This window comes from Primulina tabacum, chromosome 17 (genome assembly GCF_025594145.1).
Source record: "Primulina tabacum isolate GXHZ01 chromosome 17, ASM2559414v2, whole genome shotgun sequence".
In the NCBI taxonomy this organism is placed as follows: domain Eukaryota; kingdom Viridiplantae; phylum Streptophyta; class Magnoliopsida; order Lamiales; family Gesneriaceae; genus Primulina; species Primulina tabacum.
The window spans coordinates 7,218,900-7,290,988 of record NC_134566.1 but is presented as its reverse complement, the minus strand read 5'-3'; the positions used below and the strand labels follow the sequence as shown (position 1 = coordinate 7,290,988).

Here is a 72,089-nt window from a genome sequence, read left to right as displayed (position 1 = left end):
TTGAAGGGCTACAAGTTAGAATCGGTAGAGACCGCTGTCTTTGGTTTCACTGGTCACACTGTGTAACCGAGAGGGGAAATCATGCTCCCCCTGACAGTTGGAACCGAGTATATAAGGAAGTCAGTCATGACCACCTTCGTGGTGGTCAGCGAACATTCCTACTACAATATCAATTTTGAAAGGCCGGTCATGAACGCGCTCATGTTCGTCGCCTCAACGCACCACCAAAAATCAACCTCCCTCTTGGAAACAGAGTGAGAGAAGTCGGGGAAGATCAGCCATCCTCTCTAAAGTGTTATACTGAAACTGTCTTTGTAGAGCAGAAGAGAGTGAGGAGGTAGAGGGATGAGAGAAGAGGGAGTAAAAGAAGAGAGGTACACTCGATTAAAGAGGTACAAATAGTGATGGAGGGAGAGCAAGAAGAAATAGGTTTGGTTCCCGGTCATCCCGAAAAAATTACCAAAGTAGGCCAGGGTATTGAACCCTTTATCGAGACCAAGTTTTTGGCTTGTTTGCAAGGTAAGAATCCCGGTTCATATTGCAGAGCACAAATTGAACATTATCTCGAGTTCCCGACCAGTTTTGCAAAAGAGGAGACACTTTGGGCATGAGAAGAACATGATAATTGCGGAACAAGTGCAAGAATTACTTAACACCAAGCACGTCTGAGAAGTCCAATCCCTTACTTGGCTTTCAAAAGTGGTCCTTGTCCAAAAGGCCACCGACAAGTAGAGAATGTGCGTGGACTTCAGGGACTTGAAAAAAGCTTGCCCTAAAGATTGATATCCTTTGCCCCAAATTGATCAACTGGTGGATTCCACCTCGGGATATGAGTTGCTTTGTTTTATGGATGCCGAGTACCACCAAATCCCCTTGGCTCGAGAGGATCAGGACAAGGTCAGTTCATCACATCGGGCGGTACATTATGTTATACAGTTATGCAGTTTGTTTTGAAAATGCAGGAGCAACTTATCAACGTTAGATGGACAAAATATTTGAGAAGCAGGCCGGGAAGAATATCGAGGTATATGTGGACGATATTCTTGTTAGGTCCAAGGAGAAATCTTGTTTCATCACAGATCTCAAGTAGACTTTCTTAACTCTTGAGAATATGGGGTGGAATTAAATCCAGTCAAATGTACTTTTGGGGTCAAGAATGGCAAGTTTCTCGGGTTCATGGTCATTGAGAGGGAGATTGAGGTCAATTCGAAAAAAGTAAAAGCTATCATGAAAATGACTTCCCCTAAATCTGTTTAAGAGATGCAAAACCTCACAGGAAGGATTGTTGCTCTGTCTTGATTCATCTCTAGATCGAAACATGGAAATTACCCCTTCTTTCAGATTTTGAGAAAGGCCCATAAATTTGGATGGGATGACAAGTATGAACAAGCTTTCTCGAATCTGAAAGGTCACCTAGTCAAGCTACCCATTATGGCAAAACCTGAGCCATGAGAGAAGTTGTAGGTTTATCTGTCTGTCATTGAGCATGTCGTCAGTTCAATCCTTATGCGAGAAGAGAAAATTGATCAAAAGCCTATTTATTACGTCATCCACGCCCTCAGAGAACCTCGAGTTGAGGTATAATGAGACCCTACTTTTTGTCTCATCCCATCATTGTCCTTACAAACAGCCCTCTCAGAAAAATATGACCAACACAGATATCTCGGTGAGGTTGGTAAATGGATAGTAGAGCTCAGAGAATATGATATTGAGTATCGACCAAGGATTGCTATTAAAGCCCAAGGCCTGTCAAACTTCCAGACCGAGATGAATCAGCTCTGATAGGAAGAAGTATGAAGGATGTTTGTGGATGGAGCTGCTAGTGAGGAGGAAACTGAGGCGGGTGTTGTTCTAGTATCTCTGAGTTGGGAGAAGATTAAGGTTGCGGTAAGATTGGATTTCCGAGCTTTGAATAATGAGGCTAAATATGAATATATTCTAACCGGCATTAGAGCAGTCTAAAGCTACAGCCACCCGAGTCATTTTTTATTTAGATTTGCAATTGGTTACTCAACAGATAAAGTGTTCTTATAAAGTTAGAGAAACAAATTGATAAAGTATCTAAGAGCTATTCAGGAGTTATCGAAAAACTTTACTGACTGAAGTGTAGAGCAAATTCCAAAGGAAGAAAATACAAAGGTGATATCGTGGCAAAAATGGCATCCTCTTTAACCGGGATAAGAGAAAAGAATATTATTCATCACATTAAACTTGTATCTGTGTTAGATACTGGTTCGGTGGTCCCCCAAGGTGACACGTGGATAACACCCCTGCTTGAGAATATCTTGACCACTAAGTTGCCCGAAGATCCAGGTGTAGCTCAGAAAAACAAAACACATGCTCCTCGTTTTGTAGTGTTGAGTGGAGTGTTGTATCGGCGATCCTATCAGGGGTGTATCGACGATCCTATCAGGGCCCAATGCTCAAGTACTTAACAAGGGAAGATGCCAAGTATATACTTAAAGAGATTCATGAAGGGTGTTGTGAGGATCGTATAAGAACTATAACTCTAACTCGAAAGGCATTGCTAGTCGGATTTTGGTGGCCTACCATGAACTCGGACGCTATCCAAATAGTTCAATCTTGTGAAGGATGCCAACGTCATGACAATTTTCATCACAGCCCAGTCTCAGCCATGAAATTTTTCCAAGCATCCTGCTCTTTCGATCAGTGGGGCCTGGATATTGTAGAACTCTTTCCGATAGCCCAAGAACAAAAGAAATTCCAATTGTTCGCAGTAGATTATTTTTTACAAGTAGGTTGAGGCTGAGCCCCTGGCCAGAATCACAAAGGAAGAAGTGTTGAGATTCTTGTGGAAGAATATAGTGTGCCAGTTTAGACTACCAAGGAAGTTCATATTTGACATTGACCGACACTTTCAGGGAGGAAAAGTGACAGCCTGGTGTGAAGAAATGAAGATTGCCCAGTCTTTTACATTGATTGTCTACCTACAAGCTAATGGGCAGACCAAGGTCACCAATCGCACAATAGTTCGAGTCTTAAAAGTCAGGCTGCAAAGAATCGAGAAAAATAGGGTGTAAGAAGTACCAAGTATTCTATGGGCTTATCGAACCACTCCCTGGACTACTACTGGAGAAACACCTTTTAGCTTAGTGTATGGTACCAAGGCTATGCTACCCGCCGAGGTAGGAAACATTTCAGCACGGGTCAAAGCCTACCCCGAAGGGAATGATGTAGCCCGGGCTCAAGAATTAGAACTCGTGGAAGAAAAAAGAGATAGGGCTACTATTTGTATAAAGCCCTATCAAATTCAGGTCATGCAAGCTTACAATAAAAGGATCCGACCCCGAGATTTTCAAGTCGATGATCTTGTTCTGAAAAAATCAATCTATCTGGACACATTGACAAATTAGAAGCCCGATGGGAAGGACATTACAAAGTCATTTGGAAAGTTAGTTCAAGAGAGTTGTAATTAGAAGATGTCTTGGAAACTTAATTTCGGCCGTTTGACAAACTAAGTAATTAATTTATTGGACTAACTGATCAAGTAAACTGTAGTAACTGAACTACACAAATCAACTGACAATTGCCTAACTGTAGATTAATGCGCAGTTTATCGAAGCCAATTGAAACTAGCTGAACTGAACTATCGAAGACAACTGACTGATCAATTGACATATTCAATTGTAAGCTTATCAGCTGATCATTCAGCTGTACACGTCATCAGTTGAAAAAGACATTCAACCGACAATAGTACAAAGTAGACTGCAACTCGTAGTGGAACGCCGCATTTCAGAGCTTACAGTGTACGATTGTCAGAAGAATATTGACGTGGCAATCAACGGATATATTGATTCAAATTATATTTAATGTTACCGTTGAAGAGAAACCTATAAATAGGTGAGAAGAGCAGTTGAGCAAGTAACTAATTGATCTATCTATTCTCAAGCTTGCTGTTACCCTGCTGAATTTATAGCTCTCACTCAAGAATCAAAAGCTCACTTATCTAATTTATCTGTAGCATTTGAGGCTACCTTTCGAGCTTACAAGCACAAATCTTTGTATTGTTTATTTGATCTTAACTAGATCAGTTGTGCTATGTTCAGTCGAAGAATTGTGAGATATTCGGTAAACTAAGATTTTCACTTTTGGCAGTGTTAAGTCCAAACTGAAGTGAGTCTGTACAATCTTTGTATCGATCAAAGTCTTTTAGTGCATATCATATCCTTGTGATAGAAGGGCTGACGTATGAGTTATTTCATTCTCCGAACATCCATAAATCTTCTTGTTATTACTTCTATTATTTATTCTATCTTTCAGTTAGTTTATTTCCGCAAATGTTATCAGTTAAACTGATTGTCATTGACTGACAAGATTCCTTGTTTCAGTTTGTCACAGAACTGACACTTCATTCGAAAAGATTATAAATATCGTGAGTGTTTATTCAGCATTTCCTTCTAAACACAATTCAACCGATCCTACAAGTGGTGTCAGAGCAGTTGAATCTTGTCTCAGAATACTCTTAATCACAAAACTTATCAACATGTCTTCATTCAATAAAATACCGATGTCTTCCAGAGAAGATTTTGACGACTGGAAAAATCAGAATCCAGGCTCATTTAGCTGCACAAGATGACGACATGTGGTATGTCATCATTGATGGTCCCATGAAGATCCTAAAGCAAATACCACAGTTGGCATTACTGATGGGGAACCTCATCGCATAGAAAAGCCCAGAGAGAAATAGACAACTGAGGATAAAAGGAAAACCAACCTAGATAATGTGGCTAAGGATATCTTATATAAAACGCTGGATAAAATCAATTTCAGCAAAATCAAAATGTGCAAAACTGGTAAAGAGATATGGGAGAAACTGATCCAGCTGTGTGAAGGAAACAAGCAAACAAAAGAGAACAAGCTATCAGTTGCTGTTCAGAAATTTGATAACATCAAGATGAAAGCTGGAGAATCCATACACAAATATGATGAGAGGATCAGTGGTATTATCAATGAGCTGAATGCACTTGGAAAGGTGTATTCAAACAAAGAAGTGACACTGAAGGTGGTCAGAGGTCTTCCCAAAGAATGGGATGTCAAGACCATGGCAATGAGAGAATCAAAGGACCTTAACAAGGTCGAACTTCATGACTTTTTTGCTGATCTAAAGGCTTACGAGTTTGAACTACAAACCAGAGAAGAAGAACCTTCTACACCTGCTGCCACAACTGCTTTAACTGCTGTTAGACTGAAACCAACTGATTCAGTTGACAAATCTGCTGATCAACTGAGCAATGATGTTATGTCATTGTTTGTCAAGAAATTTGGAAGGTTTATGAGGAGGAATCAAGGAAACTTCCAGAAGTAATACCAGAAAAATCAGTACAAAGAAGAATCCTATGCTTGCTACAATTGTGGAAAATCTGGTCATTTCATAGCAGACTGTCCTAAGCCAAAGAAGGACGGTCGAGGATCAACTGAAAAGGGAAAGAAGCCCTATGAGCACAGAAGAAGGACCAAAGATGACAAGAAAACATTCAAAAAGAAACATGAAGTGCTTTTGGCTGAAGAGAGCAAATCTAAGTGGGAAGAAACTGATAGTGATGAGTCAGAACCAGAAAGCCCAATCAGTTCAAGTGAAGATGAAGATGAAGTCAAGTGCTTAATAGCAAATGATGCTGACCTGAAGTCAGCAAGTGAACAGGTATTTGACTTAAGCTCTTCTGATTTCACTCGTGAGGAAATCATTACCACATTGCATGACATGGTAAATGAGTATCACAAACTTGCTCGATCATTTCAGAAGATTAGAACTGAGCAAACTGATCCCAATGACAACAAAACAGAAACTGATGAGTCAGTTGAACTGTTGAGTCTAAAAAGGGAGATTGCACAGCAAAAAGCTGAAATGATTGAAAATCAAGCTTTGATATGTCATTTAAAAACAGAACTTTCAAAACATACTTAACTGATTCAAGCTTGGAACAAGTCTTCAGTTGCACTGACTGAGATGAAGAATTCACGAAAATCAGTTGATGATAAAACTGGTTTAGGCTTTAACAATCATGTTGAAAATTCTGCAAGTGATACACAACCAATGTTGAATGAAAACAAAGGAAAGTACATTACATTTGTAAAATCAACCATGGAAAAGGAATTCTCAGAACCTAGTAGACCAGCTATTCAATTGACTGAAAGTAAGAACAAAGGCAAATGGTATGGAATTGGTTATAGCTCTGAGAGTTCAACTGATACAAGAAACTAGTCACCTAAACGATTCAGTTACAAAAATCAGTACTCAAGGAATGAATATTATAATTACTACAACTGTAAGCCAGTTCAGAAATGATATCAAAAGAATAGTCAGTTGAAAAAGGATACAAATCATGCTGTTTCATCCTCACATAACACACATATTGCCAAGAATTCGAGAAAAACCATTTGAAACACAGCAACTGGGAAGTCAGTTAGACTGGTCCAAGTCTGGGTTCCTAAAGGACTAATCAGTTTAGGACCGAAATGAATATGGATACCAAAATTATATATTGTGTGTGATTGCAGATAACAGGTACAAACAAAGAATCAACTTGGTATCTAGACAGTGGCTGTTCGCAACATATGACAGGAGATGCAAATTTGCTATCTCAACTGATCAAATATACTGGACCAAACATCAGTTTTGGAGACAACTCCAAAGATAAAATTGTGGGTAAGTGTAAGCTTATCCATGGTAACTTTACATTTAAAGATGTTTTGCTAGTGGAGAATTTGAAGCATAACTTTATAAACATCAGTCAATTATGCGACAATAATTTCTCAGTTCAGTTTGACAGACACACTTGTTCAGTTAGAAACTCAACTGATGAGGTCATTCTAACTGGAAATTATTGTGGAAATACTTACAAAGTCAGTTGGACTGAACAACTTTGTGCATCAGTTTGTTTCATTGCTTCCAAATCTTCTAAAAACTGGTTGTGGCATAAAAGGTTGAACCACTTAAACATTAAATCTATTGCCTATCTGAGTAACCATGATCTTGTAACTGGTTTGCCCAAAATAGATTTTTCAAAAGATAAAATTTTTTCAGCATGTCAGTTTGGTAAACAAGTAAGATCTTCATTTCAAAAATAGAGGTTGTAAATCATCTTCCCGATGCTTAGAACTGTTACAGATGGATTTTTTTGGTCCAATACCAGTAATGAGTTTAGGGGCAATGAAATACACCTTAGTTGTGGTGGATGACTTTTCAAGATTTACTTGGGTCATTTTTCTCAAATCCAAAGACCAAAATGCTGCACAACTGATTAAGTTCTTCAAAAGACTTTTAAATGAAAAATCAGTTGGGATTGATCGAATAAGGTCCGATATAGGGACTGAATTCATCAATCAAAATCTTTCAACTTTTCTAGAAAATACTGGAATCAAGCATGAGCTCTCAGCAGCTAGAACACCTCAGCAAAATGGTGTAGCTAAGAGAAGAAATCAGACCCTTAAAGAAGCTGCTAGAACAATGCTTGCTGATTTTGGTATTTCTCAAAGATTTTGGGCTGAAGCACTAAACACTGCATGTTATACTCAGAACAGATCAATGATTAATAAGAATCATGTGAAAACACCATATGAGATCTGGCATGGAAGAAAATGTGTGGTTTCTTATTTCAAGATTCTTGGCTGCAGATGTTTTATTCTTGATAATGGTAAAAATCTTTTGAAAGCCTCTGATGCTAAATCTGAAGAGGGAATATTTCTTGGATATTTTTCAGTTAGCAAAGCATATAGAGTTTTTAATAAAACCTCTTTCAATGTTGAAGAATCTATTCATATAGTTTTTGATGAAACTTTACTAACTGACAAGCCAACTGATCCAGTTGAGCTAATTGATCGATTTACAGAGATCAGTTTGGAGGATGAAAATGAAGAAGAAAATCATATCAATAGAAATATCCTTCAAACACCTGAACCAGAAAAAGTAGATCAATCAGTTGAACAAGAACCTGCTCCTGATAATCAGTTGGTGGAGCAAACAGATGATATTCAGTTACCAACTGATACAGCTCCAACTGAAAATGAAAACATTCAGTTGCCAACAGAAGCAGTTGCTGATATGGAAGCAACAAATACTGAGCTCCGATGGAAGAAATCACATCCTCCAGAATTAGTAATAGGTAATCCATCTGACCTGGTAAGAACAAGAAATCAAATGCTTAATTTGTTCATTCATTCTGCTTTTGTCTCACAACTGGAACCAAAGAAAATTGATGAAGCTCTTGCTGATCCTAACAGGATAAATGCAATGCAAGAGGAGCTAAATCAGTTTACCCATAACAATGTCTGGAACTTAGTTCCATGACCAGTTTGCAAAACTATTATAGGTACAAAATGGGTATTCAGAAATAAACTGAACGATGATAGTTCAGTTGCACGCAACAAAGCAAGACTTGTCGCACAAGGATATAGGAAGGAAGAAAGAATTGACTATGATGAAATGTATGCACCAGTTGCAAGACTGGAAGCAATCAGAATGTTCCTTGCCTATGCATCATTCAAATACTTCAAAGTCTACCTAATTGATGTAAAAAGTGCATTTCTGAATAGTCAGTTGCAAGAAGAAGTTTATGTTGAACAACCTCCAGGTTTTATCAATTACTCTTTTCCTGATCATGTCTATCATTTGAACAAAGCTTTATATGATCTTAAACAAGCTCCAAGAGCTTGGTATGAGACACTTTTAAAATTTTTAACTGATCATGATTTTACTGTTGGATCAGTTGACAAGACCTTGTTCAAATTTTCTAAGAATGATCATATTTTACTTGTGCAAATTTATGTTGATGATATTATTTTTGGGTCAACTAACCTAAAATTATGTGAGAAATTTGCTAAGTTAATGCATGAAAAATTTGAGATGAGTATGATGGGTGAACCGACATTTTTTCTCAGACTGCAAGTGAAGCAACTGGACACTGGTATTTTTATTAGTCAGACCAAATACACGAGGGAATTGCTCAAGAAGTTTGACATGAAAACATGTTCAGCCGCAAGCTCACCCATGAGTTCATTGGTCAAACTGGACAATGATCAAGGGGGAATATCAGTTGAGACGACACTCTACAGAGGTTTAATATGTTCGTTATTCTACCTAATTGCTAGTCGTCCTGATATTGTATTTGCTGTTTGCATGTGTGCTAGATTTCAATCAAATCCTAAGCGATCGCATTTTATAGTTGCCAAAAGAAATTTAAAATATCTAAAAGGTACTCAAAATGTGGGATTATGGTACGCTAAAGACTCTTCTTTCAATTTAGTTGGATATTTAGATGCAGATTATGCAGGATGTAAGCTATATCGTAAAAGCACCAGTGGATCTTGTCAGTTTCTAGGAGACAGACTGATCTCATGGTTCAGCAAGAAGCAAACATCCATAGCTACTTCCACAACTGAAGCAGAATACCTTGCTGCTGGAAGCTGCTGTGCCCAACTGCTCTGGATTCATCAACAACTGAAAGATTATGGAGTTGATGCTAAAGAATCTCCCATATTTTGTGACAATACAAGCACGATTGCAATAACTTACAATCCAATTCTTCACTCAAGGACCAAGCACATTGATGTCAGGCATCACTTCATCAGAGATCATGCTTTGAAGAAAGCTATCAGACTGGAATATTTGTCAACTGAACAACAAGCTGCTCAAGCACACCCATGAGTTCATCAGTCAAACTGGACAATGATCGAGGGGGAATATCAGTTGAGACGACACTCTACAGAGGTTTGATAGGTTCATTATTGTACCTAACTGCTAGTCGTCCTGATATTGTATATGCTGTTTGCATGTGTGCTAGATTTCAATCAAATCCTAAGCAATCGCATTTTATATTTTCCAAAAGAATTTTAAAATATCTAAAAGGCACTCAAAATTTGGGATTATGGTACGCTAAAGACTTTTCTTTCAATTTAGTTGGATATTCAGATGCAGATTATGCAAGATGTAAGCTATATCATAAAAGCACCAGTGGATCTTGTCAGTTTCTAGGAGACAGACTGATCTCATGGTTCAGCAAGAATCAAACATCCATAGCTACTTCCACAACTGAAGCAAAATACCTTGCTGTTGGAAGCTGCTGTGCCCAACTGCTCTGGATTCAGCAACAACTGAAAGATTATGGAGTTGATGCTAAAGAATCTCACATATTTTGTGACAATACAAGCACGATTGTAATAACTTACAATCCAGTTCTTCACTCAAGGACCAAGCACATTGATGTCAGGCATCACTTCATCAGAGATCATGCTTTGAAGAAAGCTATCAGACTGGAATATGTGTCAACTGAACAACAAGCTGCTGACATCTTCACCAAACCATTGCTGGAGACTAAGTTTTCTCACTTTCGCAATATACTTGGTTTAATTGATTTATCTTAAATATATCAGTTTTATTGCTGCTTTGTCAATAGCTGTTCATTCAGTTAGTCATCTATTATTTAACTATTTGTCAACTGATGTCAGTTAGTCATTTATCAGTTATTATATTCAGTTCGTTAATTGTTTATCAACTGATGTTAGTTAGTCATTTATCAGCTCTTGTATTCAGATTGTTAACTATTTATCAACTGATGTAAGTTAAGTTTTGCAGAAAGACAAATAGACAACAGCCATGTTACAAATCAAGATTTTATTAGGAATAAAATCGATGCCAAACAACATAACTTAGACAACTCCCTACGGCATCTTGCCACAACACCAACCAATTATTCAAGTCATTACTCCTAATATTCTTGAAGGCTTCGACATTTTCAATTCTCTGAAGCAAGTGTCATTCCTTCAACAGCATCATGTGGATCAGCACATCATCCTTGACTAACTCGGATATATGGTCAACGTGGGCACGCCTCTTAAGATTCCTTGCAAGTGATCTCTGCTTAGCAGAAGCAGGGAACTCTCCATCATTGATTGATTGAATGTAGTGAGCGCTAGTCCAAACGGACATAACCTCTCTAAAGACGTATTCTTTAGCGTCACTTTTAAATCCATGAATATGTTGAGGTATCCATGAAGGATGAGGGACATGTGTGCTGCTTTCACAATCCATTGGAGTTCAGATGTCATTACCAAATGACAATGATTTTATTTATAGCCAAGACTTGAAGAGACAGGAGGAAGACAAAGAGTCATCTGACCTTAACTGATTTAGACTAAGTTTTTCTTACCCTTATTTATTTGCATTTATTGAGGGAGAATATCGAACAAAAAGTTAACTGAGCAGACTATAGTCAGTCTGTCTTCAACTGAACTGATTAAGTTTTCAACTGGTCACTCAGTTGCTGGACCGACTGATCTTCTCAAATATGTCAACTGATAATTCGAATAATATTATATATTAAATGATGTGATTGTTTGATGAAGCATTAATCGCTGTCTTTCATTGAATAGTATTTTGAAACATGGACCCACTTAATCCATTCATATTCTACACAAGTCTTTATCACACGTACACACGTTTAAAATTCAAATTTTCCTGGACTGATACGTGTCTAATAATTTTAACAGTCACTTACATCAGTACTATACCCGCTTCAATTTAGTTTTTCTCCTTACGCGCATATTCAAGCATTCAGAGCAAACTTCTACTCAAGCATACACTTTTTCGTAGATTTCACTCAATCAAATGGCAAACCAGATCCCGGCTCATGTCATGAACGCTATGGAGATCGACTTTGATTCAGTCTTGACTGTAAAAGACGAAGGAGTCAAGAATGTTTTTCTGAAACTGCAAGCAGCCGGGCTGAAACAATTTCTGGGGTTGCACTCTCAAGAAATCTATCCTAAAGAGATCCAAGATCTCTATGCCAGCGGCTATGTCACTAAAGAAGGCAGTATAGTAACTAATGTAAATGGTCAGTTGCTGATCATTGAAGAGGACTTCTTCTGCAACCTATTTAAACTGCCTACTGATGGGCTAGTTAACCTTTCTGAAGTCAAGGCATCTGATGTTGAAAAGATGCAAACCCTACTCTCTGTTAATGATCGGAAAATCAAAGTTTCCGATCCCAAGAAGGAACTGAAGCCAAAGGTGCAACTGTTGGCAGATATTGTAGCGAAGGGGCTCTTGGCAAAGGCAGGATCTTTTGCTGCACTCACTTTGGAAAAATTTCAAGCTATGACTGCAATCATGGCTGAAAGAAAGATAAACTGGAAGAATATTATTTTCAACATCTTGAGGAACATGTTTCAGTCTTCCAAACAATCAAAGGGCTTTGCGGTGAAGCTCAGCTATTTGCTGAAGGTCAAGGGGATGGTAACTGATGATTCTGAGAAATCATCAAAACTGAAAATCTTCAATGCCAAAAATGTCTAGCCACCTAAGCAGAAACTGCACATGACTCCTGAGAAGCTTATTCAAGTGAAGAAGGAGATTGGGATGAAAGGAGCTCCCAAATATGTTAAGAGAGCACGGAAGGAGACTCAGAAGAAGGTGCTTAAGCGTAAGCTGATTGTCAGTGAAACTGACTTAGAAAAGACTCCATCGCCCAAGTCGTCAAGAAGCCACGAACCTTGAAGACAAATCCTACTATTGTAGTTGGGACCATTCCAACTGAAAGATTGAACAGTCGTGGGCTCAACATCCTATGGCTATCCAATTGAAAATTGTTCCATCTGAACGCTCAACTGAGGAACAGTTGCCTCTATCTACCATTCTACCGAAGATGAAAGTCATTGAATCTGGTGACAAGAAGAAGCTTGCTGGAGTTAAGGCTCCATTGATCACTATTACTGGCTACACTTCCCTACCTACTGCCAGACCTAAGGGAATAGTGATCAGAGAAAAGATTGATGCAACTACATCAAGGTTGAGCATTCCTCATGCCCTGACTGACTCTAAAGGCAAAGGCAAATTGTAAGAAGAACCCATGCCAACCAATGCCATCCAAACTCACATTGATCTTATTTGGCAAGAGATCAATGAATTTGCAGAGAACAAGCTCAAAGCCTACAACGAGTGGGTGAAGTTCAGGACTGAATTCATTGCCAAACAGCTTCAGAAGAAGTCTAAACTGAAGAAATTTATTGATCTGGAGACTGTTGTTCTGAGGGTAGTCAAGGTTTCTACAATTGATCAGGCTCTGGAGTGAAAGTATTATTTTTTCAATCAATTGAGAGCTAAGAAGCTACAAAAGATAGTTGCTGAACTGCGACTGAATTTTGATCCTACTAGTCCAACTGCATTCAATGATATAGTTGTGCATAATCAAATGGACTCGGATCTTCTCTCTTTACAAATGGAAATCAAAAACTGGGAAATGGGTCCAGAACTGATCATTCTAGCGGCCTCCCAAGAATTATCATCAGACGAGCCAGCTGAACAGTCAGTTCAAGAGCCATCCAAAGACTCAGATGCTGAAACTACTCAACAGGCAACTGAACCTTCAACATCAGTTGCTCAACCTACACCATCTTCAACTGCTGATCCAACGGTTTATTCAGAAGCTGAATTATCATTGGCAAATCTTGATGAGGTCATCAAATCAGTAACTTCTGGTATTCAGCTAGAAACATCAAGATCAGTTGAAGATGTTGTCATGACTAAAGAAGCAGAAGTTCAAGCTGTTAGTTTTAAAGAACAGGCCGAGAAGTCCTTTTTTGGACAAACTGAAGAGCCAGTTCAGTAAGAAGTTGTAACTAAACAGGCCGTTTTTCAACAAACTGAATAGGCTCAGCTGCACTTAGTTACAACTGAAGAAGTGCCAGCTGAAGAACCAGTTATTCAACCAGCTGTAGAACCAGTTTTTTTCAGAACTGAAGAACCAGTTCAGTTGCCCTCCACAACTGAACAAGAGATTTTGACAACTGAAGAGCCAGCTTAGTCTGTTATCATGACTGAACAAGCAATTTTGGAACCAACTGAAGAGGCTCAGCTGCACTCAGTTGCAACTGAAGAAGTGCCAGCTGATCAGCCTTCTATCATTCAGCCAACCGAAACATCATTTGAGCAGTCTATCCCAGAAATAACTGATGTCTCAACTGATCATCCGCTTGAAGCATCATCAGACCCTGCTACTGATCCAACCTCTCCTCCACAACCTCAACAGGAAGTCTTACTAGAAGAGACTTCAGAAATGGTCAATACTACAACTGAAACAACTGAAGGGGAACTAGTAATTTTCAATGAATAGAACAGAGAGCAACCAGAAACTTCCGGAGCCATGTCTCTAGGCATTACTATAGAAACTGAGTCTCTGTTTGAAGAAATTACAAATATTCAGACCAACCTCATTGGTATAATGACTTCCATTTCTGATATCCGATCAACACAATTCTTGCACACAATGAGGATTGATTCTATTAAGGATAATACCATGGGTAAACTACAGCAAATCCATAAGGATGTTTCTTCTTTATTCTTTCAGATGGAAGAGCTCCACAAAGACAGAGTTTCAACTGAAGCTCATTTACAGACGCAAGATTTAGTGACAAGACGTCTAGACTATCTGGAAAGTACTGTCTCAAAACGAATAGATTTACTCCAAGATATCCTAATGAATTTAGTTTCTAATCTCTCTTTAGATGTGCGGAAGTTATCAAAGAAAGTTGATGAGTTTGACAAAAAGGGGGAAATAGGAGAAATAAAAGATCAGAAAGGGGAAGACAAAAGAAAGAAGAAGAAATAAAGATGAGTTGAAGTCTTTAGCAGGAATTCTTTATTCTTTCATTCTTTGTACGAATCTGTACATTAGAATAATTATTTTATCTACAATGAATTCGAAGAATATTTTTGAGTTCAGGTTATCGGTTCATAATTCACAAGTTTTGTCAAACACCAAAAATGGGGAAATTGTTGGAAACTTAATTTCGGCCGTTTGACAAACTAAATAATTAATTTATTTGACTAACTGATCAAATAAATTGTAGTAACTAAACTACACAAATCAACTGACAGTTGCCTAACTGAAGATTAATGCGAAGTTTATCGAAGGCAACTGAAACCAGCTGAACTGAACTATCGAAGACAACTAACTAATCAGTTGACATATTCAGTTGTAAGCTTATCAGCTGTACACGTCATCAGTTTAAAAGGACATTCAACCGACAACAGTACAAAGTAGACTGCAACTTGTAGTGGAACGCCGCATTTCAGAGCTTACAGTGTACGATTGTCCGAAGAATATTGACGTGGCAATCAACGGATATATTGATTCAAATTATATTTAATGTTACCGTTGAAGAGAAGCCTATAAATAGGTGAGAAGAGTAATTGAGCAAGTAACCAATTGATCTATCTATTCTTAAGCTTGCTGTTACCCTGCTGAATTTATAGCTCTCCCTCAAGAATCAAAAGCTCACTTATCTAATTTATCTGTAGCATTTGAGGCTACCTTTCGAGCTTACAAGCACAAATCGTTGTATTGTTTATTTGATCTTAACTAGATCAGTTGTGCTATGTTCTGTCGAAGAATTGTGAGATATTCAGTAAACTAAGAGTTTCAGTTTTTGCAGTGTTAAGTCCAAACTGAAGTGGGTCTGGTCTGTACAATCTTTGTACCGATAAAAGTCTTTTAGTGCATATCATATCCTTGTGATAGAAGAAATGACGTAGGAGTTATTTCATTCTCCGAACATCCATAAATCTTCGTGTTATTACTTCTATTATTTATTCTATCTTTCAGTCAATTTATTTCCATAACTGTTATCAGTTAAACTGATTGTCATTGACTAACAAGATTCCTTGTTTCAGTTTGTCAAAGAACTGACACTTCATTCGAAAAGATTATAAATATCGTGAGTGTTTATTCAAGCTCCCTGCTAAACACATTTCAACCTATCAACCGATCCTAAGAAGATGGCCAGGGCTAATCTCTCAAAAAGATGAAACACTTTTCATTTTAAAAAGTATTATTCCTGAGTTGTATTGACCGTTTGGTTACTAATTGACAGGATCGGTGCTGAGGCACCTGTGAGGGTGCTTCAAACACAATATTCTTAATAAACTGTAATAGATCGTATTCTAAGAATGTAAACACCGATGAATTAAATCGAGTTTGATTTTAAACTAAGCGAAAAATCATCGAAATAATCTTTCATTAAGAAAGCTGACCAGTTTAACGTTTTTAGCTTGTGTAAACTGATTAACTGAAATAAAGGGAATAAGTTCTTGCTTATATCAGTTCCCTTATGGTGAGAACTCAACTAATATCATCCCAAACTGATAAAATCAGTTTAAAACAATAGTTAAACAGTTACATACACAAGATTTCTTTATGGATGTTTGAAGACTTCAATTGATCTTACGTCACTCCTTCTACCACCTCGGGTAGGTTCCACTAGAAGAGTTTGATTTATACAACACATTGTACAAAACCCATTCAGCTTTTAGGACTCATGCTACTGCCTAATCTGAACTCCTAGTCTAGACCGAAGGCAGCACCTTCCAGCCAACATTTGTTTAACGTCTATGTATTAAAGACTATATACACAAGTTTAATGTCTTTGTGCAAGACTCGCTCAACTACTCTTTGAAGTTCAACTGAAACGTCTACCATTCGTTTTGCTCAAAAAGTACTAGAAATTTTATTTTATTTTCTAAGGAATCGGCCGAACACTCACAAATACATAAAAATATTTTTATAAAATATTTTGCATCATTTTGTAAATAAAATAACCAACTAATATTTTAAAATTCAAAGAAATAGTTAAATCGTAAAATCGTCAAACATTTACCAAACCTAAAAAGCAATAAATGTGAAAAGTATCATCCTCTCAAAAACCACTCCAATGCATAAATAAATAGTCTTAAAAATCTTTCACGTAAATCATAAATTTAAATCGTAAGTGCGGAAAAGTAGAAGCGCTGGTCCTCGGGTTATGTGCACTTTCAGTCCAGTCAGGTCAACCATCAAGACCTCCACTAACATTAACATCATAATCACCTGCATCCATCACACCTAGTGAGTCTAAAGACTCAACACACCATAATCTTGATAACAAATAATATATAAAACCACAAACAATAGTAAAAATATTTTTACGTAAAAATAACATTTCCATGACATGCATAACATAAACCTCAACTTTTACCTTTCATCATTACAAAACGTAAATCTTTTCATCATGAGCATAAACATTTTTCCTTTTTATTGAATTCAGATAGTTAATTGTGACGTTCCTCATCCTCAAAAAGACGATGGATCCATCTACATGTAACCACAATACTGGGCGGCGGGGACACCAGCAGCATCTCACAGGTCAACTGGGCCTTGGCCTATCCTCATCAAATAGAGATACGATCATCAGGCTCCCTCTGGGGCGTTCTCCTATAAATGAGCTCCCTCTGGGCCTTTTCTCTCACGATATCCCCATTCTTATCCTCATATCCTCAATAGTCACAATTATTTCACCTCTTCCAATATTTCACATTTTCATCACTTTATAAATTCATGCATTTAATATCATTTTTTTAAAAAAACAAGCATGCAACATAACTCTTAACTTTATCGTAAAAATTCCATAAATAGTCATACCATTCCATAAACCTTTAACGTAAACATTTTAGCATATAAAAATCCTTAAAAATTTAAAATAATCATAATAGCATATAAGACGGTATTCAGAGTAGTGCCATGAGGTTTACCAATTTTTAAGTGTAAAATTACCGTTTTACCCCTAGACGTAAAATTTCTCGTTTTTGACTTTTTTTAATTTCATTGACTCTAACATGTCCCAAATAATTATTTAAGTATAATTAATTTTCTCATAATTTTATTTAGCTTAAATATTAGAATTTTTAATTAATTTTTAATTACTCGTTTTTAATGTGTTTTAATCCCGAATAATTTCAAACTTTAATATAAAGTTTCTAAATTCAAAACTTAGACTTTTTATATTATTTTAGCCATCGTGAACCATGACTCGACCCCCGTGAGCCATGTTTCGATTTATTTTGCAACGAACAAAACCCTAGCCCCTCGCCTAAACCACACTCCAATCATCATGATTTTTCCCTCGAGCCATGCTCGGACAACACCGAGTCAGCCCCTTCCTAGACCTTCTATGGACCCTACTGGACCCTAAGAACCAAAGGGACCAGCCCCTAAAATAAGAACCGAAGCCCCCCACCCTGCGCCAGCATGGCCGAGACTCCCCAAGTGTATGGACTCTATGTTTTTGGTGCCTAGGACTCTAGCCATCGCCCCAAACTTTGAACCAGACCCATGTGCACTCGACTAGGACCCTAAGGACTCCTTCTAGCATAGACCGCGACTCCAGACCGAGACCCTCAACCCATGCGTGCTTCTGTACCAAAGGCGCGCATCACTACCTTCCTCGGGTGAGAGTCCTAGTAAGCTAGGACTCCCTCCCCAGCCCCTGACTCGAGTCCTAGCATAGCTAGGACTCTAACCTCGACTCAACTATGACCCTGGCTAGCCCTGGTCCCAAGACAAGACCAAGCCAAGGCACCATGATCAAAACCGAACCCTATGATCCCTCATGACAGAAATTTGATTCTAGCTTTTGTTTGTTCGAGTTGCAGCATGTTTATGCACTCCTAGGACCCTCAAAATCGTGTAAAGACAAAGCTTGATCATAACCTAATATCATGGCAGCCCCTTAACACGTATAGGACATGATTTTGGATCGAAAATTCATACGTTTACACATGTACATGTGATATTGCGAAAATAATCATAAGAACTTCATGCTTTTCATAAAAACGTGTTTTAAATCAATAATACGATGTGATAGATGAGAGAAGGAGATGTATGGCGTGCCTTTTGCGTATTTAACGCACAATTATTCGTTGACGATTGCGAAGAACAGCGACAAGACCCTAGGCTTGATTTTCCTTTGAATTTCTCGACTTTTTCCTCTTGAATATTGTATGTGTGTGTCGTGTATTTGGAGTGCTTTGGGAGCAAAAATTCTGAAAAGTTGGGCGTGAACATGGACGGTTAAGGGGTGTGTTTAACCTAATATACATTTAATTAATTCACTAACAATGCTTAGGCCCATTAATTAATTTAATTAGGCCCATTTAGCCTATTAGTGTTTAATTAAAATATTAAAAATAATTTTTTTTAATTAAGTTTGTGAATTTATTAGCCGGGTTGTCAAAACGTTTGTATTTTTGTTGAAAAACCAACACCATAAAAATTACGTCACATCGTATAAAATCATCTCAAAACCTCTTATTTTCAAAAATAATAAAAAGCATCACCCATGTTTTAAATAAATAAAAACAATTATTTAATAATTTTTTTTTACATTTTTCAGTCATCGGTCTTCGTTCCTCGATCGCAACTCGAATAATCCTTAAAAAATACAGTTTAATGCATGATGCCAATAAAATTCTGTTCAATAAATAATCATGCATGTCACATAATCAATTAAGCAATTAAAATCAATTAATTAGTCATTTTTCATATTTCCTAGATTTGTATGCAATTGAATTAGTCGTCTTAATTTTGGACTTTACATCAACGCTCTTGTATATAAGAGTGATTGTGTGTGCGTGTGTGAGACCTGATCTATTAATACAAAACGAATGTGTTCTCACACACAAAGGGAATTTTGCTTCTAATCTAAGCTGATAACACGTTGAAGTGTTCCCTCAAATCTAGGCTGATTGCTTATTGCAAGCCGATATGCATTATGCGTGTCCTATCTTCTTCCACACTTCTTTTTCCACACACTTTTATCTTTTTTTCTCTTCTCTCGTGTTGTTGACGGTCTTGATCTTGTATTTACAGAGACAAAGTGACCGCATATCAAGACTTATCAAATAATTTTGTTGCAGTTTGAATCTGTTCCTCGAAATTTGTGTCTTGCACAATCTTACAGCCATTCTGGAACGTATTTACTTTAAGTTCTACTGCAACATTCATTATTGTCATTTGATCGGACACTTGCTTTTACACCGTTGTGCATAGCTGGATTCCACTTATATAAGCTTGTCGTGTTCAGCAAACTGATCGGCTCCCAACTGATGCTTTGAACTGAACAGTTTGAACTGTTCTTGAACTTTTTGGTGAAATCATTTGGCTCGTCAACTGAACTGATTTCGTTGATTTTGTTGAACTATTCAGTTGGACTCTTCATCAGTTGAACTCTTCATCAGCTGGTCGGGCTTCTGAAGGTCTTCTGCCGAACCACCTATCAACTTAACTGGTCTTTGATATTTCATTTAGATTGGTTTAGTTTGGGCAATCAGTTGGTACATTTAGTTTGTGTCTCGATAGCTTCAGTTTTGGCTCGATAACTGATTAGTTCAAAGCCTGATCAGTTTCAGTTTTCTGCGCACTTAGATAAATTCGTTAGAAACAAAATAACAATTTTCAGTTATAGGGATAACATATTTAAAACAGTTAAAAACTCACTCTCAAGAACTAAATTAAAATATTTTAAAAAAAATTCAGTTCGAAGAATAAAACAATTAAAGAAAACTCCCCCTCAAGAACTGAATTAAAAATTCAAAACATTTTTCAGTTCGAGGGATAGCATATTTAAAAATAGTTTTTAAAGAAAAGATCCTTATCAAAAACTGAATTAAAAACTCCCCCTTAAAAATATAATCATTTATGCAATTTAAAAAGAAGTTTTAGCTTCATTTAACATTTATAGCAGTTTAGGCAACAAATATGGAGATAGCAGTTCAGTCACATAGAAACTATCTGGATAAACATGATGTTTATTTAATAAAATACGCACCCCTTGTATCATATATTTAAACAAACCAACATGTGCAAGGGAAATTGCTACTACAATAAAAAATTTTAAACAACATCAAATATCAGTCAGTTTATATATAATAGAACTGGATATACCAATAATTGGTCGCCTTGAATACTTGGAATGTTGCATCGATCTTGGGTTTCTTTTCCTGAAGAACAGCTAATTGCCTTGGACTTGATCTCTTTGCTGGCTAACTAGTCTAGCTGATGCAAAATGGACTCAACTGATGTTGAACCACATTGATCAACTACTTTGATTTGATAACGGTCTACTGCTGATAATTAAGCTACTAATCATCCAACATTTTAGCTGGTGGTTGAAGTTTCGTCTGTTGATCAGCTGAACTGATAGGCTGGCAACTGAAATCTTATCCACTGATCAATTTAATTATTCTGCTGTCAGTTTGGACTCAAAACCCTGCAAGCTGCTAAAATGTGGGTCCCTCGTCTTCAGCCAATAATTACCTTGGTGTGCGTCACTCGAGTTCCAAAAGTAATTATCATGCATTAGTTAATTTAATTACAATTTAAACTCTACAATGGAAAATGTTTTTTATATACGACGACGCGAGCTCAAATAAAAGTTTCGTTTCCAAAGATAGTCAGTATTATATTATAAAAATATAATTATTAGCAGAGACACCACAATTAAAATATTGTTTACTAACTTCATACATATATATTGTAAATTTCTGTCATAGCAAAATACATAATCATATATTAGTTTAGATGCATATCATATTACAGATTATTGCTCAAATAGTATTACATAACAAAATACTTCGATCCAATCTATAGTTCGAAAATAATATTCTTAGTTCAATATATATCTCCTCTCATAAGGTAGATGGAAACATAAACAGTCCATGGGATTCTCACTGCGATGGATGGTAACACAGGCTCTGTCCCCAACTCCACTAGTAAACCAGGACAGTCATAAAATACTTCCGCTACCAATGTCAACAATCTATCACCGAGCATCACTCTATATGAGCTTTCCTGAGACCAGTCGTCTCCCAATAGAACTATGTATGCAATCTTTCCCTAACTACCAACCACACATAGAAGATAACCGCCCCCGAGGGGTTGAGTAATAACCCAGTATATTAAAACCGAAATAAAAATGACATGTACAGTAATAAATGATATGTGGATGCAATGCATGATCAGGGTAAATCCACATGCAGAGTAAACAGAATAACGGAAACTGCACAGTCGGTAAATGCAGTTTAATAATATCTCAAGCAACAGGCAAAGCTTGGCTACACTACCGTAGCGACCACTCCTCCACCAGTCTACTACCGTGTGCCAGTCAGTTCGCCAGGGACTACAGACATACTGCACCTTATCAGCCTACAACATCTCTCGGGATAGTTGTAGCTCCGTATCATCCCAAATATATCACCTTGATCATACACACAAAATATCAAAAAGGTCATCAATAGGATCGTGGTTCAAAATAAAATGCAATGTCGTGTCATACATCGATGCTACATATATATACATAAAATACATGTGTGTAAAATATATTTTATTTTCGCGCATCGATGTTTATGTAATACACAAATAATTCATGTAGACAAATCATCCGAATTCAACAAATATCAAATTTTACGAGTACCTGTCATGTATAAAATGTTATTTTAGCTAAAAGGCCTGATTTCAACTTATTACTAAAGCTCTTGTTTTACTCAAAAGTTCCTTATCTATCCATTTAATATGATGTCAAAATGCTAAATTTCTCATATCTTTGATAATATGATTCTTCTAAATATTTTACGAAACACCGTAAAATTTAAGTCAAGAAATTTTTTATAGTATTTAAGAAGGAACTCAAATGAAATCTATTCATATTTATTATAGACTTACTATTGTCAATCCTCAATATAGAGATCTATTTAACATGTTATATTATACGGAAAAATGGCCTTCAGTCCCCAGCCGTCGATTTTTTTTGTGTCCAGTCCCTGGGTACTTTTTTAGTACCATGTTTCCACATGAAATGTACCACATTTCCACATGAAGTGTACCACATTTTGTATGACATAGTACCACAATTTTGTGGGTAGAGAGTGAACCCAAAGAAATGTTTTGATTGAGGATTTTTCACCAACTTCCCCTATATTATATCTATTTTACCATTGTACTTTTGGGAATTTACTTACGACATATATAAGTAACATTCTAAACTTTAATGGAATGAAAACAATACTAATATATTTGCAACGTAGAGTTTAGAAATCAAAATATTTTATTAATTACTTCATATAATAATTCGGCTTGTAAGTATTAAGACTCCATTTTATGTTACCTTAGTCCACAAATTCGAAATCAACACAAACTAAGACCCCATATTTTAGTAGTATATATTCTTAAAATCTTCAAAACATCTTTTATATCTATATATATAACAAAAATTTATAGTTTAGATTGTACTTTTGGCTCATTCAAGTAATATCTAGATACATCAATATTATATCTTTAAAGTAGATAAAATACAAGTAATGAAATATTTCATACCTTCTCCGAGAGCTTCCAATAATGTTGGAGAGTTGTTTCACTTTGTTTGTTATTATTTTATTATTATTATTTGAAGGGTTCGGTTCTATGTTAGAAAAGTCTTTCTTCCCTTCTTTTCATATAGGCTTCTTCGTTCCTAAGTGTATATGTAAAGTTATCCATACAAATGGCAAGCTTTTTTTTTTTTAACATCTAAACGAATTTTTTTTTTCACTATTTCACCCCTTAATATAATATTATATATAAATCATTTGTCTTCTTAAGTTTTGTAGGGTTGTCTATTTTAATTATAATAATAATTATTATTATTTTATATATAAAATTCATTTTATAGTTATTGGCTATGTATATCCACTTCATCAATTCATAACATGCTATATATATGTGTATGCACGTATAAAAATTGAAACGTCTATTACTCGTTTTATTTAAAAAGTAAATTTTTTTTCCTCCTTAATTTCTATAACTCAAAATATACATATATACACTTTAAATTACCTTGACGCCATTTTGAAAATAAAACAACCATTTTAAAAATCCAAAGGAAATAGTTTAAAGCGTAACATCGTCAAACGTCTTACCAACCTAAAAACATTATTTGAAAAATATAGCTCATATTATAACCTCTCAACAACCTATCCTAACATAAATAAAAATTCGTAAAAATATCTTTAACATAACTTGAAATCATTAATCATAACTAGTGCGAAAAACCAGCGTCGGTCCTCGGGTTATGTGCACCTTCAGTCCAGTCAGATCAACCCTCAAGACCTCCATCAAAATTATTATCATAATCACCTGCATCAATCACACCTAGTGAGTCTAAAGACTCAACACAACATAATCTTGATAACAGTACTACATATACAGATCACACACAACAGTGAAAATAATTGTACTTAAAATATCATTTTCATGAATATGCATAAACTTTAAACATAACATTTTCATAATAATGCATCAACTTTAAGAATAAACACTTTCATATAAAGATAAACATGTTCATATTCGTATCCATATTCATATCAACATATTAATATTATCATATTCATATTCGTGTTTGTTGAATTCATATCGTGATTGTGACTCGTATTCGTATTCGTATTGGGCGATGGATCCATTTATAAAACCACAGTACTGGGCGGCGGGACACCAACAACACTCTCACCGATCAACTGGGCCTTGGCCAACGTATTAACATATTAACGTATTTGTATCGATGGAAACACGATCGTCGGGCTCCCACTGGAACCATAACCCTCACGATATCTCTAACATATCATCGTATTAGTCAAAATCCCTTCACGTCCTTCAACATTTTGTATTCTCATAACTTAATAAAAACATGCATATAATATCATTTTTCTTTTAAACCAAGCATGCAACATATCTTTTAAATACCAATGTTAAATCATAAAAATCCATAAACATTTAAAATAAACGTTTTAACATATAAAAATCCTTAAACATTTAGAATAAACATTTTAACATCACAAACATTTAAAATAAACATTTAAATCATAAACATTTAAAATAAACGCTTTTACATATTAAATCATAAATATTTAAAATAATATTTTAACATATTAAAAATCCATAAACATTAAAAATAAACATATTAACATCATAAAAATATATAAACATTTAAAATTGACATTTTAACATATAAAGACCCATAAAAGTTTAAAATACTTTTGAACATACAATGATCCATAAACATTTTTAAAATAAACATTTTTAACATATTAAATCAATAAAAAATTAAAATACATATTTTAACATATAAAAATTCATAAACATCCATAATCATTGAAAATAATCATATTAGCATATAAAACAGCATTCAGAGCACTGCCATGACATTTACTAATTTTCGGGTGTAAAATTATCGTTTTATCCCTAGACGTAAAATTTCACGTTTTTGACATTTTCTTAATTTCATCCACAAACCCTGCACAATTGTTGAGCCCTGCGCGGCTTCCCCTATGCTCTGGGGTGGCTAGGACTCCTCCCCAGCCCTTTTGACTCTAGTCCTAGCGTGGCTAGGACTCTTCCCTTGACCCATAACAGACCCTAACCAAGCCCTGGTCCCAGCCGAACCCAAGCCCAGCCACATACCCCATAAAACCGAACCCCTCAACCACTTGTAACACCCGATGGTTCCTGCTTGTATTCTATCATGATGTGCAGCTTGTTGGTCAAGTTTCTAGGACCCTAACTCTTGTAAAAACATGCTTGATGAAATCCTAATTCATGGAAGCCCCTTAAACACTACAAAAACATGATTTTGGAACCAAAATTCAAGAGTTTAGGACATGTATATTCATGGTTACGAAAATAACAGATTTTGTGACTTGTTTCATGCAAATTCATAAACAATTACATAATATGTTGTGATGATAAGTAAAGGAAGAATATAGCGTGCCTTTGCGTTTTAAACGCACGATTTTACGTTGACGATTGAAGAACGACAACGAGGAAGACCTTGGCTTGAAGAACTAAGAAGAACTTGATGCTTTTCTCTCAATTAGAAGTGTGTGCCGTGTGTTGCTTGAAAGGAAGTGTTTGTGAATTGATGGGGTGTGGGGCGTGGGGTTTGATGGGGTTTAGGGTAGGTTTTTAGTTTAAATATTGCTTAAAATCTTAATTAAACTCTAAATGCTAGCTTAGGCTCATTAACCATGTTAATTAGTCCCATTTAGCCCATTAGTGTTCCTTTAAAATTTAAAAATTATTTTGTTTAATAAAGTTTGTGAATTTATTAGTCGGATTGCAAAAATGTTCATATTTTTTGTTGAAAAATCAACACCGATAAAATTTACGTCCCGACGTATAAAATCACCTCAAAACCCCTTATTTTAAAAAATATTAAAAATATCACCAATATTTTAAAAATTTAAAAAAAATATTTAATAAAAACAATTTCTATTTTTCAGCAATCGGTTTCCGTTCCTCGATCGCAACTCGAATAACCTTTAAAAATAAATTTTTAATGCAACAATGTAGAAAAGCATATTTTTAAACATGCAATTATGCACAACATATTTAATCCATGCAATTTAAACATTTAATTAAAATATAAGGGAATTTAATAATTCGTATGCATGTGGTTCGCGTGGATCTTCAAATTTTCGGGGCGTTACAGAAATATATATATATATATATATTCTAGTTTCCTTAATTTATATTTATTGATTTACTTGATGTGACTAACAATAAATTTTAAGGCCTTAAACTCATCCTACCCTTAAATAGATTTCGTCCCGAAATCGAAATGGTAATAATGCTACGACCATGTATAATAATAATGAAATTCATACCTAGTTGAACAACCGAGGATATAAGACTATCTAATTCCATAGTCGACTCTTCTACTCCATGACGAGACCATTGAACACGTACCAGGGAAATTGTTTTGTTAAGCAAAACTTTTTCTTTCTGATCCAAAATAAAAATTGGTTGCTCGACATATGCTAGTGTGGGTCTAATTCAACTTCATCTGGCGGCAGAACATGATTTGGATCGGGTTCATATTTCCGTAGCATGGAAACATGAAACACATTATGAATTTTTGATAATGTAGGTGGTAATGCCAAACGATATGCCAAACTTCCCACACGTTCTAGAATTTGGTATGGACCCATGTAGCGTGGTGATAATTTTCCTTTCATGCCGAATCGAACCATTCCTATGAATGGTGAAATTTTTAGGAATACCCGATCTTTTTTATTGAATTCAAGCGGCCTTTGTCGCCGATCCACATAACTAGCTTGTCGGTCTTGAGCAGATTTTATTCGTTTTCTGATCAAATGGATTTTATCATTCATTTCCTGTATCAGTTATGGCCCAGTCAGTTGCTTTTCACCTATCTCATCCCAAAATAATGGTGATCTACATTTTCTTCCATATAAGGCTTCAAATTTTTCCATTCAGTACTACGTTGGAAACTGTTATTGTATCAGAATTCTACAAGTGATAAAGCATCTTGCCATCCAACATGAAATCATTAATAACAACGCAAAGCACATCTTCCAGAGTTTGAATAGTTCGTTCAGACATGCCGTCAGTCTGTGGGTGATATGCAGTACTCATAGCCAATCTTGAACCTAATGCTTCTTGAAAACTTCACCAAAATTTCGAAGTAAATCTTGGGTCTCTATCAGAAACAATGGTGACAGGAATTTCATGAAGTATCATTATATTGTCAATATAGAGACGAGCCATTTTGCTATAAGTGTATGTCCGCTCGCATGGAATAAAATGTGCAGATTTTGTAAGACGATCCATTTACAACCCATATAGAATCGCATCCTCTTGAAGAACGAGGTAAATGAGTAACAAAATCAATTGCAATATGCTCCCAATTCCATTTGGGAATTTTGAGACTTCGAAGGAGTCCTCCGGGTTTCTTCCTCTCAACTTTGACTTGTTGACATGTGAGACATCTAGACACAAATTCAGATATGTCTTTCTTCATTCTCTTCCACCAAAACTGGAGTCTCAAACGTGAATACATTTTCTTTCCTCCTGTATGGATACTGTAACGGCTGCAATGAGCCTCATCCAAAAGCTCTAGTCGCAAATCTGATTTTTTTGGAACAACTAGACGACCATTTAATTGTAGGGAATCATCGGCAATTATTTCGAATACTGATTTGTGGCCATCGAGGACCAATTGTCTGGATTTCAGAATTTGTGTATCAGTCCTTTGTGCCTTCTTAATCCGAGAAATTAATTCGGGCTCAATCTGTACCCCAGCAACAATGACGTGCTCATCATTAACAATGAAATTCCATCCCGATGTATAAATATCTTCATGCAGTTTTAAAATTTGGACCGAAGTCATAATGACATCTTGAACTTTTTGACTGAGTGCATCAGCTGTGACGTTCACTTTTCCAGGCTGATACTGAATCTCCCAATCATAATCTTTAAGAAGGTCCATCCATCTGCGTTGTCTCATATTAAGGTCCGACTAAGAGAATAAATACTTCAGGCTTTTATGATCGGATAGGATTACAAACTTTCTCCATATAAATAGTGACGCCAAATTTTTAGGGCAAACACAATGGCGACTAATTCTAGATCATGAATTGAATAATTGCTCTCGTGGGGTTTTAGTTACCGAGAAGCGTAGGCAATCACTTTTCCGTGTTACATCAAAATGCAACCTAAGCCCTTTAATGATGCATCCGTGCGAAAAGTGAAACCACTCGAACCAGATGGAAGAGTAAGAACTGGTGCAGTGGTCAATCTCTTTTTTAACTCGAGAAAACTTGATTCACATTCATCATACATAATGAATTTTACATTTTTCTATGTTAGGCGTTTAATTGGTTTAGCGATTTTTTAGAATACTTCGATGAATCGACGGTAATAACCAGCTAAGCCAATGAAACTTCGAATTTCAGGAACGTTTGTTGGTCTAGACCAATTAATCATGGCTTCTAATTTGCTTGGATCAACTGAGATGCCAAAGCGTGATATGACATGACCTAAGAACACCGCACGATCTAGCCAAAACTCACATTTTGACAATTTAGCATAAAGTTGTTCCTTGCGAAGTATTTGTAGGACAATTCTCAAGTGTTCAGTGTGTTCCTCTTCAGATTTTGAATATACCAAAATATCATCAATAAAAACGATAACAAATTGGTCAAGAACTTCCTTGAATATGAGATTCTTTAAATCCATGAATACTGCTGGAGAATTTGTAACACCAAACGGCATTACCAGGAAATCAAAATATGAGTATCTTTTCCGGAATGCTGTATTTGGTATATCTTCTTCTCGAACTTGCAATCGATGATAACCGAAACACAAACCGATCTTTGAATAAATAGTTGTACCCTGAAGTTGATCAAATAAGTCATCAATTTGAGGCAATGGGTACTTGTTCTTTATAGTATCTTGATTCAGTTGCCGATAATCAATGCACAACCGCATCAAACCATCTTTCCTGCGTATGAACAACACCGGGGCTCCCCATGGTGATACACTAGGTCTAATGTAGCCTTTATCTAGTAATTCTTGCAGTTGTTCCTTCGATTATTTTAATTCTAATGGGGCCATTCAGTATGGTGCTTTAGAAATAGGAATTGTTCCAGAAATTAATTCTATCGAGAATTATATTTCTCTAGGTGGAGGAAATCCAGGTATTTAATTGGGAAAAATATCTTGAAATTCATTCACCACTGGGATTTCAGACAATGTTGATTCTGATTTCTCAGTGTTGACAGCATACACAAGGTATCCTTCATTCCCTTCGAATAATAAACGCGACATGTCCAAGGATGATATCAGGGGAATTTTGGCATGTGAGCCTTTACCATAGAAATACCATTTTATCCCAAAGTTAGGACGAAAACGGAATATCCCTTGGAAACAATCAATGGTGGGACGGTATATTGTCAGTGTATCCATTCCCACGATACAATCAAAATCTTGCATCGGTAGAACAATAAGGTTCTAATGCAGTTCATTATCTTCACAATTCAACATCCAATCTAGTATCATTCGAGTAGACATGATGATCTTACTCATCGGAGTAGCAACATAAATTGATTTAGGTAGTACAATAGAAGTCAAAGAATGTGATGTAATGAATGATTCAGAAATGAATGAATGGGATTCACCAGTGTCAAATAATACTCGTGAAGGATAACCAGATACAGAACAATTACCTGCTATGACACTTCCTGGTGCTTCCTGAGCTTGATCTTCTGTAAGTGCAAAAACACGAGCCTGGGGCTGGTTTGAGAAATTACGACTTCCCGAGGCTTGCTACGGTTGTCCATATGACTGCTGAAAAGATTTAGTAGGTACAGTACCTCTACCAGTACTAGATCCTCCACAAAATCCTCCTCGGACAGGTTGTGGAACATTATTCTTGGATGGGCAAACCCTTGCATAATGACTTTCCTGACCACATTCCCGACAAGAGTTATAAACACCAACACATTGTTCATTAAAATGCCTGCCTCCACAATGGTTAAAATAGGGATCAAGATAAGTAGTTATTTGAGATTCAGCCTGTTGATGATAACCGCTAGAACTAGAAGAAACTGATCCAGATTTCTTAAACATCTTTCCTTTAGCTTTCAAATTTTGTTGGGTGGTTAATCTGTTACCTGTAGGAACAAACAAAGCGCTTCCCCTCTTAAGTCCAGCTTTTGCATTTTTTTCTCTTTCGACTAACTCGGAAAATCCAGTAGGTAGTCCAGACACCATATAAGTATAAATGTTGTTGTTTAGTCCATTCACGAAACGATTATATTTTGCCTTTGGGTTTGCTTCTACATTTGGTGCGTATTTTAGCATTGCCGTAAAAGTAGAGGCATGTTCAGCTACAGACATATTCCCTTGTCGTAGGATGTTGAACCCAATCTATTTTTCGGTGTAGTAAAATGGTGGAGAAAATTATTCAGTGAATTGAGTTTTGAAGACGGTCCAACTTACCTTGATTCCTTGTTCATCAAGTCCCATCTTGGCGGCTTCCCACCATTCTCTCGCACGATCCTTCAGTTGGTCTAACACAAGCTTATACTTTTGATTATATGTATACTCCATTAAACTGAACAGGTACTGAATATCTTTAAGCCATGATTTGGATTTTTCAGCATCCTCAGTACCAAAGAATCTTGTAGGACGCAATTTTTGGAATCTTGAAACAATCTCATCCATCGTGATTTGTACAAATTGATCAACAACCTACTCCACTGTATTTTCTTCTGTCATAGGAGTGTTCTATATGTATCCTAAGATGACCACGACCGCGTCCACTTCCTCGTCCACTTGTAGCCATCTATAAAGGCCATATAAACAAATATATACACAAAGAAATAATATCAATGTACTATATAAATCCACACACATAAAAATATAGGAGCACATAGGAAATTAATTAAGTTTCGCGTAACTCTCATGTGACCATAATCCTGTGGAAGCATCTCTAGCTATGCTCCGATACTTTGAGCAATTTCCCAGTTCATTGCTCTGATATCACTTGGTGTGGGTCCCTCAACTTCCACAAGTAATTATCTTGGTGTGGGTTCCTCGACTTCCATTAGTAATTACCATGCATTAGTTAATTTAATTACTATTTTAACACTACAGTGGAAAATGTTTTATATATATATATATACGACAATGCGGGCTCAAATAAAAGTTTCGTTTCCAAAGATGCTCAATATTATATTATGAAAACATAATTATTAGCCGAGACACCACAATTAACACATTGTTTAATAATTTCATAAATATATATATATTGTAAATTTTTGTCATAGCAAAATACATCATCATATATTAGTTTAGATGCATATCATATTACAGATTATTGCTTTACATAACAAAATACTTCGAGCCTATCTATAGTTCAACGATAATATTTTTGTTTAATATATATCTCCTCTCATAAGGCAGATGGGAACATATGCAGTCCAGGTGACTCTCACTGCGACGGATGGTATCACAGGCTCTGTCCCCAACTCCACTAGTAAACCAGGACAGTCATAAAATACTTCCTCTACCAATGTCATCAATCCATCTACGAGCATCACTCTATATGAGCTCTCCTGAGACCAGTCATCTCCAAATAGAACTATGTATGCCATCTTTCCCTAACTACCAACCACACATAGAAGATAACCGCCCCCGAGGGGGTGAGTAATAACCCAGTATATTAAAACCAAAATAAAAACGACATGTACTATAATAGATGATATGTGGATGCAATGCATGATCAGGGCAAATCCACATGCAGGGTTAACAGAATAACGATAACTGCACAGTCGATAAATGCAGCGTAGTAATAACTCGAGCAACATGCAAAGCTTGGCTACACTACCGTAGTGACCACTTCTCCGCCAGTCTACTAACGTGTGCTGGTCAGCTCGCCAGGGACTATAGACATACTGCACCATATCAGCCTACAACATCTTTCGGGCTAGTTGCAGCTCCGTATCATCCCAAATATATCACCTTGATCGTACACACAAAATATCAAAAAGGTCATCAATAGGATCGAGGTTCAAAATGAAATGCAATGTCGTGTCATGCATCCATGCTACATATATATACATAAAATACATGTGTGTAAAATATATTTTATTTTCACGCATCGATGTTTATGTATACACAAATAATTCATGTAGACAAATCATTCAAATTCAACAAATATCAAATTTTACGAGTAACTGTAGTATATTACCCGGTAGTAACATACCTCTTTTTTTTATTTTGATAATCCGACAATGAGGTTGATTAACTTCAGAGGAAAATTATTATACAATAATGACGTACACATGTATCAACACTTTATACACAAAATATTATTTTAGCTATAAGGCCTGATTTCTACTTATTACTTTAAAGCTATTGTTTTACTCAAAAGTTCCTTATCTATCAATTTAATATGATGTCAAAATGCTGAAGTTCTCATATCTTTGATAATATGTTTCTTCTAAATATTTTATGAAACACCATAAAATTTAAGTCAACAAATTTTTTATAGTATTTAAAAAGGAATTAAAATGAAATCTATTCATATTTATTATAGACGTGGTATTTTCAATCCTCAATATAGAGATCTATTTAACATGTTAAATTATATCTATTCTACCATTGTACTTTTGGAGATTTACTTACGGCATATATAAGTAACATTCTAAACTTTAATGGAATGAAAACAATACTACTATATTTGCAACGTAGAGTTTAGAAATCAAAATATTTTCTTAATTACTTCATATAAAAATTGATCTTGTAAGCATTAAGACTCCATTTTATGTTACCTTAGTCCTCAAATTCAAAATCAACACAAACTAAGATCCCATATTTTAGTAGTAAATATTCTTAAAATCTTCAAAACATCTTATATATATATAAGATTGTATTTAAGGCACCTACATAAAACAAAAGTTTATAGTTATTATACATATTAGATTGTATTTGTGGGGACCCGGACGCTAATCAGTTCTTAATCGTCATCAGGATCAATTTACTAATCAAGTAATTAGGGTCATAAAATTTTTTTCTTTTTTTTTAATGCGGAATGTAGTGAAATCAAACTAATATACAACTCAATATAAAATAAAGTACAAGACTTGTACCGTCTACAAATCAGTAAAAACTAAGGTTCAACATCTAATTATCAAGTGCCAAAACCCTATATACATCAAAGTCCGAAGTCTCCACTCTATCACGATCTCTCCTCATCTCCTGGACCCTGATCATGTCCCACCTGTTGTCATGTACACATACAAACAAGACAACAGCCGGATAATTCCGGTGAGAATATAATCTCAGTTTAAATCAACGAAACATGCAATCATATAACCAAATATAAAGCATGTAACAGATAACAACAATATGTATCAAAATCTGAAAATCTCGGTTTCCAGAAGTTGGCATTCCTATATCGACCAACAGTAATAGAAAAGATTCCAGTTCTATCCACGTTGATAAGGTATAGATCACCAGAAATAGAAAAAGGTCTGATTCTATCCACACCGATATGGTATCGATCACCAGTAATAGAAGGAACTCTAATTCTATCCACACCGATATAATATCGATCACCAGTAATAGAAGAAGCTCCAATTCTATCCACACCGATACGACATCGATCAACAGTAATAGAAGAAACCCAAATTCTATCCACATCGATAGCCAATCATCTCGTGACAGACTTTGGCACTATTGCCAATACACTATCTTTTGACATCGTGCAATGTGCCCGTGGCGATCCCGCCACTATCAGGCACTTCTGTCACAAGATTACTCGTCTAATACCTGTTATCTATAAATCAAGAGAACAAGTACATCATTCAAATCAATGCAAATATCAATGCAATAAAATAAAGTATGTGATTTAGGGAAACTCTCAAGTCTAAACCGACTTAAGTCGATCTCCCGATACCACATTGACTTATACCTTTCGTTCGTGGTTTCGGTCTGGAATTCAAACTCTGTCAATCCCTCGATCTGGCAATGGCAATATCAATAATATCATATTAATATACTGCTCAAACCAATTCCAATCTGATCAATAATTCAAAATCAACGGTATAACCACACAATCCCGATATCCCGGTCAATATAACATCACCAGATAATAATTCCCTCAACTAATAATCGATACCAATACAATCTGATATCATATCTCAATCAATTAACTTCAGAAATCATGACCATTCCATAATCAATCCGTTTCTTAATCTGACTTCGATTCTATGATGTCTAACATGTCCAGAACATCATATATGAATTCCATGCAATTCTGACAATAACATAATTTCAAAACATGTCAAAACGTAGTAAAACTTACGTCCAGTTGTAGCCTGCATTGATATGAACACAGTACCGAAGTCAGATTCAAAATCAGACGGACGGATTTTACACAATCGCGATCCTAAGATTCAAGGACAATTTTTCCCCAAAGTTTTCCCTTCGATTTCTCGTTTTCTGAAGTTTACGTATTTGCTTATATATATATATATATATATATATATATACGTAACATGCATCAAGGCAAATGACGCACCCTCCACGCGACACGTCTCGCGCATATGCGCGACATCTACCGGCGCATATGCGCGAGACCATATGTCTCGGCGCGTGATGTGCACAGTGCCTCGCGCATATGCGCATCCTCATTCGGCGCATATGCGCGAGGTACTCAAATTTCTGCCCAACTCTCTGCCACCCTCGCGCACATGCGCGGGTTCATGTCGCGCATATGCGCGAGGTCCTCTGGACATTTCGCGCATATGCGCCTGACTGGTCGCGCATATGCGCGAGAGCTCATCCTCGCACATACATCTTTTTACACGTTATCTCAAATCATGTCTCGGTTAATCCTTTCATATTCACATAAATTGTAAATAAATCATCGTTAATTACAGTGATTAATTCTCGAGCATTACAGTATTTTTGGCTCATTCAAGCAATATCTAGATACATTAATATTATATCTTTAAAGCAGATAAAATACAAGTAATTAAATATTTCATACCTTCTCCGAAAGCTTCCAATAATGCTGGATATATTTCTAAAGCTCACATTTTGAAAATAAGCATTTGAATATTTTTGCATGCATGCCATCCTATTTAAAATACCTTTTTAAAAATAATCATAAGTATTCGCCGATAAAAATATAACGGGAACGTAAACAAGTAAAAATCCTAACATCCATAGTGAAATAAATCAGCATATATAAAATACTCGTATCCTCTCAATCTCATAAATCATAAATGTGCGAAAAACATGCGGTCCTCGGTTCGTGTCGACCCACCAGGCCTGCCGGCTCAGAGTTCGGCACCTCCAGTCCCCTCGATATCATGTTAACCTGCATCACACACGGCTAGTGAGTCTAAAGACTCAACACACCTGTCCAGAAATAACAAATACATATACATAGCACAAAACAGTGGAAAATATATTGTAATCATCATACCTTTCATGCACTTTAAATGCATAAATGCAAATGTGTCATATGAACTCCTTTCAAGTCAAAACCGTTCATTATTAACATCATTCATCGTTTATCATTATCATCATTCATCATTGTACATCATTTCCTTTAGTGAATTCAATTTATTAATTGAGACTATTGTACATCATTCATCATTTACGATGAATCCATCATACATAGAACCGCGGTACCCAGCGGCTGTCGGACATCAATGACAGTATTACCCATCCACTGTGCCTAGGCGTCATCATCAGCATTTACAAATACGTCTTAAAAATTTACATATACTTCGATAGCCACAACTAATTCCCATCATTCAAAACATCATCATTTTCATCACTTATTAAAATCATGCACATATGCAAATTTTTTCTTAAAACCAAGAATGCAACGTATATTTCATAAATTCCTAAAAATCATGATCATGATGCATAAATATTTAAAACATGATAAATTTGTGCTCAGGACGCTGCCAGGAATAAATTCTTGACTCGGGTGCAAAATGATCATTTTGCCCCTGGAAACCCAAAACGACTGTTTTACCCCTGGACCTCTAATTTTGACCCAAAGCTTACCAAACGCCTTGTAACATCTCAAAACATATTTGAAAGAAACGATTTGTTTTAAAACTTTGACCGGGGTCCCGGTTTCAACTCGAATCGATTCAAAACTTAACCAAATTTTTCCCAACTTTATACCACAACTTATAAACATAAAAAAGGTCCTAAAACTTCAAAACCAGACCCTTAGACATTCAAATAATAGGCCAGAAAGCTGCTGGAATTTAAAGCATGTGCTAACCAGAAAACCCTAGTCGTCACCTTTTCTTATATTCGACTTTCGCCTAAAACCGACGGGACCATCTACGACTCAGCCTTTCCTAGACCACACTGGGACCTCCCTAGACCCGATCAACCCATGGCCCCAGTCCCATACAGCCTGCACACTGGACACGCATGCTAGAAATCAAAATCACTCAACAAACTACCAAGCCACCCCTCGCCCTACTCCCTTTGACCTGCTATTGAACCAAAACCAGCAGCTCACGGCTCTCTTCTAGCCCTGTGTTGAACCCAAGTGGGTGCACTTCTTAACTAGGGTCGAGCCATGCACCGCTGTACCTACAAAACTTTCGATCTAGCCACTAGACGTGATATGCGACCCAAAACACATGACCCTTGCTACCAGCCGTGAATCGATCAAAACACCGGCCTAGACCTCCATGATCTGCACAAGACTCGACCCCTACCACGTTACAACAGCAGCCCTTTGCACAAAAAATAACAGAATGTAAGATGCATTCAAAAGCCGTGAGCATGGAACCAAAAGAATGAAATTTCATGTCAAACCTTCAACAAAACGTGCACCCATGCTAGATCGAGAGATTACCATGCACTTACACACATTTTTACATAATAATGGCATGAATTATACAAAAAAAGGAATACATGCGTGCCTTGGTGTTATTTAAATGAAAACTTGGAGAAAACACGAGTCGGGGACGCTGGAGGAGCGGGGAAGTAATCTAGCTTGAAAGGTGAAGGGAGGATCGACTTTTGCAGAAAAAGAGCTACTGTAAATCACGTGTGGTTGCTGAGGAGGGGGAGTGGACGGCTGAATAGAATAGTGTTAGGTTTAGGTTTAATTTAAATTGTTAAACACATGGTAATGGGCCCTTAATTGCATTTTAAAATGTTTAAAAAGGGTCTTGAGCCCACTAAGATTAAAAATAGGCCCATCAAGCCCAAACATATACAAGAAAAATATTTTGTTTAGGTAAGTTTTTAAAATGTTGCCCGAGCCCTCAAAAGGTCCTCTGATTTTATAAAATTTACGTACCGAATAAAAATATGCTCCATCGGGTAAAAATACCCAACCAAGCCCAATTCTTGAAAAATACACTTAAAAACCTTATAATAATAAATAAAATTAGAACATGTAATTAAAATAATTTTCCTGATAATTCCTCGTTCGAGCACGAAATGCATCTTAAACCCTAATGCATGAACTTTTTAAAATAATCGAGAAATGAATCCTATCATACAATAATTATGCATTAAATGCATAAAACTAAATAAATACATCATTTAAATTAAATCCTAGATTGCATGCAGTCAGGTTACGTGAATTAAATTCCTAGACCTTACAGCTCTCCCCCCTTAAATAAAATCTCGTCCTCGAAATTTAGAACGTACCGAATAACTCCGGGTAGCGACTCCTCGTCTCAGTTTCAGTCTTCCAAGTAGCCTCTTCCTCGGAATGATTCAGCCATTTTGCCCTGACCATCTAGATCACCTTGTTCTGGAGCCTCTTCTCTTGCATGTCTAGTATCTGAGTGGTTTCTCCTCGAATAATAGGTGTGGTGTTAGCTGAAGCGGCTCATAGTTTAGTACATGAGAAGGATTTGACATGTACTTCCGCAACATGGAGACCTGGAACAAATTATGAACTCTCGCAAGATTTAGTGGTAATGCAACTCTGTATGCAAGTGTCCCAACTCTCTCTAAGATCTCGAATGACCCGATGAATATAGGGCTAAGCTTTCCCTTCTTCCCGAACCTCATCACACCCTTCATTGGTGTGACCTTCACAAAAACATGATTCCCTACTACAAACTCAAGATCTCACCGCCTCTGATCTGCATAACTCTTCTGACGGCTCTGAGCGATCTTCATTCTGTCTCGTATCCTGTCCACTAACTATGTTTTCTACCTAACAATGGACCCAACTCTGCTCGCTCTCCTACCTCATCCCAATAAACTGGCGACCTACACTTCTACCCGTACACCGCCTCATATGGAGCCATACATATCAATGCCTGATAGCTGTTATTGTATGTGAACTCTACAAGAGGTAACTTTGGCTCCCAGCTGCCTTGGAAGTCGATAACGCAATCTCGGAGGAGGTCCTCTAGAACCTGAATCATCCTCTCTAGACTTTCCGTCTATCTGAGGATGGAAAGCAGTGCTGAACAATAACGTAGTACCCAACGCCTGATGTAGACTCTTCCAGAACACAGACGTGAACCTCGGATCCCTGTTTGACACAATGGACATTGGAATCTCGTGTAGTTTGATTATCTCTTTGATGTATAGCTCTTCGTACTGAGTCATGGTGAAAGTCTTCCTGACCGGTAGGAAATGAGCTGATTTAATGAGCCGATCCACAATCACCTAGATGGCATTGAATTCTCTATAAGTCCTCGGAAGCCTTGTCACAAAGTCCATAGTGATGTTCTCCCATTTCCACTCAGGAATAGGGAGTGGTCTCAGCTTCCCTGCAGATCTCTAATGTTCTGCCTTGACCTGCTGACAAGTCAAACACTCGGAAACAAAATGCAGAATATCTCGCTTCATACCCGGCAACAAATAGAGAGTCTGTAAATCCTTATACATCTTCGTACTCCTTGGGTGGATGGAGTACGGGATGCTGTGGGCCTTGCTCAAGATATCTGCTATCAGGAAATCACTGTCAGGAACCATAGGCGGTCCCTATATCTGACTATGCCGTCCACAACTGTATACAGTCTCTAGCCCTTAGCCTCGTCTCTCTGTCTCCACTTCTACAACTGCTCGTCAGAAGTCTGCCCTGCCCAGATCCTGTCTCTCAATGTCGGATGTACTGTTAGAGTAGCGAGATTTGGAGCATCGCCCCTGGTATAAAATGCAAGCTCAAATCTCTAAATCTCCGCCTGCAGTGGTCTCTGAACCGACAAATGAGCAATCACTGCGTGCTTCCTACTCAGGGCATCTGCAACCACTTTAGCCTTACCCGGATGGTAGCTAATATCACAATCATAATCCTTCACCAACTCAAGCCACCTCCTATGTCGCATATTAAGCTCTTTCTGTGCGAAGAAGTACTTCAGGCTCTTATGGTCAGTTAAAATCCTGCACTTCTCCCTATACAGATAGTGTATCCAAATCTTCAGGGCAAATACTTTTGCAGCTAGCTCGAAGTCATGAGTCGAGTAATTCTTCTCATGAAAATTCAGCTTTCTAGACACGTAGGCTATCATTCTGTCCTGATGCATCAGAACCATGCCCAAACCAAGCTTCGATGCATCTGTATATACTACAAACTCTCCCTGTCCTGATGGCATGGTTAGAACCGGTGCAGTGGTCAATGCCTGCTTCAATTTGTCAAAGCTCTCCTGGTACTCAGATTCCCATATAAACTTGGCATTTTTCTTTGTCAGGGCTGTCAAAGGCACCACAATAGAAGAGAAGCCCTGGATGAGCTTCCTGTAGTAACCTGTCAATCCCAAGAAACTACGGATCTCTGTCACGCTCTTAGGAACTGGCAAATATCTGACTGTCTCTACTTTGCTGGGGTCGACATCTATGTCATCCTGAGATACAATGTGGCCCAATAATACCACCATGTCAAGCCAGAACTCGCACTTACTAAACTTGGCATAAATTCATCTGTCCTGCAGAGTTTGCAGTATTGTCCTCAGGTGCTGACTGTGCTCCTCTTTGCTCTTCGAATAGATCAGGATATTGTTTAGAAAACTATGACAAACAGAGCCAAGTATGGCTTAAACACACGGTTCATGAGATCCATGATGATCGCTGGCACGTTCGTCAGAGCGAAGGGCATCACAAAAAACTCGTAGTGACCATAACGCGTACAGAAGGCTGTCTTATGCACATCAGACTCTCTTACCTTTAGCTAATGGTACCCGGATCAGAGGTCTATCTTGGAGAACACTGATGCTCCCTGAAGCTGATCAAAAAATCCTCGATCCTCGGTAACAGATACTTATTCTTGACTGTGACCCTGTTCAGCGCTCGATAGTCAATGCATAGACGCCTACTGTCATCCTTCTTCTTGAAAAACAGAACTGGCGCGCCCCAAGGAGAAAATATAAGGCGAATGAAACCCTTTTCTATCAGATCTTGAATCTGATCTTTGAGCTCCTTCATCTCCGCAGGCGCTAACTGGTAGGGTGCTTTAGATATCGTCATTATGCCTGGCATAAGCTCAATAGAAAAGTCCAACTCTCTGTCTGGTGGGATGCATGAAACATCATCAGGGAAAACACTGGAGAACTCCCTGACCACATCAACGTCCTCTAGCCTCTGATAGACTGGCTCAGACACTGACACGATGCTGGCCAAAAATGCTTGGCAGCCTCTCCTCATAAGCTTCCTCGCACACAAGCAGGAAATGACGTGCGGCATCTGCTGATGTCTAGCTGCCTCGGAAACAAATAGCTTCCCACTGTACGGTCGGACAGACACTGACCTCTGACGAAAATCTATGACTGCTCCATAAGAAGATAGCCAGTCCATGCCCAAGATGATGTCAATATCCGATAATGGTAGTACTATCAAATATGCCTGTACTAAATGTTTCTGTAACCGAAGCTCCAACCTATTCACTATCTGAGAAGTGAACATCTGATCCTCGGATGGGATCGACACTCTGAACCCTGAATCCATCGCTACTTTTATGATTCCTAGTCGCTTGACGAAAGATTCAGATATAAACAAATGTGTAGCACCTGAATCTAGCAATGCATGCGTGGCTACACCTGCAATATATATCCTCCATACGACAAAACATACCATCAAATCTAATAGAGTTGAACTTAAGGAATTTCTTACCCGCAATAAACCCAAAATCCTCAAAAATTCAACGAATTAACCCAAACGTTCTTCAAAAAGTCAATGAATTAACCCAAATATCCCTAAAAAAAAATTCGAATTTTAACCCTCAGAATTTTGAAAATTGCCAATTAGCCCTTCAAAGTTTCGAAAATTGCACTTTGGTCCTTCAACCTTTCGAAATTTGCAACATGACCCCTATAAAATTTTCAAAATTGCCATACGACCCTTCCTCATTTTCGAATTCTAATTCAATAGAAATGAAAGATTTTGAAAAGTCATAATTAAATCCTCAAAATTACCGAAGTTTCGAAATAGTCCCCAAAATCTCGATTTTTAGCAACCAAGTCCTCAATTTATTGGTTATTACAATTAGGTCCCTAAAATTTCTCAAATCATACAATTAAATTCTTAACTCCAACTAGGTAGAACATGCATCCTAATCATTTCTATGTTACCAAACACACAAATAATTTCACATAACGAACATATAACCCATGCAGTCACGTGATAAATTAAAATATTAAGCATAAGGTTTACCAGTAATCAACGTCGTCTCTAGCTCTGCCTCGGCCTCCTCGGCATGCACCACATATTCTCGGCCAGTACTGGGGCTCTTGTTCTTAGGGAAGTCTGCTGCTTTGTGACCCTCTTGCCCGCAGACAAAGCATCTGTATGTCCCCCAAAAACACTTTCCGATGTGGAACTTGTTGCACTGCGCGCATGGCTGTCTCTCATCTGGCTTAGGCGCCCCTGGCGCCTGAGGAGGTCTATGTTGCTGGGGCCTCCCAACCTCTCCGTGGCGCTTCTACTACCTCTGCTGCCTCGGTGGCCCTGAGTACTGTTTCTTCTGAGGCTGGGAGCTGGACTGAGTCTGGTTCCGCTTCCTCTGCATCTCAAAGTTTATGTCTCGCAGCGCCTGCTCTGCCTGGAAAGCGTAGGCGGTGGCCTCATCATAACCTGCCGACCTCGTTAGCATGACGTCCCTGCGAAGGGTGGGTCTCAGTTTGTCTAAGAAATGCCTCAGTTTCTGGGCGGCATCTCTAGTTATCATGGGTACAAAATGGCAGCCCTGTCGAACTTGCGGATAAACTCCGCCACAGATGAGTCCCCCTAGCGGAGACTCATAAACTCCCTTGTTAGACGGCCCGTGACGTCAGCTAGAAAGTACTTCCAGTAGAAAAACTCCTTGAACCTGTCCTAGGTGAGGGTAGCCAAGTCCACTGCATGAGCGGCTCCCTCCCACCAAAAGAATTCATCATCTCTTAACATATAGATGGCGCACCTGGCCCAGTCGCCATCTTTCATCTGAAGGTACACGAAATGCAGCTCCAGTGATCTAATTCATCACTTTTCCAAGAATGGATCAGTAGTGCCCCCGAACTCCTTCGAGTTAAATCGCCGGAACTGCTCAAAAACATCCACATGAGGCCTGGGAGCCTGCTGAACCTACCCCAAGAGCCTAGCCCTACCCTCTAGAATTCGGGTAGCTGCGTCCATAGGCGGTGGTGGTGGTGGAGGGCATCTGCCGCCTACAAGAATCTCATCCTATCGATCTGTACAACGGTCGCTTCTGGGAGGAATATCTAAATACAGTCCAATTTATAAACGTAATTCATCAAGAAATTAATCTAGTTTTTCAAAACAATAAGTTCCATAAATAATAAAGCAGTTTAAACATGCACTAAAAATCCTCGTAAATCATTAAGGCATGCAGGTGATAGCAGTAAATCATTTTAAAAAATTTAAAATATAAAAGCTTACAGACTTGAGGCTTGAATGCTGAGCGACAGAAGCTAGCAGTTGCACAACCCTATACAGGACCCTTACTCTGATACCAACTGAAACGTCAACTAATTTTTATAAAGCTCACATTTTGGAAATAAGCATTTGAATATTTTTGTATGCATGCAATACTACTTACTTTTTTAAAAATAATCATAAGTATTTGCCGATAAAAATATAACGGGAACGTAAACAAATAAAAATCCTAACATCCATCAATGAAATAAATCAGCGTATATAAAATAATTGTATCCTCTCAATCTCATAAAATCATAAATGTACAGAAAACATGCCGTCCTCGGGTCTTGTCGCCCCACTAGGTCTGTCGGCTCAGAGTTCGGCACCTCCAGTTCCCTCGATATCATGCTCACCTGCATGACACACGACTAGTGAGTCTAAAGACTCAACACACATATCCAGAAATAAAAAAAATCGACAGGACCATCTACGACTTAGCCTTTCCTTATATTCGACTTTTGCCTAAAACCGACGGGACCAGCTACGAGTTAGCCTTCCCTAGACCACCCGAGGACCCCCTAGAACCAATGAACCCATGGCCCCAGCCTCATACAGCCTGCACACTGGACACACACGCTAGGAATCAAAATCACTCAACAAACTACCGAGCCACCCCTCGCCTACTCCCTTCAACCTGCTACTGAACCAAGACCAGAAGCTCACGGCTCTATCCTAGCCCTGTGACGGACCCAAGTGGGTTAGTTTCTTGACCAGGGTCAAGCAATGCACCGCTGTACCTACAAAACTTTCGATCTAGCGACTAGACATGATACGCGACCCAAAACACACGGCCCTTGCTATCATCCGTTAATTGATCAAAACACCGCCCTAGACCTCCATATTTGCACAAGACTCGACCCCTACCACGTTACACCAGCAGCCCTTTGCACCAAAAACAAAAGAACGTGGGATGCATTCAAAAGCCAAGATCATGTAACTGAAAAGGATGAAACTTCATGTCAAACCTTCAACAAAACGTGCACCCATGCTAGATCGAGAGATTACCATGCACTTACATACATTTTTACATAATAATGTCGTGAATGATACAAAAAAAATACTTGCGTGCCTTGGATTTATTTGAACGAAAACATGGAGAAAATACGCGTCGAGGAACGCCAGAGGCGCGGGGAAGTAATCTAGCTTGAAAGGTGAAGGAAGGATTGAATTTTGCAGCAAAGGAGCTGCTGGAAATCGTGTGTGGCATCTGAGGGAGGGGGAGTGGACGGCTGAATAGAATAGGGTTAGGTTTAGGTTTAATTTAAAAGGTTAAACACATGGTAATGGACCCTTAATTGCATTTTAAAATGTTTAAAAAGGGTCTTGAGCCCAGTAAGCTTAAAAATAGGCCCATCAAGAACAAACATATACCGAGAAAATATTTCGTTTAGGTAAGTTTTTGAAAATGTTGCCCGATTCCTCAAAAAGTCGATCGATTCGATAAAATTTGCGTACCGCTTAAAAATAAGCTCCGACGGGTAAAAATACCCAACCAAGCCTAATTCTTGAAAAATACACTTAAAACACCTTATAATAATAAATTTAATTTAAAAATATATTTAAAATAATTTTCCTGATAATTCAGCGATCTCCGTTCCTCGATCGAGCGCGAAATGCATCTGGAAACCCTAATGCATTAACTTTTAAAATAATCGAGAAATAAATCCTATCATACAATAATTATGCATTAAATGGATAAAAATAAATAAACACATCATTTAAATTAAATCCTAGATTGCATGCAGTCAGGTTACGCGAATTAAATTCCTGGACCTTACAATTTTATTATTATTATTATTTGAAGGGTTCGGTTCTATGTTAGAAAAGTCTTTCTTCCCTTTTTTTTATAGAGGCTTCTTCTTTCCTTAGTGTATCGGTAAGGTTATCCATATAATGATTGAAATGGCAAGTTGTTTTTTTTTACATCTAAAGGGAAATTTTATTCAATATTTCACCTCTTAATATAATATTATATATATATAATTTGTCCCCTTAAGTTTGTAATGTCGTCTATTATAATTAAAATTATTATTATTATTTTTATTATATAAAATTCATTTTAAAGTTATTGGCTACGTGTATCCACTTCATCCATTCATAACATGATATATACATGTGTATGCACGTATAGAAATATATATATATATATATATATTCTAGTTTCCTTAATTTATATTAATTTATTGATTTTCTTGATGTGATTAACTATAAATTTTAGGGCCTCACATAAAACAACAAAGATACGAAGTCGAGAGAATTGACTATAATATTAGTTGCAGATCTAAAAAATCTTCTCTCTTCCTATGGCAAACTCATATAAAATTTTTAAGTGGATTTTGAATGTCATTTTAAATATCATTTTGAAACATATTTAAAAATATCAGTTTTCAAATGTTCTTCTTAGAACATCTAGCTCTAATACCAATTGATAGGATCGGTGTTGAGGCACCTGCGAGAGTGCTTCAAACACAAAATTTTCATTGAGATGCAATAGCTCGTGTTCTAAGAATGTAAACACCGATGAATTAAATTGAATTTGGTTTTAAACCAAGCGTAAAAGAAGCTGAGAAGTTTAAAGCTTTTAGCTTGTGTAAACTGATTAACTGAAATAAGTAGGATCAGTTCTTGCTTATACAGTTCAGTTGTGGTGAGAACCAAACTGATTAAATCAGTTTAAAACAATAGTTAAACAGTTAAATACGTAAGATATGTTTATGAATGATCGGAGACTAAAACTGCTCCTATGTCACCCCTTCTACCACCTCGGGTAGGTTCTACTAGAAGACTTTGATTTATACGACACCTTGTACAAACCCACTCAGCTTAGGACTTATGCTACTATCTAATCTGAACTTCTAGTCTAGACTGAAATCAGCACCTTCCAGCCAACACTTGTTTAACATCTTTGTGTTAAAGACTACATACGTAAGTTTAATGTTTTGTGCAATACTCGCTCAACTAATCTTTGAAGTTCAACTCTATTGTACATGTGAGTAATTGTGTGTGCGTGTGTGAGAAATGATCTATGAATACAACACGAAAGTGTTTTCACACACTAATATAATTGTGCTTCTAATATAAGATGATAACATGTTGAAGTGTTCCCTCAAATATGAGCTGATTGCTTCTTGTAAGCTTATATACATTATGTGTGCCCTATCTTCTTCCACACTTCTTTTCCACACACTTGTATCTTTTTTTCTGTTCTCTCGTTTTGTTGATGGTATTGGTCTTGTATTTATAGAGGCAATGTGACCGTACATCAATACTCATCAAATATGTTCGTTGCAGTTTGAATCCGTTCCTTGAAATTTGTGTCTTGTACTAGCTGACAGACATTCTTGAACGTATTGAATTTAGGCTCTGCTGCAACATTCATTATTGTCCTTTGATTGGACACTTGCTTTTATAGCATTGTGCACAGTTGGATTCTACTTAGATAAGCTTGTTGTGTTATGCAAATTGATCGGCTCCTGACTGATGCTTTGAACTGGTCAATTTGAACTGGTTTTGAACTAAATTGGTGAAATCAGTTGGCTCGTCAGCTGAACCGATTTCACTGATTCAGTTGAACTGGTCAGTTGGGCTCTTCACTAGTTGAACTCTTCATCAGCTGGCCGGGCATCTGAAGGTCTTCTGCTGAACCACCTATAAACTGAATTGGTCTTTGATATTTCAATTGGACTGGTTTAGTTTGGGTAATCTGTTAGGACTTTCAGTTTGCATCTCGATAGCTTCAGTTTTGGCTCGGTAACTGATCAATTCAAAGCCTGATCAGTTTCAGCTTTTTGCGCACTTAGGAAAATTCGTTAGACACAAAATAACAAGTTTTGTTAACATTAAAATCAAGATTGCGATAATGAAATGTTCCAACATTAATGAAGCTATCTTTCTATCTCGATCTATGTGAAATCTTAATTAAGCCCGTGAGTTATGAGGCTCCGCCACATTATCTATCATAGGGCCGGGAGACATGAGGCCCAGACTTCTTATCAAAGTTCGCGAGATATGAGGCCCCAACACTTTAACTTTCATAGACCCGAGAGGCATGAAGATTTGGATTCGTCTTCTTATCAAAGCCCGAGAGAAGAGTCCCCGACATCTTATCTTACAAATCCTGGGAGATGCGAGGCCCGACACCTCATCTTATTTAAGCCAGGGAGTTATGAGTCCTTAACATTTTATTATAGGCATGGGAGGCATGAGGCCTTGTCTTTCTATTGAAGCTCGAGAGATACAAGTCCTCGGCACCTTATCGTACATAAGCCCGGGAGTTTTGAGGTCCCTGACATTTTACCTTTAAAAGTGAGCTAAACTATTAACTTTTAACACTTAGAAAATCCTTACAAATTTAAAAGGTGTCAGGGTCGTGTGAGCTCAGCTAGAGAAAAGTCTGTTACTCCTCAACACTTAGAATTTTGGAAAGATGCTTACGATAGTATGATCTACTTATCTGTTCAAATTGAGAAAATAAAAAGACAAAACTAAGGAAGATAATTTTATTAGTGTTGAGAAAAGGTACAAGGAAGGCCTGGAGGCCGGAAGTGAAAAAAGAGAGGAAATTTTTTACAAAGCCTATCTAATATTATCCAGGACCTCGGACCCTGAGCATAGACATCCTTCACTTTGCACCTTCTTCATCCTTTGGAAGCGAGTCGATAGCCAGGTCAAATTCTAGGAAGCCTTCCTTATCGACTGGGAGAAGGCCGACTTCTTCAAACTGCTCCAGGCACTTATCGAAGCTGGCCCTAAAGAAGGAGTAAGCCTTGTCTTCAACCGACACTTTAAACTCTTGGGACTGCTGGAAAGAGGTCTGACATTCCTCCTAGGCAGCCAGCGCAGAGTCTGCTTCATCGGCCAATGACTTGTGACTATCAATGTAACGTACCGTACTTTTTATTACGTGAAATTTTGCGGAAAAATTTAAAATTTTCTTAAATAAAAGGCGAATCTTAAAAATTCGATAAAATAAACTGTACGTCCCAAAAGTAGTTGCAACAAAAGATCTAAAATAAAGTTTAACAAAAGTAGATGTTTAAAATCTCATAACCAGTAGCGTGAAATCAGAGTATTTGACTTTTCATAAAAACTTAAAACTTGGGCGGTCCTCGGGTCTAGCCTCTTGCTCAGTCTAAGCCAGCTCCTTGGTCCACATCCCTTGTCTCCTCAACGTCATCCTCACCTGCATCGATCAAGTCTAGTGAGTCTAAAAACTCAACACGTATAAACGGGAAGTAGCAAGTAATACGTAATAAAACTACAGTCGACTTCAAAATAGTACATACATACTTGAACTTGAATGTGCGTATAAAAGCTTGAACTTACATACATACATAGACGTGCCATAACGTGAATTTTTTCTTAAACATGCTTGCATACTTGATACACATGAACATACATAAACTTCATCATTTTGTGTAGAGGCATGTTTCAATACAAGTGACCCATAACATAAATCGCCTGATCAGACTAAACCAGAGTACTGGGCTGACAGGGAAAAATCCACTGCCACATACATGAGATTCCCGTTCATGCTTTAACGGGTGGATTGGTCCCGGTTCATGCTTTAACGCTTTCCAATCCTGATCTAAACCCGTTCATGCTTTAATGGGGTGGATTGGTCCCTGGTCATGCTTTACCGCTTTCCAATCCCATACATAATTGGTCACAAGACATTTAGCATACCTCAAAAACTTGAAATATTTTCTTTGCACGTCAAACATACTTACTTGGCGTTGAGGGATTCGTTGGATCTCGCTTGGGGCCACTGCTGCACATACTAACATGAATTCAAAGCTTAAATTGCATAACTTTGACGTAGGTATTCGTACTCACCACTGAATCAAGTAAATAGCATATGATTTTCTAGATTACTCGGGGCTTGACCTCGTTGAATTGTCGTACTAAACCATGACATAACGTCCCAATTTGATCCCTAAAATATTTCCCAAAGACTGGAGTACACGGACCCTGTGCACCCCTCCGGGTCCGGGTTCGTCTAAGCACTGTAAAAGCATACTCGAAAGGAAGTGAGGACACAGACCCCGAGCCTAGGTCCGTGTAAGGGTCCTTGTAGACTCTGTAAAAAGACACTTAGGAAGAAACAAGGGCACGGACCCCGTGCCAGGGTCTGTCGAAGGATCCATGTAGGCTCGGTGAAAGTAAACCAACGGTAAATCATGTATTGAAGGCTTATTTCTCCTAACTCTATCATCCCGACCATAAATCGACACCTCGAGACCCGTCCTAGAGTGCTAGAACACTCATTCAAACTCAAACAAATGCTCCAAAACAACGACGTCCAACTTACAACGCAATACAACTCATGAACACAAAATTTGACACCAAAATCAATTCCTACGATTTCTAACTCAACCAAGTGCCTAAAGACACAAAAAGAAATACCAACATACATCCCAACATCATTCTCGATATACCTAAACGCAGCAATGATCACCCATCGTTGCCCAACAAAGCCTGCAACAAGAAAATCTCAAAAGCACATCAATAACATAATTTTTTCAGATAACTCAGTTTGATCAGTCCCATGAAAATGATCATAACTCACTCAATTTTTATCCAAATATTTCAAATTTTATATCAAATCGAAGGTATCAAAAAGTTATACAATTTTCATGTTGAAAGTTTTCTCAAACTCACGACCGAAAAATCGCAGTATTCAAGAGAACATTAAATTTCGAAATTTTAGATCTAAAAACGTTTCAAAATCGATCAAACATGTTTCTGCCCAAACCTTGCACATCATACATGGATTTTTACGCCTAAAACAACGCAACACATACTATGACATGATCGAAGCAGGAAATAGTAGTATATACGTGTCTTTTGATAAATAACGTTACCGAAACGACGACTCCGACGCAGGAAGAAAGCGAGAGACGATCTGGGACGAACGTGGCACTAATTTCTTGCAACGAAATTAAAGAAAAGTTGCAGGAAAAATCAAAGGAGAGGGGCGGCTGATACAAGGTTGAAGAACACTAGGTTTATTTTCTCAAAAATCTGAATTAGAGTGTAAAGAGTTGTGTGTGTGTGTTTTACGTGTAGGTGTGTGTGTGTTTTAATATAATTAAGGGGAAGGATTGCTTAATTTGGAATTTAATAGTGCTAATTAAAATGCTAATCAAAATGCTAATAAAATGCTAATCATAAATGTAAATTCTCACTACTAAGCAAAGTCTCTTAATTTAAAATAAAGTGTACATTTGCTAAAATTTAAAAGTTTCAAAATCCTAAAATCACTAAAAAATTGAATTAGGCTTTTAAAAATACTACAATTAAGTAAATCATTTAAAATGCCCCAAACTTAATTCAAAATAAAATACCACGTTTAAAATCACCAAAATCGTCACCGGTCTCTTTTCCTCGATCCCGAATCGATTAATCGCCTGAAAGATGAAACTCGAGAAAACATTTTTAACGTGCATCACATAAACATAAATAATTTAAAATAATACAATTTAAATAGATCATGCATACCAAAAAAAATCATTTTAAATTTAAATAAATGATTTAACAATTAAATAAATGCATGAGTTTTACGTGTACTGATTTTGGGCTCTACAATTCCTCCCCCACTTATATAAGTTTTGTCCTCGAAATTAAACCTTACCGAACAACTCCGGGTAGCGATTCCTCATGTCTGCTTCGGTCTCCCAAGTGGCCTCCTCCTTGGATTGATTTAGCCATCGAACTTTGACCAACTTGGTTACTTTGTTCCGTAGACTACGCTCCTGTCTGTCTAGAAATTGGACAGGTCTTTCCTCGTAACACAGGTCTGGAGCCAACTGTAATGGTTCATATTTCAAAAAATGCGAAGGATTAGCTAGGTACTTCCTCAGCATTGAGACGTGGAACACATTGTGTACTCTGGCCAGATTTGGCGGTAGGGCTACATGATAAGCTAGTGTCCAAACTCTGTCGAGAATCTCGAACGGCCCAATGAATCTCAGACCAAGCTTGCCTCTCTTCCTAAATCTCATAACACCCTTCATGGGTGCTATCTTCACGAAAACATGATCGCCCACGGCAAAGTCTAGATCTCTTCTCCTCTTGTCAGAATAACTCTTTTGACGACTCTGCGCGGTCTTCATCCTGTCTCGGATCTTGATCACCACATCTGCAGTCTGCTGAACAATCTCTGGACCAAGCTCTGACCTATCCCCGACTTCATCCCAATGAATCGGTGATCTGCACTTCCGTCAATATAACGCCTCATAAGGAGCCGTACCTATAGATGCTTGGAAGCTGTTGTTGTATGTAACTTCTACTAGAGGTAGCTTAGATTCCCAAGTCCCTTGGAAGTCGATCATACAGGTTTGCAATAGATCTTCCAAAATCTGAATCACTCGCTCAGACTGGCCATCTGTCTGCGGGTGAAAAGCTGTACTGAATAGCAACTTCGTCCCCATGGTTGCATGCAAACTCTTTCAAAAGGACGATGTAAACCTCGGGTCCTTGTCGGACACAATGGAAACTGGGATCCCATGCAATCGAACTATCTCCCTGATATAAAGCTCTGCATATTGCGTCATGGAGAAAGTCGTCTTTACTGGCAAAAAGTGTGCTGACTTGGTGAGTCGATCCACAATGACCCAAATAGCATTGGATCCCCTGACTGACCTCGTCAACCCAACAACGAAGTCCATGGTGATATTCTCCCATTTCCACTCGGGGATAGGGAGTGGCTTATGCATCCCTGCTGGCCTCTGATGCTCTGTCTTCACCTGCTGACAAGTAAGACATTCAGACACAAACCGACGGGTGTCTCTCTTTATACTTGGCTACCAATACAAAATCTGCAGATCCTTGTACATCTTGGTACCTCCTGGATGAATAGAATACGGAGATGCGTGTGCCTCTGTCAGAACATCCTCTCTGATCGAATCAATACTTGGCACCCACATTCTACCTCTGTATCTCACAATACCATCGGACACTGTGTAGAGTACACTGCCTTTGGTTTCGTCTTTCAGCCTCCATTTCTGCAACTGCTCATCTGAATGTTGTCCTCTACGGATTTGGTCTAGTAAATCGGATTTGACCGTTAGATTAGATAGTCTGGGACCTTTGCCCTTGGGATAAACCTCTAACCCAAACCTCTGAATCTCAGACTGAAGAGGTCTCTGTACTGACAACTGTGCTATGACTGAAACCTTCCTGCTCAAGGCATCTGCCACCACATTAGCTTTCCCCGAATGGTAGCTAATTTCACAATCGTAGTCCTTTACCAACTCCAACCACCGTCTTTGCCTCATGTTCAGCTATTTATGCGTGAAAAAATACTCGAGACTCTTGTGATCAGTAAATATCTGGCATTTCTCGTCGTATAAGTAGTGTCTCCAAATCTTCAATGCAAAGACAACGGCGGCTAATTCTAAATCATGAGTCGGATAATTCTTCTCATGCACCTTCAATTGTCTGGAAGCATAAGCTATCACCCGACCATGCTGCATCAACACTGCACCTAACCCGAGCTTAGATGTATCGGTGTAAAACACAAAATCTCCTTGCCCGGATGGCATGGCTAACACTGGCGCTGAAATAAGAGTTTGCTTCAAAGTATCGAAGCTCTTCTGGCACTCGACACTCCACATGAACTTAGCATTCTTCTTTGTCAGTGAAGTGAGCGGCACTGCTATCGACAAAAAACCTTGAATAAACTTACGGTAGTAACCTGCTAAGCCCAAAAAGCTGCGGATCTCTGATGCATTCTTTGGCTCAACACATTTCTTAACAGTTGCCACTTTAGCTGGGTCCACCTCAATTCCGCTACTAGATATTATGTGACCCAAAAACGCTACCTTCTCCAACCAGAATTCACACTTACTGAATTTCGCGAATAACTTGCGACTCTGCAAAACCTGCAAAACTGTACTCAAGTGCTGACTGTGCTCTTCAAGGCTCTTCTAGTATATGAGAATGTCGTCAATGAACACTATGACGAATTGATCAAGGTAAGGCTGAAATACTCGGTTCATCAAGTCCATAAAAATCGTTGGAGTGTTTGTCAGTCCAAACGGCATCACTAAGAACTCGTAATGCCCATATCTGGTTCTGAAGGCTGTCTTATGAACATCTGCATCTTTCACCTCCAGCTGATGATACCCCGATCGAAGATCTATCTTAGAGAACACTGTGGCTCCCTGCAACTGATCGAACAAGTCCTCGATCCTTGGAAGTGGATATTTGTTCTTGATCGTTACCTTGTTCAGTTCTCAGTAATCGATACACAGCCTCATGCTCCCGTCTTTCTTCTTTACGAAGAGTACTGGTGCGCCCCATGGTGAGAAACTAGGGCGGCTGAATTCTTTATCTAGAATCTCCTGAATCTGCTGATTGAGCTCTAACATCTCAGCTGGAGCTAAACGGTACGGTGCCTTAGAGATTGGTACAGTGCCCGACACAAGGTCAATGGAAAACTCCACCACTCTGTCTAGCGGAAGGCCTGTGATGTCATCCGGAAATACGTCAGGAAAATCCCTTACTACTGGTACATCAGTTAATGACGGAGTGGGTACGTCAGGTGTTGAAATGATGCTGGCCAGGAAAGCCTGACACCCCGTGGAAATAAGTTTCCGCGCCTGCATGCACGAGATCATGCGAGGGGAAACTCCTCCATCTAGCTGGCTCAAAGAGAAACTGCTCCATACCCAAAGGTCTTACTAACATCGATCTTTTATGGAAGTCGATAAAAACTTTGTTCTTCGTCAGCCAGTGCATTCCCAAAATGATATAAAACTGTGGCATCGGAAAAACAATCAAATCGGCATGCACTAGGTGGCCTTGCAGCTCGAGATCGATGTCCCTGACCACACTAGTAGCTGACAATTCTTCCCTTGATGGGACTGTCAATGAATAGCTCACGTCGAGTCCAATAGACTTTTCGTCCAGGTGACTAGCGAATGTCTCCGAAATAAAGGAGTGGGTGGCTCTTGAGTCTATCAGGGCCTTCGTGGCTAGTCTCTTTATGAAAATGCTTCATGAGAGACGTTAGCACAACACAAAACTTATCCCCTAAAAATTCTAACCTTAATCTTAGGCATAGAAGAAATTTATATCGCACGACACCTGAAAATATTACTAGCACACTAATAAACTCAACGGAAATTCCAACACATGTATAGCAAAGTAATACGATGCTTAATTAAATAGTTTACCAGTCAATAACGTCGTGTTTGGGTTCGCCTCCTGAGCTTGCATGGCGAACACTCTTCCCTGGGTCGGCTGCCTCCACTGAGGGCACCCCTTTAGCATGTGGTCACTTGCTCCGCACTCGAAACATTTACCCGACCCATAAAAACACTGTCCCGGGTGCTGGCGGTTGCACTTCGGGCACACCGGGTGTTCTCCCGGCCTCTGTGGCGCCTTCTGCTGTGGCATAGGACCCTTGCCCTTTGGCGGTCCCTGATAAGGTTTCTTTCCTGGCTGCCCCTGGAACGGCCTCTTAAACTGAGGTCGCTGCTGCTGTTGTTGCTGTGGAGCCTGATAGGACCTCTTTCCCTGCCTGTCAGCCTCAATATCCCTCTGATCCTGCTCCGCCGCCAAGGCTCTAGATACGGTAACGGCATAGGTAGTAGGACCAGCAAATCTCACGTCGCGGCGCAAGATCGGCTGCAACCCGTCCATAAAATGCCTCAACTCCCCTTGGGCATCATTAGCTATCAGGGGCACAAAATGACACCCCCTTTCAAACTTCCTCACGAACTCAGCTACGCTGCTGTCTCCTTGTCGCAACGTCATGAACTCCCAAGTCAGTCTGGATCGTACTTCTTCAGTGAAGTACTTGGAGTAGAATACCTCCTTAAATTCACTCCACGTCAGTGTTTGCAAGTTAACTGACACTAATGCACTATCCCACCACAGTCTGGCATCTCCTGCCAGGAGGAAAGTGGCACACCTGACTCTATCTGCATCAGTCAGTTCCATAAAGTCAAATATTACCTCGATGGACTTAATCCATCCCTCGGCTATCATCGGGTCAGTAGTCCCCGAAAACTCCTTTGGGTTCATCCTCCTGAACCTCTCATATACCGCCTCTGGTCTGGGTCTAGCCCCCGCATCGACTACAGCCTGGTTCCCCGCAAACTGTGCGAAGAACTGAGTCATTCCTGCAAGCATCTGTCCTTGCATATCTGGCGGTGGAGAAGGTGGAGCGTCTCTCCCCTCCTCCTCTCAAGCCTCTCTATCTTCATCCCTAGCTTCTCGGTTAATTATGGGTCTAGGAGGCATACTGTTTCAATAATATACCCAACACGTAAACCCGATATGCATGAACATGATATCAATAGTATGAGATGCACGTAAATCGAACTTAAAATATGGACATGTTGAAATCATGACTTAATGCTTAGTGCATAACATAACTCAAAACTTTAAAAGTTACAGACTTGAGGTGTGACTTCGTGAGCTAGTTGCGACTAGCAGTAGGCATAACCCTTTACAAGAAAACTGCTCTGATACCAACTGTAACGTACCGTACTTTTTACTACTTGAAATTTTGCGAAAAAATTTAAAATTTTCTTAAATAAAAAGCGAACCTTCAAAATTCGATAAAATAAACTGTACGTCCCAAAAATAATTGCAACAAAAGATCTAAAATAAAGTTTGACAAAAGTAGATGTTTAAAATTTCATAACCAGTAGCGTGAAATCAGAGTATTTGAATTTTCATAAAAACTTAAAACTTGGGTGGTCCTCGGGTCTAGCCTCTTGCTCAATCCAAGCTAGCTCCTTGGTCCCCACCCCTTGTCTCCTCAATGTCATCCTCACCTGTATCGATCAAATCTAGTGAGTCTAAAGACTCAACACGTATAAACTGTAAGTAGCAAGTAATACGTAACAAAACCATAGTCGACTTCAAAACCGTACATACATACTTGAACTTGAAAGTGCGTATAAAAGCTTGAACTTACATACATACATAGACGTGCCATAACGTGAAACTTTTCTTAAACATTCTTGCATACTTGTACACACATGAACATACATAAACTTCATCATTTTGCGTAGAGGCATGTTTCAAAGCAAGTGACACATAACATAAATCGCATGATCAGACTAAACCACAGTACTGGGCTGACAGGGAAAAATCCACTGCCACATACATGAGATCCCCGTTCATGCTTTAACGGGTGGATTGGTCACCGTTCATGCTTTAACGCTTTCCAATCCTGATCTAAACCTGTTCATGCTTTAACGGGGTGGATTGGTCCCTGATCATGCTTTACCGCTTTCCAATCCCATACATAATTGGTCACAAGACATTTAGCATACCTCAAAAACTTGAAATATTTTCTTTGCACGTCAAACATACTTTACTTGGTGTTGAGGGATTCGTGGGATCTCGCTTGGGGCCACTGCTGCACATACTAACAAGAATTCAACGCTTAAATTGCATAACTTCGACGTACGTATTCGTACTCACCACTGAATCAAGTAAATAGCTTATGACTTTCTAGATTACTCAGGGCTTGACCTCGTTTAATTGTCGTACTAAACTATGACATAACGTCCCATTCGATCCCTAAATATTTCACAAAGACTTTAGTACACGGACCCCGTGCACCCCTCCGGGGGTCCGGGTCCGTGTAGGCACTGTAAAAGCATACTCGAAAGGAAGTGAGGACACGGACCCTGTGCCTAGGTCCGTGTAAGGGTCTGTGTAGACTCTGTAAAAAGACACTTCGGAAGAAACAAGGGCACGGACTCCGTGCCAGGGTCCGTCGAAGGATCTGTGTAGGCTCGGTGAAAGTAAACCAACGGTGAATCATGTATTCAAGGCTTATTTCTCCTAACTCTATCATCCCGACCATAAATCGACACCTCGACACCCGTCCTAGAGTGCTAGAACACTCATTCAAACTCAAACAAATGCTCCAAAACAACGATGTCCAACTTACAACGCAATACAACTCATGAACACGAAATTTGACACCAAAATCAATTCCTACGATTTCTAAATGCCTAAAGACACGAAACAAAATACAAACATACATCCCAACATCATTCTCGATATACCTAAACGCAGCAATGATTACCCATCGATGCCCAACAAAGCCTGCAACAAGAAAATCTCAAGAACACATCAATAACATAATTTTTCAGAAAATGCAGTTTGAGCAGTCCCACGAAAATGATCATAACTCACTCAATTTTTTTCCAAATATTTCGAATTTTATATCAAATCGAAGGTATCAAAATTTTCTACATTTTTCATGTTGAAATTTTTCTCTAAATCACGACCAAAAAATCGCAGTTTTCAAAAGAACATTAAATTTCGAAATTTTAGATCTAAAAACGTTTCAAAATCGATCCAACATGTTTCTGCCCAAACTTTGCACATCATACATGGATTTTTACGCCTAAAACAACGCAACACATACTATGACATGATTGACGCAGGAAACAGTAGTATATACGTGCCTTTTGATAAATAACGTTACCGAAACGACGACTCCGACGCGGGAAGAAAGCGAGAGACGATCTGGGACGAACGTGGCACTAATTTCTTGCAACGAAATTAAGGAAAAGTTGCTGGAAAAATCGAAGGAGAGGGGCGGCTGATACAAGGTTGAAGAACCCTAGGTTTATTTTCTCAAAAATCTGAATTAGAGTGTGAAGAATTGTGTGTGTGTGTGTGTTTTACGTGTAGGTGTGTGTGTGTTTTAATATAATTAAGGGGAAGGATTGCTTAATTTGGAATTTAATAGTGCTAATTAAAATGCTAATCAAAATGCTAATAAAATGCTAATCATAAATGTAAATTCTCACTACTAAGCAAAGTTCCCTAATTTAAAATAAAGTGTACATTTGCTAAAATTTAAAAGTTTCAAAATCCTAAAATCTTTAAATAAATGAATTAGGCTTTTAAAAATACTACAACTAAGTAAATCATTTAAAATGCACCAAATTTAATTTAAAATAAAATACCACTTTTAAAATCGCCAAAATCGTCACCGGTATCTTTTTCTCGATTCCGCATCGAATAATGGCCTGAAACATGAAACTTGAGAAAACATTTTAACGTGCATCACATAAACATACATAATTTAAAATAATGCAATTTAAATACATCATGCATCCCAAAAAAAATCATTTTAAATTTAAATAAATGATTTAAAAATTAAATAAATGAATGGGTTTTACGTGTACTGATTTCGGACTCTACAACCAAGCCCTTCGACCAGAGATGGGACTCGTGCTTCCGAAGTTGAGAGCTCGACCCTCAATATCTTTCCTGGCAATAACAACCCCAACCTCTATTTGGTCTTCCTTCAGGCTAATCTGGACTCCTATAACTGCGGATAGGCTGCCTCAAAAATCGTCTTGAGCCCAATTACAGTCTCGTTGTGTATTACCCGGGCCCTATCCAGTTTATCTTTAACCTGGGCATGGAGTTCACTGACAGCCCTAGCCCGGCCCGCTTCTCGTTTGGCGACAGAAGCAACCTCTTAATAAGCAGCTATCATCATCCGAATGCCCTGTATAAACAAAATATAAGAAAAAAGGAAAGAAATAGCTACACAAGGCACATGAAACATTAGGAAAGAAGACTTAACAAAAAAAGCCCGAGTAGTGCCTCGAACAGCTTGTGGTTTGGCTCCAGGCCATGGAGATGAGCCTTTTCGGCAGGGGAGGTCAGACTCTTCACAAGTCACATCCCTGCCGAGGAGACCCCATCTAGAAAAAGGTTACGTCGGGCTCCTGGAGGGCTTGGTTGATGTTGCTCCGTGGTAGCTCGGGTGGAGGACGTGGTCCTAGATGTGGTCTTAAGCCCCCTCATCGGTGTCACTAAAAAAGACCACATCGGGATCACCGATAGCCTTCCTCTTCCGGCGGATGAGGGTGATTGTGTCCTCGGTCTCTTGGGGGAAGGGGTTGCTCAGGATCTCGTTCCTCAACCCGAGCCTCACCAACCATCCGCTCTCCGTTGGCCTGATTGGTCGCCACCCTTCTTAGGTTTCAACAACAAAAATATCTCCAACTTCCCGGGCCTCATCAGCTGCCTTGGCTTCCTCGGCCACTTTCTTAGCCGCCTCTTTCTTTTCTATGACACTTTCTCGGCATCCCTCTTCTTCTCTTCCGCGACTTTCTCAGCAGCCCGCCTTTGCGCAAAAGATGTTTGCATCTCGAGGTCACCTGCAAATGACAAGCAAAAATCAATAATCATGCGTAAAAAAGATAAAGGACTAGATAAGGAGATAACTTAAAAATAATAGGGACACGAGCCGCAAAATTCATCTATTACCCTGTCTATAAGGTCCTTAACCTGGATGCTAAACCCAAGGGCCAACAGGTCTTCTGCTGAGATAAGGATGGAAGAAGAAAATTCTGCCCTTCCACGAGCTCCTGGCTCCTAATATAGGGTTCTTGCGTTTTATAGTTGTGAGAGAGCTTGGGTTGGGCAGACAGTTTGGGAAGAAAATCAATCGAGCATTTGGGGAAGAGGGGAGGTTAATAAAAAAAAATATCGTCATTTTCATCCCTTCAAAGAAGAATGGATGTCATCAAGGAATCGACTGTTTAATATGGCTGTGAGAGAGAATAATTTAAAACCGAAACAACATGTGAAGAACTAATGGAGAATAACGGGGTTAATTAAAAGCTTATGCATCTTGAAAAGAACAAAGGTCGATGCCATAATTCAGATGGAGTTGGGGTGGAGCTGGTTCAAAGAGACCCGGACCGCGAGAAAGCAGACCACCTCGATATAGAAGGAAGGGACGGAAAACCGAATACCACCATAGACAAGAATGTGTCTTTTGCAATGGTAATCCAACCATAACTTCATAGAAGCTGCAACTTGATCCTTTAATCGCATTCTCTTATGCAAATAAAAGTCCATATCGAAAAAAAGAAAAGAAAAAAGATAAAGCAGTAATTCAAATTTTAACCAACTGCCAATGTGTAGCAAAATAAAGAAAACGAATAGAGGAGGAGAAAGAGGAGATCGGGATTAAAAATTGGGAACCCAATTCTTATAACATAAAATAAGTCCACAAATATCAGAATCCAATAATCTGAACTTTGTGTTTCTTCTTCACCTATAAAAAAAATAAAGTAAGCCAAAGGTGAAGCATATACAACAGAACATGAGTAAATATATAGTAGCTTTTTCTCACATTCCACTAATATTTCATTTTTTCCGATTTTAAAATTAATGAAATCCAAATATTTTCGAGAGCTTGTAATAAACTCTTAGATTTTTCTGCCCAAAAAGAAGGGAACTCGCAATTCCAACAATGGCGTCCAGAGTTCAATACTCCATACAAAACAGCCTTCGTTTCTTATTTTCATAATCGTTCCCGGATTTCCAAATTTTCTTCAAGTCTCGTGCCCTTCAAGAAATCCTAAGGCGCACCGGAGCTACAGAACCGGTCTCTGTTGCACTTTCACTCATCCCGCGGAACCATTTGTCCTCACTACTCTTCTCTATTATGTAAATGCCCCTCCACGTATGGGCAGTATTAAATATATGTTAGAAAATGGATAGAAAAGTGACGACGTGTTTCATTGTTTTCGTTAGTGGACTTAGTCGTATATATAAATACCTAACCACTGTAATTAGCTTCTTAAGAAAAATAAATAAGAAAAAGTTCTTTCCGCATCAATGGAGTTTTCCTCCCTTTTTCTAATATGGTATCAGAGCAGGTTGGTATCGCGATTCTGATTCACCGTGATCCGCCTTCTTCTGCTTCTCCATTTTCCTTTTCTTTCATCAATTGCTTGCAATGGTGAAAGGCAACAATATGGCAAATAATCAGCCCAATCGCAGCGTCCTGGAAGACTCGAGTAGTCCATTTTTCCTTCAAAATGGAGATCATCCAGGATTATTGCTTGTCTCGCATCAATTAACAGGTTCAAATTACAATACTTGGAGTCGATCTTTCTCTATGGCGTTGACTGCTAAGAATAAGCTGGAATTTGTTGATGGAGATATAATTCGGCCGCAAGTTAATGATCAGCTGTTTGGAGCATGGAATCGATGCAATAGCATGGTGATATCTTGGATTTTGAATTCAGTCAGTAAAGAGATTGCAGATAGTTTGATGTATTTTTCTACTGCACATGAAGTTTGGATAGATCTGAGAGGTTCCTTGAAAGCAATGCTCCACGTATCTTCCAGATTAAGAAATTGCTTACCGGTTTGCATCAAGGATCCATGGATGTGAACACATATTATACGAAATTACGCATTCTCTGGGATGAGCTGAGGGATTACCAACCCGTGGCAGCTTGTACTTGTGGTTCTATGAAGGAATTGATGTCATACCATAATCAAGAGTGTGTGATGCAATTTTTGATGGGGCTAAATGAATCATATGCACAAATTCGTGCTCAAGTGTTGATGTTAGATCCACTTCCTATGATTTCGAAGGTGTTTGCGTTAGTTGTTCAGGAAGAAAGGCAACGTTCCATTGGTTTAAATTCCTCAAAAACAGGTATGGATCAGTCGTTGTCTCTTGCATCGCCTGCTACAATTGTGATGCAAAAAAAATTTCAGAGTGCAAAAGGAGGAAAGAATGATACAGTTGTTTGCTCGCACTGTGATTATCCTGGACACACGATTGATAAATGCTACAAGCTTCATGGCTATCCTCCTGGACATTCAAAATTCAATCAACAAAAGAAGGGCAGAGTATATGCATGTCAGGGTGCGACTCTGGAGACAGCAAGTTCTTCAATTGATTCTCTAACTACAGGTCAATGCAGACAACTTATTGAGTTCCTAAGCACTAAGCTTCAGACTGGGGTTGGATCCATTCAAGACTCACAACATCATCAAGGACCTACCGTGTCTTGTTTCAACGGTATCAACTCTCTATATCACTCTTTTAACTCTATATCACGAACGAGTTGGGTGCTAGATACTTGGGCAACACACCATATTTGTTGCACTTTATCTTCCTTCCATTCTTATAAGGCAATTGACTCCAAGGTCATTTTACCAAATAATTTTGTTATTCCAGTCAAACACATTGGAACGGTTTACTTATCAGTTAATCTCCACCTTACTGATGTGTTGTATGTTCCAAACTTCCAATTCAATTTGCTCTCTATCAGCTCTCTCACGAGTCAAATTTCATGTTCAGTTTCTTTCCTGAACAATGTTTGTCGAATTCGGGATATCCATCACACGAAGACGATTGGGATGGGTAAGCGAGTTGGCAACCTATATGTCTTTGAAGATTCTGATGTATCCTTTTCACTCTCATGCAATGCGTCCTCCAATAATGGTGACCTGTGGCATTTTCGATTGGGACATCCTCATTTCAGAAAAATTTCCATTGTAAACAATCAGTTGATTTTCAGTACAGCGCATAAGGAACCTGCACATTGTTCGGTTTGTCATCTTTCCAAGCAACGACGTTTACCTTTTACTGCAAACAATAATCTGAGTGAGCGTTCTTTCGATTTATTGCATATTGATATTTGGGGTCCTTTTACTCCAATTTCAGTTGAAGGATACAAATATTTCTTGACCATTGTTGATGATCATACTCGTTTTACTTGGATATACTTGTTAAAGAACAAATCTGATGTGTCAAATATATTTCCAACATTTTGTAACCTGATTCTTACCCAATTTGGTGTCCCTATTAAGTCCGTTCGAAGTGATAACGCTCTCGAACTTAACTTCGCTGATTTCTTTAAGTCAAAGGGTATTATACACTATCACACTTGCGTTGAACGCCCCCTGCAGAACTCAGTTGTTGAAAGGAAGCACCAACATATATTAAATGTTGCACGTGCTCTCCTGTTCCAATCAAATGTGCCACTGGTCTACTGGAGCGATACCATTCTTACTGCTGTGTACATTATTAATCGCATACCATCTTCACTTCTTTCTCATAAAACACCATTTGAGATGTTGTATCATAAATGCCCTTTGTATGCTCATTTGAAGGTCTTCGGCTCCTTGTGCTATGGGTCTACTCTTCTATCCTCTCGCCATAAGCTTTCCCCTCGTGCTATAAGATCTGTTTTTCTTGGTTATCCACCCGGATTCAAGGGATATAAACTCTTAGACCTTGACACGAATGATACATATATTTCTCGGGATGTAGTTTTTCATGAAACTATATTTCCTTTCCAGGATCTTAAAGAACCCACTGTCCCTGATTTCTTTTCCGATAGAGTGTTGCCATCTCATACTCCTCTTGTGTCTTTTGACTCTCCCCTTGTTTTCACACGTTCTCAACGCCATGTTAGTCAGCCAACTCATCTCCGTGATTATCACTGCTTTGTTGCTGCCCCTTCTCCATCAACTTCCACAGCTTATCCTCTCCATTCCGTCCTTGGTTCAACAAAACTATCTCCCTCGTTTCATGCCTTTGTAAATAATATCTCATCCATTGTTGAACCTGATAGTTTTTCCCAAGCTGTTGTGATCCCTGAATGGAAACAGGCTATGGTCGAAGAGCTTAATGCTCTGGAAAACAATGGGACATGGTCTATCGTTTCATTACCTCCAAGAAAATCAGTAGTTGGATGTCGGTGGGTTTATAAGGCAAAATTTTCTGCTGATGGAACATTACAGCGTTATAAAGCTCGTCTTGTTGCTAAGGGATATACGCAACAAGAGGGGGTTGATTATCTTGAGACCTTTTCTCCTGTTGCCAAATTAGTTTCTGTCAGGTCCCTGTTGGCCATTGCAGCTGTTCGTGGTTGGTTTTTACTTCAACTTGATGTTAACAATGCTTTCCTACACGGTGACTTGCACGAAGAAGTCTATATGTCTCTGCCTCCGGGGTATTGCAGAGAGGGGGAGACATTGCCCAAAGGTGCTGTTTGCAAACTGCACAAGTCACTTTATGGGCTTAAGCAAGCTTCTCGGCAATGGTTTGAAAAATTTTCATCTACCTTGCTGAATATTGGGTTCAAACAATCACAGGCGGATCATTCCCTCTTTACCAGAACTCGAGGAAATGTTTTTCTGGTATTGTTGGTATATGTTGACGATATAGTGATAGCAACTAATTGCGAGCAAGAAGCATCAGATTTGAAAGTGTTTTTGGACAATAAATTTCGTCTAAAAGACTTGGGAGTTTTGAAGTATTTCTTGGGTATAGAAGTTGCGAGATCACGAGAAGGGATATCAATTTGTCAACGACACTACGCTCTCAAATTACTCACAGATTCTGGACTTCTCGGCTGTAAGCCACGGTCCACACCTATGGATGTTAATCAAAAGTTGTCTCAAGATGAAGGGGAGTTGATTTCCGACCCAGCTTCGTATAGGCGTTTGATTGGGAGAATGTTATATCTCACAATTACACGACCTGACTTAGCTTACGCTGTGCATAAGCTGAGCCAGTACGTTTCAAAGCCACGAGTTCCTCATATGGAAGCTGCAGTGAATGTGCTTAAATATGTCAAAGGAACAATTGGGCAAGGTTTGTTGTATAAATCCAATTCTGATCTCAAGCTTAGAATCTTCTCTGATGCAGATTGGGCTACATGCTCGGACACACGGAGATCGGTTACTGGATTCTGTGTTTTCCTTGGGGAATCCATGGTATCATGGAGGTCTAAGAAACAACAAACTGTTTCTAAATCGTCCGCGGAAGCGGAATATCGCTCCATGGCTTCGTCCACTTGTGAGATATTGTGGATCATATCTTTAATAAAGGATCTTGGCATCATATGTGATGGACCAGCTGTGTTATTCTGTGATAGTCAAGCTGCTGTGCACATCGCTTCTAATCCTGTCTTCCATGAGCGCACTAAGCACATCGATATTGATTGCCATATCGTCCGAGAGAAGGTCCAAGCAGGCTTGATTAAACTCATGCATGTTTCCTCACAGCTGCAGTTAGCTGACTTGCTCACAAAACCTTTGCTGGCTTCTCGCTTCCATAGTCTTTTGTCCAAGATGGGCGTGCATAATATACACGTCTCATCTTGAGGGGGAGTATTAAATATATGTTAGAAAATGGATAGAAAAGTGATGACGTGTTTCATTGTTTTCGTTAGTGGACTTAGTCGTATATATAAATACCTAACCACTGTAATTAGCTTCTTAAGAAAAATAAATAAGAAAAAGTTCTTTCCGCATCAATGGAGTTTTCCTCCCTTTTTCTAATAGGCAGCGCATATACCACGTACTGTCGCCGACGCCATCGCCCGCTTTCAGGTTTCTTTACTATTTCTTGAATTTGATTACGTTATTTCGGTCTATAATCAACGTCTACATTGGTGCCCGCTGCTCAATTTTATGGAATCCATATCAGAGCAGGATTGATTTGTAGGATCTCGGTTTCTACGCGCCCAAAGGCAGCGGATGTTTTAAAATTTTTTATTTTATTTTGACAATCAAAATATTTTTTTGAGCACTCGTATGGTTTTACAAATTAGACATACATAGGATGTTTAAATCTTTTACCTTGAGTGAACAATTTCACTTGGCTCCAACTACGTCGGTATAAGCGAACGTAGCTCTTGTTGTAAATTCCATGTACGTTCTTCAAATATTTTCTTCAATCTCCTAATCCGGTCCACGACTGGATTACTTGTTGTTCTTCTAACTTGCACGAGAAAGTATAGAAGGATTTTTCGTTGGAGATGAAAAATCGAGAGGCGGCATAAATCAAAACTTATTTGATGGAGGCCGAAATTTTGAGAGAAAAAAGGAGAGCAATTTTCGAAATTATGGTGTCATATGGAGGCTAGGATTTAAGTCTCCTACTTAAATAAAGCCTCCATGACCTAATTACCATAAAATAATACATGGGTCTCTTAATTAACATTATTGGGCTTGATTAATTAATTGCACTAGTCCAACTAGTTTAATTAATTAATCAAAGTCCATTAAGAACTTTAATTATTTAGTGTGTTGGATTTGTACTCTACAAGCCCATTAAACATACTTCCCACTATATTTAATTTAATATTTAATAAACTCAACTTTTGAGCTTAATAAATTAAATCCATTATAAATTCAACATTTGAATTTATTAATTAAATTATAAATTCAACTTCTTGAATTTATCACGTCCAAAATTTAATATTTAATAAACCCAAATTTTGAGTTTAATAAATAAAATTATGAAATTTTATAAATTCAACTCATTGAATTTATTATCTCCAAATTTCATAAATTCAACTTCTTGAATTTACTATCTCATAAATTCAACTCCTTGAATTTATTTTCTCAAAATTTAATTATCATAATTCAACTCTTTGAATTTACTATATCATAATATAAATTCAACTCCTTGAATTTATTCTCTCCACGGGAACAAACGATCCAGTGCTTGTGTGGCCCTCAATGGTTCAGGGATACAGCTAGCCGTGGGTACACAACTCTTTGTGATTCAGAATAATATTTATTCTTATTCGGGCTTACCCTAGTTAGCCCCATTCTTTTCATCAACACCTTGATTAAGAATGTCAGAACTTATTTCTGATTGCATCAATCGGATCATGGTAAGAGCGTCTAGTAGCATCGCCCCATGATCCCCTAGGTATCACTGATAGTGCCTGCAAGAACCAGTCGATTATGATTAACGTACAGTATGGTCCCTTCATCTCATATATCCCGATCGAATCTGCAACCATTGGTTCACCGAGGGTTGCATAATAATTCGATAACTATGTGATAACTATAAATAATGGCATCGCATGTACTGTTGGAGAACTCCTTCTCTAACGTACATCTCATACTTTGGCCAGAGATTCGACGCACTATAATTTCATCAGATCACATAGGATATCCACACCCGCAGGTGAGCGATGAATCCCCGACTACAATGCACTGCCTCCTATAAGTGTCGCAACTGTACCCAACCTCGTCATCTGATGACTCTTCTGGAGCCGGTAAACGAGTCAAAGCACAGACCTAGCATATAGAGCCTCAGTATTGTCTCGGGTCGTAAGTCCTAATGGTGTACAATCATAACCACGGACTTATCCTCTCGATGAATGATAACCACTTGGAAAGTCCGAGGAAAAGTTGTTCGGTATAATCATCATATGACTACCCATCTGCATGTTTGGACATCTCCATGCCCTTACCAAAAAACGCAGTACACAACATCACAGATGCTAGTCTCGAGTTCAAGCGATCTTTATCCCTGTTTTAGGCTGCTGAATCGACTAGGAACGAATTTAGAATATGCAGTGTTTACAAATGAGTTTCAATATCGAATTACGATTCATATGTATTAAAGCATAATCAAGGACTTTATCTATGCTGGTTGCATGGGTATACTGATAAAGTAAAACAAAACCATGAAAAGTTAAATTATATTAAAATAAAGATTGTTTATTACACTTGAGTCAACAAATTCTCTAGCCAACAGTTGGCTTGCAGGGCATCTACTCTAACAATCTCTCACTTGCCCTAGAGCCAATTACCCATAACTTTAATCCAATTGCTTCGCGATGCTTCTCAAACAATGGGCCTGGCAAGGGCTTTGTAACTGGATCAGCAACATTATCTGCAAAGGGGACTCTTTCGACTGATATGTCTCCTCTTCCCACAATATTCCGTATGATGTGGAACTTCCTCAGTACATGTTCGGATCGCTGATGAGACCTTGGTTCCTTTGCTTGCGCAACGGCACCAGTGTTGTCCCAGTACAACGGGATTGGATCAACTCCATTAGGAATAACGTCCGACTCTTGGACAAAATTCCTCATCCAAATTACCTCTTTTGTTGCAGCAGATGCAACAATGTATTCAACTTCATTGGTGGAATCTGTAACGATGTCTTGCTTGGAACTTTTCCAAGAGACAGCCGCACCATTAAGCATGAATACAAAGCCAGAGGTCGATTTCAAATCATCTACGTCACATTGAAAGTTAGAATCAGTGTAGCCTTCCAATTTCAATTCTTCACACCCATAGACCATGAACAAGTTCTTAGTCCTTCTCAAGTACTTAAGAATATCTTTCACGGCCTTCCAATCCATTGGACCAGGGTTCGCCTGATATCTGCTTGTAACATTCAGATCGTAAGCAACATCAGGACGTGTCTATATCATACCATACATGATACTACCAATGTCTGACGCATATGAAATACGTGTCATCATCTCTATCTCTTCATCAGTTTTGGAACACATAGCTTTAGATATAGTAATACCATGACATATTGGTAAGTATCCTCTCTTGGACTCTTCCATAGAGAATCGCTTTATAATGGTATCGATATAGGTGGCTTGGGTGAGGCCCAACATCCTTTTTGTTCTATCTCTATAGATTTGTATTGCCAATACATAGGATGCTTCACCCATGTCTTTCATGGAGAATTTACTTGCTAAACATACTTTAGTTGATTACAATAATCCTACATCATTCCCAATGAACATGATATCATCAACATAAAGTACCAGGAATGTCACTGCACTCCCACTAACTTTCTTGTACACGCATGGTTCCTCAGGATTCTTAGCAAAACCAAGCTCTTTTCCTTACCTTGTGGGCCATTTTTCGTCTAACGAGAGGCCCATTAGAAAAACAACAATTCCATTAGGGGTGTCAAAATGCGACACGACCCGTCAACCCGATACGACCCAACACGATAAAAATCAGGTTCGGGTTGGGATTTTTCGGGTTCGGGTTGGGTTCGGGTTGGGTTGATTCGGGTTAGTGTCATGTTAGGCAAGATTCGGGTTGGGTCGGGTTGGGTCGCGGGTTGACCCGCGAACTATTTTTTTTGAAAATATTACCTATATTTTTATATATTGTATGTTTGAACAAAATTTATTGTATATTTATATGATACATTTTCATCATTTAATATTTATTTTGCATATTTTTATTTTTTTAACAATTTTTTATTTGATTTAGTAAATATACTTTTAATTTTCTAGGATTAAACTTTCAAATATAAATCGAAAATTTTGTAATTATGTGTTTAAATTAAAATATTATTATTATTTTTTATTATTTTGAATTTTTTTCATTAATTTTTTAAAAAATTTTTTAAAAAAATAAATAAAATTCGGGTTAGACGGGTTGAGTCGGGTTATATGGGTTCGTGTTCGGGTTGGGTGTTTTCGGGTTGCTTCGGGTTCGGGTTGGGTTCGGGTTGAAAAAAAATAAAAAAAATTTCTCGGTTTGACCCGAAACCCGAACCAACCCACCCGATTGACACCCCTAAATTCCATGTTTTATGTTGATCTCATATGTTATAAGCATATTGACTGGCTCTTCAAGGCTATCATCTATTTTATTCAAATTGAAGTTCACCATAACACCGTCAAATGAGGAAGAGTAAGACAACAAATTGATGTTATCAAGTAATTTGTTAGGAATCACAAATTCCAGGCCCACCACATTCTCAATAAGCCCAGTCATATGTACACCATGCTCATGGGCTAGAGCCCCATCTTGCATGTGTGCAGTCATGAGCTCTTTGAAAGTGGTGTGCATCATCGTATGAGTTTCATGCACCATGCAACTCTTGCACGTGCATTCCAATGTCAGCAGCATTCAACATTTCCTCAAACTGTCCCTACAGTTCATTTGACATAAAAGCGAGCATGTTACACTTTAGCTTGCATACTATGGTCCTACCATCTTGCATGCTTTATCAGTTCAGCAGGACTGACATTTGTGTGTATGCCACTTTCTCCGAATTCAGAACAATTTTCCCAACCAATCTTGAAAATTAGATTCAATTAGCTTGTTAATAATAAAAATGGATTACGTGACGAAATCAAAAATATACTGATACGAAAACAGAATAATGGTTGCTGATAATTTTAAGATATAAAATATGGATTTTATTTTATAAATCTCCCTCCCACTATTTTGACATTTCCACCACCCTCAGATGAAAAAGAAAAATCGTATTTCCTGAGTGGGCACGTAGAGTCTAATTAGCCAATTATAATCCCGAATAATATCAGCCAATTATAATTTCTAAAAGGTAGAATCCAATTGCATCCCTATGCAATCTCCGCGTGTTTTGCCTCACGTTTAATAAGGACCCAATAATGTGACGCCGTTTATTTTCGCATGTCAAACCGAACCATCAATATTGAATTGTAGTAGACGGTCGCCATGAGTTCCCCCAATAATATGAGCCGAAGTCATGAGAGTTCCACTCAATTCACATCATATGTCCGGTGGAAGTCACAGCTTTCCGGTGTCCAGGCCCCCCCAATAATATGAGCCAGACACTGTCCGCGGGTACCGATTAACATGCAACCACGGTTGATGGAAGGCAAGGAAAAATTAAACTCTTTTAATTTTTACTTAGTTTGATATGAATTTTGAATCATATTCAAAATGAGGGATTTTAATTTTAAAATTGTCTCATCATTTTAATTTTTAAAATTACGTGTCACGAGTTTGTATTTTTGCCGGGTTCATGCATCTATATTATCTAATAATATACATACATGCATACTACTATATATCGCATATATCATCATATGACATTCAACAATAAATAAGGATGAACGATTGCCAACACTATTAGATCCATGTGAGCCATACATGGATCTAGGTCCAAAACCTAGATGAATGCAGGGATGCAAATGCAACTATTACAAGAGCTTCCAATATTTTACGTGTCTTCATCTCGTTCATCGGGCCCACCATCTTCCAGTCTTGATCCCTCACTATTTCTAATGATTACATTTAAATAGCCATGACACATAAGAGATACATCTCATAAGGGTGGGAACGGGTCATAAACCAGGCCCATTTTAATAATATCAAATATTAACAAAACGAATAAAACAGTAAAATATCATAACATACACCTAGCACATTGGTCAATGATATCGATCATCCTTCATGCATTTAATATCAAATATTAACATCAATTTAATCAAACAAATTTAATTAATTGATAAATCATATATCTAATAATTTTATTACTAAACACCACAATTATTAAAAAATTTAATAAATTAAATAAACTCTTTTATTTAATTTTCAATTAAATCAATAATAATTGATTTCTTGTAAAACTCATTTTATCATAAATAATTAAAATCATATTCTAATTATTTATTTTACAAGAAAATTATTAATTTTCTAAAAATTAATTTTACAAAAAGAAAAATTGAACCAATTTTCAAAAATATCAATTTTACCCAAAAATTTGAAAAATCAGAAAATTGCACCCTAGGCCTAAACAATTCAAGCCTATCATCCAGTATGGTTCCCGAGACACTCCCGAGCAGCCGCCCGCGCTGCCCGCCCGCTGCCCGATCGTATCGTGCAGGCTGCGAGCAGCTTGGGCGCACAGGGCGCCCTGCGCGGCGGCACGCCGTGCGCGATGCGTGCAGACGTTCTGCACGCCGCACGTGCAGCCGCCGCGCGTTATGCGGACGCTCAGAACAGCGCGCGCGGCAGTGTGCGCGCCACTGCTTGGAAAAGTTCCGGGAAGCCTCCATTTTTTTTTAAATTTCTGGAAAAATAAACTTTTTATGGTGCAAAAATTTTCTGAAAATTTTCTTGTGTGGTTAGAAATAAATTATTCAATATGATTTAAAACCCTACGATATAGAGAACCTGGCTGTGATACCACTGTAGGATCTCGGTTTTCTACGCGCTCAAACGCAACAGAAGTTTTAAAATTTGTTATTTTATTTTGACAATCAAAATATTTGTTTGAACACTCGTATGGTTTTACAAATTAAACATACATAGGATGTTTAAATCTTTTACATATGGTGAACAATTTCACTTGGCTCCAATTACGCCGGTATAAGCGAACATAGCTCTTGTTATAAATCTCACGTACGTTCTTCAAATCTTTTCTTCAATCTCCTAATCCGGTCCACGACTGGATTACTTGTTCATCTTCTAACTTGCACGAGAAAGTATAGAAGGATTTTCCGTTGGAGATTAAAAATCGAGAGGCGACATAAATCAAAACTTCTTTGATGGAGGCCGAAATTTTGAGACAAAAAGGGAGAGCAATTTTCGAAATTATGGTGTCATATGGAGGCTAGGGTTTAAGTCTTCTACTTAAATAAAGCCTCCATGACCTAATTACCATAAAATAATACA

At 38.2% G+C, this 72,089-nt stretch overlaps 2 protein-coding genes across 2 annotated transcripts; one reads left to right on the top strand and one right to left on the bottom strand.

Annotated features, from left to right (window-relative positions):
* Nucleotides 1-39,352: 39,352 nt before the first annotated feature.
* LOC142530448 (uncharacterized) lies at nucleotides 39,353-41,120 on the bottom strand. Its single transcript, XM_075636283.1, has 3 exons — nucleotides 40,455-41,120; nucleotides 39,570-40,024; nucleotides 39,353-39,455 (listed from the first exon to the last, which is right to left on the bottom strand). The coding sequence occupies exons 1-3, from the start codon at nucleotides 41,118-41,120 to the stop codon at nucleotides 39,353-39,355; spliced, it is 1,224 nt and encodes a 407-aa protein (XP_075492398.1).
* A 19,720-nt stretch (nucleotides 41,121-60,840) lies between these two features.
* LOC142530447 (uncharacterized) lies at nucleotides 60,841-61,281 on the top strand. Its single transcript, XM_075636282.1, has one exon. The coding sequence runs from the start codon at nucleotides 60,841-60,843 to the stop codon at nucleotides 61,279-61,281; it is 441 nt and encodes a 146-aa protein (XP_075492397.1).
* Nucleotides 61,282-72,089: the final 10,808 nt, after the last annotated feature.

Excerpts from the sequence above, each read along its gene's own strand:
- LOC142530448 (XM_075636283.1), bottom strand. The coding sequence starts at position 41,120 with ATGGATTCAGGGTTCAGAGTGTCGATCCCATCCGAGGATCAGATGTTC. Across the intron at positions 40,025-40,454 it reads ACTATCGAGCGCTGAACAGG|GATGACATAGATGTCGACCC; the intron begins GTCACAGTCAAG and ends ATTGTATCTCAG. Across the intron at positions 39,456-39,569 it reads CACTATCTGTATAGGGAGAA|CTACCATCCGGGTAAGGCTA; the intron begins GTGCAGGATTTT and ends TTGTGATATTAG.
- LOC142530447 (XM_075636282.1), top strand. The coding sequence starts at position 60,841 with ATGGTGAAAGGCAACAATATGGCAAATAATCAGCCCAATCGCAGCGTC.